Source organism: Mytilus trossulus, chromosome 6 (genome assembly GCF_036588685.1).
Source record: "Mytilus trossulus isolate FHL-02 chromosome 6, PNRI_Mtr1.1.1.hap1, whole genome shotgun sequence".
Classification (NCBI taxonomy): domain Eukaryota; kingdom Metazoa; phylum Mollusca; class Bivalvia; order Mytilida; family Mytilidae; genus Mytilus; species Mytilus trossulus.
In genome coordinates this window covers 64932139-65004227 of record NC_086378.1, presented here as the reverse complement: position 1 = coordinate 65004227, position 72089 = coordinate 64932139, and the positions used below count along the sequence as shown (strand labels likewise).

The 72089-nt window shown below is 31.0% G+C and overlaps 1 protein-coding gene across 1 annotated transcript; it reads right to left on the bottom strand.

Annotated features, from left to right (window-relative positions):
- Positions 1 to 32777: 32777 nt before the first annotated feature.
- On the bottom strand, positions 32778 to 65748 carry LOC134721680 (GTP-binding protein GEM-like). The gene is made up of 4 exons (XM_063584836.1): positions 64878 to 65748; positions 40608 to 40690; positions 35116 to 35299; positions 32778 to 34018 (listed from the first exon to the last, which is right to left on the bottom strand). The coding sequence occupies exons 1-4, from the start codon at positions 65461 to 65463 to the stop codon at positions 33774 to 33776; spliced, it is 1098 nt and encodes a 365-aa protein (XP_063440906.1). The 5' UTR covers positions 65464 to 65748; the 3' UTR covers positions 32778 to 33773.
- Between the last annotated feature and the right edge of the window lie 6341 nt (positions 65749 to 72089).

The window sequence follows — 72089 nt, the reverse complement described above, 5'->3', positions numbered from 1 at the left end:
TTATTAGATGTTGTTGTTACTCTTTTATTAGTGTTACGTTTACAAATTTCAATTCCTTTTTTTTTTTAAATAATATCAACGAATGATTAATTTTGATGTTTCATAATTAAAAATAATATACTTTTTTATTTTAGCATTTATAATACAATGAATGTTACAGTATCATCCACATGAAAGGGCGTAACTCCTAATATCATTCTGACACACTAAACGGATCTTGACCCGATCTGACGTTACTTTTTATGATTGGTCTAGATTTTTCCAAAACAGTCTTAACAGACTTGATTTAACGCTAGAGTATATTAAAAGGCGTAAGAGAATGCCGACTAATAGCCAGTCAAGATCGTTTAACTAAACCTACCCGGTGTTATCGCAAACTAAAACTTATCTCATATATACAGGATACATGTTCATTTATTACAAGAATTTTTGTACGTCAAGGTGCATGATAGCACGATAATATACGAATCGTAACAACGCTTCAATATGCTCGTCCACTATATGCTCTTCCACAATTTACGCATGTTTTGCTCCAGCGACCGGTATTACAATTTAACTCAGTTTAAAAGCTCATTGATCTGTTACTTCATTTACAATTTTGAGCAAGACTTAACTGTTTATTATTGAAATTCAACAAATGTCAACATTATCTTCATCATTTTTATTATTTAACAAAACATTGTTTTTCATTACAAGTAATTTCATATATTAATATACAGCTAGTGAATATTTGTTGTCTACCGAAAATATAAGATTTAAATTATATACGCAATGAATAATTTCTGTGAAGTTACTATTATTTCCGTTACATATCTAATTTAAGAGTACAAAATAGTAAAACAGAAAAACAGAAACGATAAATATTCAGGAATACCTAAAGTCTCGTAAGCAATTGCAAGGTACCACACGTTACTTAGATTCCACTAGTTTTCTTAGCACTTAACAATTTTTAAAACGAATATGTGAGATAAAGATCTACAGCATTTTGGCAAATTCAAATTATGTTATACATTCTACTATTTTATTTTCAACAGATTCACATTTCTTAAACCGTGCATCAATATTTCAATGTTTTTATCTAAATTTCTTAAATGTCACATGTATTGTGCATTCATTTGTTAAAAATTGTGAAGCATGCGACTTAACTGAGAATACACGCATATAACTAAATTCGATAAAATTTGATGAAAAAAAAAAGATAAATAAATCAAGTTTGTCTTGCTTGAGTGATTTACCTGTACAAAGCTTGGGTCTCAACGATGTTTAAAACGAATTGATGCCAGTTTGAAATAGTTTAACGGGGGCGTGGCCTAATAGTTTGACGTACATTACCAGCAACTTGATTTCAATTGATTCACCGCAAAGAAATCTATTTGACTGGCGTTAAAATGAATTGAAATGAATTGAAATGAATTAAAAATAATTTTTAATTTTTGTCAATCTTTATCAAATAACAATTAATCTCATTTAAATAGCGTTAACACGTTTTTGTCCGTTCAAGCTAAATTCGGGTTACTAGTGTTATCGAATAAGTTGGGAAATATATATCCCATATGCAGGTGCAGTTGGTATATTGCTACTAAGGTGGGGGAAATTTATAATTTCAAAATTAAAATCGTCTCGTTTGTCATAGATTCTGGTACTGAGATGACTGTGTAAGTCAAATTCGAGATATAAGTCTAAAAATGAGGCGGAGGAAGCTATGTCTGTTGTTTCTGTAATCTCTAGTTCTGGGGGATATATCAATGGAACTCAATCAGAAAAGTTCGGATTGTTTATGGAAAGAACATCATCAATATATCTGAAAGTGAAATTAAATAATCTGGCTTCTTTGATCCTCTTGTTTTTGACAAGTGTCTAGAGGAACTCCGATTCATATGAAAATAAGAAGAGGTCGGCAAGAAGAGGCGCACAGTTTGTTCCCATAGGAATGCCGACAATTTGTTGGAAAAGTCTACCTCCAAACTCAACAAATATGTTGTCGATAAGAAACTCCAGCATACTGACCACTTGTTCTTCTGTGTAGCATGTTTTACCTTTTTGTTTGTCACTATTAACGAAATTTGCCTTATGAAATCCCAAAGTAATAAATTTATAGCGTATGCTACCATTTTTATGTTGAAAGGCATTGTGGATTATTTCTTTTAGGCGATTTTTCAATTTTACATGGGGAATGGTGGTATACAGGGTTGAAAAATCTAAATTTTGATGGAAATAATTTCAGAAAAAGACCGAGATTTAAAATTATCTAGAAGTTCTTTAGAATTTTTAAGAATCCAGATATGGTTAATACCACTACGCGAGTAAACAGTTTCACAGTATTTTTGAAGACCCTCTTTCACTGCGGACAGAATTTCAGTCAATCTAATGGACAATTCCTTAGTAAAGCATTGTGGATGTTTCTTTAAAACTGCGATCGTATTGTGGTACATTGCAAAATGTTAAGCCTATGATAATTTTGACACTTAATGAAATATTGATATATAAAGGACGTTGACGTATCAAATGGTTGCACATATACTTTGTTCTAGCTTTTAGTTTATGACATGATTTATTTTTTTATGATCAACTCAACCATTTGATAAACAATTTATAGTAGCAAATGTTCAATATAGGATTACTTATTGCATAATCAATTATGTATCATATTGCTTTGGGTTATATTGATTCTGTTATACGATTATTTCTTTATTGTCACTCTTTAATTGAGGCTCAAATGTCGATCCTGATTCGAAATATCTACGTGGTACAAGTAATATTATACATATAATAACCTAATAATCTTAATTATGATACCGAATTAATGTCTCCATAAATAATTGTTAGTATATTGTAACCGGTAATGAATATATTCGATGAAACCAACCATATGGTTTAAGTATTCAAATATGAAAATGTGCATTTTTTTAAAATCTGTATTCGTCTGTTTTCAGAAACAGGCAAACATGTATCTTTTGATTGTAAAATTAGGATCCAGTAAGTGACCTTCTAAGATAATAACGTTACAGTAGTTTTAAGCTAATTCATGAAGAACACAAACAAAACAAAGGGAAGACCTGCTTGGACGTCGCACGGGTTACAACGGTCCTTTTATTCGGAGTTCAATATTTGTTTTTACTTTCTTTTTAAAAATAAACACTAAGTGTACAATAAATTGGCTGAAATTAAAGTTTTAATGCTAACTGAACGTACTTTTACGTCAAGTAAAATGTGTGTTGATTATAAAAATAATAAGCATGTTGTCATCGCTTTGTGTTGTTCAGTTTCATTCACGAAAACAAAAACTCCATAGTTATATCATGAGCTATAAATTTGAAAAGCAGTGTACTTTATATTTTCATGGGACTTATTCACCTGGAACCATGAATGGATTGCATACTAATAAAATACCTCGCGTATTAAAAAGCTCACTGCTGAACAATATGTTATTGATACACGGAGCATCCCCAAACGAAGTCGGTGCTGTTTATCCAAATCTGTTATAGAGATTTGTAACTTCACCAGCATTTCACTTGTAAGGTTTAATAGTTTGCAGTTCAATCTTTTTGATGTAAATGATTAACAATGCGCTGCACTAATGATATTAGTTTCTGTTGCTGTTGGAATTTGTTTGATCTCAGTGTGAATAGGAAAGTTCTTTCAAGTTACGATATCAACTAAACTATTTCAACTATATTCACAGATGCATACAATTTCAATAAAAAATAAAGGTACTTTCAAATGCCGATGCCTGTTATGTTACGAAGTGACCTATCAGATACTTTGTATGACATACTTTTGAAAGTGCAGACAGTGATGTAATTAGCATAACTGGCTTCTATTGAGTACTTACATGCCACATCATTAAATCCATTATAGAAACGGTGAGTTTAGGCAATGACTACACGCTATATTTCTATCCTAAACCTTATTACTTCGATCGGCAATTCAACCGGTGCATGGATACAGGTCTTATTGACATGGTTTTTCTATAAACTTTTTGATAAATATCTGGTTTTTGTTTTATTGCATACTATTCAAATCTTTAAGGTCCTGAATCTGACATTTGAATCATACCAAAGATACATAAAATCAGAAAAAACGTTTTTGAAAAGAGCTTTGCACATACTCGCTAAATGGTACGACATATAACCATATAAGCAGAATAGTTGAACGCAGGATGATAAACTGGTTGATTATGTCTACAGTATTACTTTTACACAAATTTTCTTTAAACAAGCTTTGCTAATTTTCTTAATTTTGAAGTCTACATATAACAGTATTTTAGTGCCCGTCTACAGCGTATAACACAACACTGAACTCTCTTCCAATAACAATAGATATCTAAAGTGATTGCCCATTTACAATAGTTCGTATCCATATGCGAAACTAATATTTGCACACAATACCAAAATATGGTTTCGTATTATCATTTCGAAGTGCGAACAAAATTTCAAATTCTTTTGAATGATAGTATTTTATGTATGATTATATATATTTGGATTTATTTTCTATTTGCTATGCAAGTCCTCTCTGAAAGAAAAAAACAAATCGGTAAAAAGTTCGCCTCTCAGTATTTTCAGAGGAGTAATTATTTGTCCCTAGAGGTTCATTCATTGTGATCCACCTTCAAGTATCTATATCCAGTATGACATGTTCCTGACATCAGTGTTACATCTAGATTGAGATGTTTTATGTGTTGTGATATGTATTGAGCTTACCTCATTTAACAGCTCTTTTCATAACGATACTTTAAAAAATTATGATTATGTCGATAAATGTGTAAGGACTTATAGCAATATTAAGATTTCAATTTAAGTAGTCATGAGAATTGTATCTGCTATCTGGAATTAGCTATTATTTTCCGAGGAAGACAGAGCTAACGTTCACTGGCTTAACAAAATTATATCGATACTTTAGATTTACATTGAATAATGAACCATGCGTGTCAGTTTCATTTAAACATACGCCAGTATAATTTTGAGAAAGCAAATATTATTTATTTACAAAAAAGACTAATGTAATATAAATTTGTGTACGTCATAGTCGTTTTCGAACGATCGTGTCAAAATGAAAATATTTAGAGTTCGATCATAACTCTATATTTTTTGCTGACAAATACAAAACAATATTTAATGATGACTATCAAATATATTGGCAACAACATTTACTGAAAAAAATCTGATACATATTGTACTGTTAATTCCTGTATTGAAACATTGTTATTTGTCAATTTACTACCGTCGTTTTTAGGGGAAAAATGTTTAAGCATATCATAATCTAAATTAAAGGAATCCTTTTCATAAAAAAAATCACGTGACAATATTTTGCTTGTCTAAAATGATATCATACACTTCAGTAAGAATATTATAGATTGAAGGCGATCTTGTAGGTCATTCATTAGCCGTTGCTTATCCGCTTCTCAACTCTGTATATGCTCTAAAAACCAAGATGATATCCCATTTTCACGTCATTTGTTAAGAGGAGCTTTGGAACATAAAGTTAATGTATCTTGGGTTACGTAGGACAAACACTTATAAACTATGAGATATCAATTAATAAATAGAAAAATGGTACCAGGTGTAAGAAATAAAATAAGGAACATGACCCTATATTGCTAGTGGCAGGTAATGAAGAATAAAACATTTATGGTCTTGTTTAGTACATTTTATATATCAATCAGAACAGAAAAGAGAACGAGTAGATCACTTTCTCGTGTAATGTAGTTCATTAATCTAGTTTCATTCTGCTATAACACAACACAATAGTACATTTGATTACAATTGCTAGGTGAGATTGTTTTGTTTCCAGTAGTCAACGAGACAAGTACATTGTATAATTATATAAACAAATATATTTAGTTTTCCTTATACTAAAGCCATGTGTAACCACTATACATTTGCCAGTAAATTTAAGAACTAAATTAGTCTTTAAAGCGACGAAAATCCATAGCAATAATTAAGTGAATAGGAAAATGTCCATCAGTCATATTGACTTCTCCAAAAATAAGAAATTGTCATGTTCATTTGGCTGCAGATAGGGTATTGTTATTCATTCTTTATTTGTCAGGAGAACATATTGGTGTATTCATTAATTGTGTGTATTAGACTCCATTGATCGTAAATTGGAGAAAACATTAATTCGTTTTTAAGTAATTTAAAAAAAGACTGATTTAGGATCAACAATCGTTGAGTTGTATCACGACTCAGGGTGCAGGATTTTTACTGTTTTGAAATCCCATAAGTAGCCTTTGGCTGTTTTCTACTCTTTTGTTTTGTGGCTGTCTCATCACATTCCTCATTTCTATTCTCAATTTATTTCATTGGCATAGGTAAACATCGAAAAAAGTCATTTCATTAGGGTGACAATTCATTTGAAATAATGAATCGTTTACAAATACAATCATCAACCTGAATATTATGTATGTACATTTAAACCAATTGCTCGTTTATATAGGACAAATCAAGACGGGTTGATTTGACATACATTGCACGATATGTTGTTATATAGTATCAACAGAAATAAAATAAACCAGGACACACATTGCATGTAATAGAGTTTAGTATTACACGTCCTGCTTCTGTTTCATTGAAAAATTCAAATCAACTATATGCCATTTTAAAGAAAAACAAGTTTGTCATAAAGCTTTCTACATAAAGGCAACAGTAGTATACCACTGTTCACAATTCATCGATCGATAGAGAAAAAACAAATTTTGGTTACAAAATAAAACTGAGGAAACATAACAAATATAAGAGAACTACGAAACAGCAGAGACACAACACCGAAATGTAACACACACAAAATCGAACTATAATGTAACGATGGCCATTTTCCTGACTTGGTACATTTTATGAAAAAATGGTGGATTGAACCTGGTTTTGTGACATGCATAACCTCCAATTTAATAGCAGTGTTAATTATAACATTAAAAGGACAACATTACACGACAGGTTTACAATAAATAAACAGATAAATGGGAGAACATATAGGACAGGGAAACAAACGAAAAATAGCCATCAAAAGTTTTTTACTTAGTTGTTTAAACATTGATAATGAAACACCAGGGACAAGAATCTGACAAAGTAGAACAAAGATGAGATATTTTATTGTCTGTATTAATCCTGGTTTCTATGATGTGCTTGTTATACTAAACACTAACATTTAATGGTCTGTTAAACTGTTGGAGACACTGCAAACTACAGACAAACACATCTTAAAGCTGTTAGTTTTTCCAGTCTTCAATTCAAATGTACTAAAACTAATGTAGTGTTTTTATTTATTTACCGATAAAAAGATTTCGGGTCGGCGACAGCAGCCTCATTAGATTCTTTAATTGTGATTACAATCTGGTGCAATTTATTACTATTTTTCAATTAATGAGGTTAAATATTGGAAATGTCACTCTTCTTCTATGTGGTACATGTACGGCTTCAAAATGACTTCTCAATTAAAATTTGACTTTGAAATGCTAAATTACTTCTTAAACCGCTTCGGCAAATTAATTCTTTTTCAATGTTATTCAAATATAAATTTTGATTTAGCGTTGGGGATTTTTTCATTTCAATTTCACAGATATTTATCCTGATCCACTATTAATCAGAGAAAATAGCATGTAGGAGAAAAATTAACCAAATTAATAGAGAGCTCAAATATGATAACACAAATGACGTAATATCGATGTCATTAAATTAGACATAATTTCATCATCTGTAAACATGAGACAGACTTACAGACATCAAGAAGCATATGTTGTAAAAAGTAAAATAACAAAAATACTGAACCCCGATGAAAGTAAAATGTCAATACTGGTATCTATGATGAGTTTATTAAAACGGATGGTGCCAAATCAAATCTTAAAATCGAAAGCTTACACATCAAACGATTTGATAACAACTGTCATATTCCTATGCATATACAATTATAAACTATTCAGTATTCATCTAAAATATTTTTCAAACTTCAAATTTTCCACATATTATTTAACCGGATTTGTAATCACATAAGCAACACGACACGTGCCACATGTGGAGCAGGATCTGCCCACCCTCCCGGAGCACCTGAGATCACCCCTAGTTTTTGGTGGGGTTCGTGTTGTTTATTCTTTAGTTTTCTATGTTGTGTCATGTGTACTATTGTTTTTCTGTTTGTCTTTTTCATTTTTAGCCATGGCGTTGTCAGTTTGTTTTAGATTTATGAGTTTGACTGTCCCTTTGGTATCTTTCGTCCCTCTTTTACATACTATTACGATTTTTGATGTTTTAGATATGAATACTGCATGACGATAATATATTCTTTAAGAAGCGGTGATGATTTCCAGGCGTTTATATTTTACATGTTTTCGTTTTGATCAAACTTACTTAAAATATTTCATTTTTTTACTGTCTAATTAATTGGAATGAAAAGGATTTTAATAGTAATATACTGACTTGACTTAGTATTATTGTTCATGGCCAACTAATAGAAAGCTGTTATTTCTTTTACAGACTAACTCAAAGAGTCTACCTACATGAACTAAACAATTGTGTACATTTCTTAATGCGGCATGGAAGTTAAGATAACACATAATCATTTCATATAGTACGGTGACGGAATAGTAAAAAGGCGATTATTAACAGAGTTTAATTTCACTTTAGGGTATACGGCTAAAATTTGATATACATCTAGAGAAATGATTTTACTTTAATTCTAGACTGGTCGTCAAAAAGTCGTTCTGTGTATTTTTTTTTAATTTGCCGTTTTGTTAGCAAAAATGACATAGAATGTGGACTTTACGAGGCATGTAATTTCGGCAATTTTTTTTTAAATCGTTGTCAAATATATGTGTCTTTCGTATAGGATTTGAATAGCACATATAATATGTCATTCATTAAGCAAAAAAAAGTAACATTATAAGTCTTTTGTTAAATACATATGAAGTTACAAAGTTCTAAAACTTTGGACATTTTGTCGCTTCACCGTATTTCTATACTTTGCAAGAACGCACGTATCGTTAAATTATGAACTTATTTATACAACGTGAAAATTCAGCAAATACTCTTTTCAGTGACATAATTTTTTATCATAACAAAATTCACAAAAAGATGTAAAATAGCATTCAAAATATTCACTATCAAAATACAATCTTACTTAATTTTCCGGAAAGTGGTGTCAGGTACGGGTTATCCGATAGTATAAACTTATCGATTTTGAAGTTCGAGCGCACCATATGCTCGATTACTATATATAGCAATTATCACTAGATATTACTTGTATTTGGTTTCTTAGATTTTTTTGTTTGTTGTTTGTTCAATTTTGAGGTTGTGTTGATTAGGTTTAATTCTTTGAAGAGGAATATAAATTATTTAGTTGGAAGTTATTTTTAGAAATTGAGGTCTGGTCTAACCCCAAAAGATGGCACAACAGGGAAGTCCGTTGAAACTTGGCCCAAGTACTGCAAAGCGACTCAAACCAAGTTTAATATTAGAAAAATGTGTAATTTGCCAGAAAAGCAGTAATGAAACCGTAGTTTTATTTACATATAACAGTAAATCTCGGTTTTTTGCTGCAGCTGGTAAGCGTAAAGATGAGATTTACTTGAAATTGATTAGTGAATATGATTCATTCGATGATATACCGAATGATAGTTTGGAAATGGTTTATCATAAAAGTTGCTACAAGTCTTATACAAGTGAACACAACATTGCGGTGTTTATTAAGAGACAAGATGATGAAGAAGCGGAATGTTCAGTCCAGTCCAGTCCAGTCACGAGTATCTTAACTTTATCTATGTCTTCTCCTACCAATTGGAGTGCTTGTTTATTTTGTAATAAGAAAAGCTACAAGCAAGACAAATTTTTTTGAAAATTGAATCGGATGAAAGGGTTAGTCGTATAACAAACGCTGCAAACCATAACGGTGATTTAAACTTGCTGCATAAAATTAGTCAAGCCAATTTTAAAGAGCAAGCGTTTTACCATAACCAGTGCATAACAAAATATCTAACGTATTTATAAAAAGATATTCAGGTCGTTGGTAACTCAACTTCAGAATGTGAATCCATAATGCAGCTGCTTTTTCCAAATTAATCTCTTGCATAAATGATGATTTATTAAGGAATAAATAGGCATTTATATTATCCTCTTTAATTAAGAAGTTTGGTTCATACCTACCAGAAAATATGCCTACAAGCTTTACAACAAGGAAACTGCAGCGATATTTGGAAAACCATTACGGTGATTCTGTTGTTATTCAATCACAACAAGGGCAGGGTAAGTCCAATATGATAATGAGTAGCAATATAACACTAGGGGATGCGATCAAGGCAGCCAGTAATTTGAAAACTGAGTTAAAATGGTCACATGAAAAACAAACGAGACGTATGTATAGCGAACAAACGGATGACCAACTCCTTTATTCAGTAGCAAGTTTAATTCGGAGAGACATTCAAAAAGTAAGAAGTTTTAAGGAAAACTACCCAACTTCAACGGAGGTATCATTCGAAAGTTCTTTACAGTCAATGCCCTCTTCTTTGGTTAAACTACTAAGTTGGATTACAGACGAAATGGCCTTTAGCACTTGCACTGTTCCTTCTAATATCAAAACAGAAAGTGTGAGGAAATGTTTGGCTTTAACGGAATGTATTGTTGCAACTATCCGCAATATCCTTACACCTTTTCATCTTGGTCTTGCAATTCAAGTTTACCACGAGTTTGGGTCGAAGCGCCTTATTGAAATTCTGAACGCGCATGGGTTTTGCGTTACCTATACCGAATTGCGGAGATACCTTACCAGTGTTGCAAACCATGAGATAAGTCGTATTAGTGGCGATCGATAAATCCCAGGAGGTATTCGTCCCATTTCAGAAGGAGGTCGATTGATTCAAGAGGGTTCTGATAATATTGACATAAACGCCGAGACAATAGATGGAGAAAACACCTTCCATTCTCTAGCTAGGGCTGTATTTCAAATTAAATCAACTGGCGTTCATAGTAATGGTTCAGAACGAATTAAGCGAGGAATAGAGAGATCTTTGGCTAGAGATGATACAACAGCATCATTGACCGATGCCATTCCTTACCTTAAACCAAAATGTAGGTCAGAACCTCCACGACGATCGGATGCTTTCGATAAACTTCAATTATGTGATTATATTAAGAGTAATGATGTCGATCAGATATGGGTTTTCTCCAGACTTTTGTCAAGGGATGTTATAGAGTTCCCAATGGAAATAAAAGTGAATGAACAAAAGATTCCTTCTTGGACAGGGTACAATTGTCTTTTGTCTAAAAAGGGCGCCGATGTTACAGTTGTAGCATATCCTCCAATTATAGATTCTAAACCAAATGATATGGCCACAGTGTATAATGCCATGAAGAAATGTCTTAACATGTCTAATGATGCTGGACAGGATTACGCTATTCAAACATTTGACCAGCAACTGGTTCAAATGGTCCAAGCCTGACATTTTTAATCGCCATATTCTCAGGCTTGGTGGTTTCCACAGTTTGTCGTGTTTCTTAGCCTCTATCGGGAAACTTTGGGCTGATGTCGGTCTTCGCGATTTGTTGGTAGATTCTGGTGTGTACGCTGGAAATACAGCCGAACTTATGTTGAATGGTAAAGAATTTAACAGGGCTGTCAGAGGGTTCACGCTTGTGTTTGAAGCCCTTCAAGTTCTTTTTATATCAGCATTTATACACTGGTGTAGGATCTTTTATTACTTCGATCAGATACCATCTGCGTTCTGGAATGTGTTTTTAGAGTTCCATACAAGTATATGTGATCAAACGGACCAAGCCTCAGACATTAAAACTAGACTGGAAAAGATGTTTGAAGACCACGTACAGCCTCTTATTGGTGTGTTCAAAGTATGGGGTCACGATGCATCACCTACTTTCAAATATTGGGATATGTTCCTCGTTGCCGTTCAAATTATGCTGTCAAATGTACGAGCAGAATGAGAAGGTAATTGGTCGGCACATTTAATGTCTTCATCCAAAATGCTGCCCTATTTTTACATTACCAACCGTAGTAATTACTCTAGATGGATGCCTGTATATATTCTTGATATGCCCGAACTACCAGCAGAGATCGAATCAGCTTTTAAACTAGAGGAGTTTTCTTTCAGACAAAAGCAAGGCACGTTCAATGGTATTTGGAGTGATATGGGCACTGAAAAAACCATCATAAAAGATTCAAAGGGTTAAAGTGGTATCGTTGGAATTACAAATCAGAAATCTGATCTGATAAGGTGGACTCTGACTCGTCATTTATTGGCGTCCTTTAGTAATGAAATGAATGAAAGAGCAGGTATTACATGCACAAGTGACAATTCGCATGAGGAAACCAAACAAACAGCTTTGAAGCGAGACGAAGAACAAGTACAAGCAAAAGTAACTCATTTGAACCAAACCATGACTGATCCCTTTGATATAGATGCCCACCCTCCTTGTCTCATTAATATCTCTACAGGCATGCATGCTACTAGAGAAGTTCAGGATTCTTTGCTTTCTGCAGTAGATGAAGGAGAAAATATGTGCAGAAAATTTGTTAAGAGTGCGCTTTCTTTAGACCAATCTGGTAGCTTGTATAGTCCAATTACCAAGTCCAAATTGAAAACATTTGAACATATGAACGCTAGGACAACCCTTAAGTGTAAATCTGGCGACATTATAACCGGTCATATAAATCTAGAAATTGTTTTTAGACGGGCTCTGATTTTGGCTAACAGCAGAGATGATGTTACTATTGAAAGTATTCTCTCACTTCCACATGGGCCTATCCCGGTTTCTGTGTTCCATGAAGATGGAACAATGAGAAAATCGTGTAAATCGGATCTAGTAAAACAGTTTGAAAATGAAGTCTCGCCGGTTCTTTCGTTGCCAGATTTTGATCCTTCGTTGACAACTTATATAAGAGACGGTATGGCTATAGTTCAGTGCATGGATGCAAAGAAACATAAAACCTTTGGAGATCTTGCTCTTGCCTATTGCAATTATTTAAGTTGTTTTAAAAAAGCTCAGACAGTGGCCGATGTTTTTGGTCGATATGATGTAAAACACTCCATTAAGTCAGCTGAAAGAGAGCGTCGTACCAAAGTCACTGCTCATGCAAAGGTGTTTCAGGTTATTGAAGGAAGAAATGTCCCCGACTGGAAGAAATTTCTTTCTGTTAAAGAAAACAAGCAGGCTATCATTAAATTTTTTGGTGACCTTTTTGGTCAAGTTCATTAAAAGCAATCCTCTATTAGTGCTCCCTGGGCATACTTATTATATAGCAGGTTCCTTTGAAGATCCTGAAATTGCTAAAGTGATATCTGACCAGGAAGTCGTTGAAGGTCCTGAATTGTTCAGTACTCCCTGAAATCATTTGTAGAGTTCTTTCTGCCGTACATGCTCTCTCTGGGTGTGACACCTCATCTTCCTTATTTGGAATTGGTAAAAAGTCAGTGTATAAAGTATTGAAAGATGCAGTATTTGATTTCAGTGATCTGTACAATTTAGGAGATTCCGACACAGAGACTGCCATATCATGCTCTAGACGGTTTGTGGCAAGACTTTACGACCAAAAGCAGAAATATGCATCCTGCCATCAGGACATTATTAAACTTCGAGTTAAGCTTGCTACAAGCAAGGATTCAAGTCTGGTCAGAATGTCACCCTCTGAAGCGGCGCTTCGACAGCATATCCTTCGTGCCTCATTTCAGACCAAAATTTGGCATGCTTCTTGTCTTGCAAAACCACCCCTGCCTTCACCATTGGAATACGGATGGAAACCATTCAAAGATTCCTTGCACCCTGTATACTTTGAAGGAAACATGTCAGCAGATTTTCTTCATGACCTCGTGTGTTCGTGTAAGGGAAAATCACAATGTAAAAAGTCGTGTGTTTGTGTCTTCCAAAACCTTGCATGTACCGACTTATGTTCCTGCCAAGGATCAGAATCATGCAAGAACGTTTATACACATACCCTAACAGAAGAAGTTTGAGAACTAAATTTTATTTGCCAGTATATATAAGGCTTATGGTGCGATATGCAAATTGAATGTGCATTTCTGATATTGTATCATTTATTAAAAATCTAAAGTTTTCAGACAGTTAAATGTAGTTCTAGTAATCCAAAATACTTTTTACAATTGTATATATGTTCTGCGCTGACTTGTGTTCCTTGAAATGCATGATATAACATATAAAAAGTTTTTTTAAAGACACATATCAGTCTGTGTTTATAGAGTTTGTTGTAAATTTAGCGTGTACCAACCGTATCCTAAGTGAACAAAACTTAATTGTTAAACCTATATTGGGTAATAAACTATATTTATCTTAAAGCAGGCATGTTTTTTCGTATTTTATATTCATTTATCATAGTTTTGATGCTTGTAATAATGATTGTTTCGAAAAAAATACATCTTTTTAAGTAAAAAATCACCCCCTTTTTTTAAAAGTGTTTTACTTTATCGAAACAGTTTATTTTAGGATAATTTTTGATTTTTGGGTGAAAAATGGAATGAAAAAACAGAACCCATGCTGTTTTGCTAAAACAAATATGCGATAAGGTATTTTAGTTGTAATATAATATCCATTGCAATTATGTATGAAACATGATGGTTGACCTTTGATCTCGATTTCTGAAAAACTGCACCATTTTTAGTTTTGACGACCAAATTAATTTTAAAGTACATATATTTTCGATTCGAATGATATATGATACAGCCGTATACCATTTTTGACGATTAAATTTTTTAAATGTTCACTCTGGTCACCGTACTAATAGCAGTTGTAATTATGTTGACTATATTGTGTTGTTCTCTGTTTGATTACTGTCATCTTTGTAATTGTATATTATGTTATTTTGCTATTATAGCATTATGTTTGCTTCTGCAATAAAATATATTCATTCATTCGTTTATTCTCCCAAATCTGTTACTTTCATCAAACCGTTTATCATAATTGCTTTTATGTAGAATGTATACAATTAAGTGTTATGATTTTCAAAACTTAATAATAAAGTATAAGAAGTCATGAAGTTAATATCTCCAATTATGGAAAACTGGTTTAATTCACGCTGGGTTTTTTTTGAATTTCTTTACGAATATTCTAGCACATTCCACTGTCATAATACCTGTCAGAATAGCTCAAATAAGTTCCAAAAATATCGTGATGTTCTAATTGCTTTTTTTCTGTCAAAACTATTAACCTTGACAAGTTTGAAACCATTTCACAGACTGAAACAGATGAAGACGTTGGAAAATAGAGACTTACATTTGTCAAGGCTGTCACCATTTCCAGATGTAAATCTGATAATGCCTTAACTAATTTAGTTTCGTTTTTTGCCTTATCAGTATTTGGTATTAAAACTGGCACAACAAACATATTGTATGTCCTATTTGTGATTCAAACTTATATGTTTCACTGATTAACGATTATATGTCTTCTTTATTTTCACTATCTTAGGTTAACTAGTGAACATGTCAATCTTTTTTTCTCTTGTTGTTTGGGGAATGTAAACTGCTTAAAAAACTTGTCAATTAAGATTGTTTTTGGGATACTCGTTTCAATCGCATCTTAAAGAAAATCTACAAATCTACAACTCAATTTATTCTTCACCGGGAAAGGTTAAATTAGTTAAAGTAATTTTTCTTATGCTGTAAACAATTACCCATTGTGATGATTATGCAAATTCACGTGTTGTAATGCAGAACAGCAACAACACAAAGGAACAGAAATTGTCAATTTGTTGTTACCTCGTTTGATGTTTTATATATGCTAAAAAATGTCATGCCAGCGTTTGATAAAAAAAATATTCATTCAAAGTCTTTTAGATATTTCATCCTCATTTAGCATGTTTAGAACGACATTTTGTTCTACTGTATATTTTGAAATTAAGAGGAAGAATTTGCGCCAGTAGGCTATATGCACAACCTCAAACTGTATTTAGTTCATACCTGCAGACATGTCGAATTTGAGTATTGATGTGAAAAACAAAACCAGGTTCAATCAACCATTTTTCTTAAAATGTACTGTCACTAATCAGGGATATGCCAGTTGTTATTTATCAGTTCGTATATGTATGTTTCATTGTCGTTTTAGTTTGTTTCACTTCAGTGTTCTGTTGTTTTGTTGTTTTCCTCTATAGTTGATCTGTTTTCCTCAGGTTTCGTTTGTAATCAGGATTTGATTTTTCTCAATCGATGTATGACGTTTGAACACAGCAATATACTACTATTGCCTTTATGTATCTAGAGACGTAATAGATGGTCCTGACGGTAGTCAGCAATCCGATATAAAATCCTACGTAAGAAAATTAAGAACAACACATGTAATACTAGCACTTATTTGGATTTACCTTCGTCAGGAACGCTCAAAGCCAAAACAATAAAATTAACATTACATAGAATGTGTATTGAACAAGTTTTTTGACGTCTTGTATTGCATTTATTACGAATGTATGATTACTGCTTATCAATAAAAAAAAATATAACTGAAATTGAAATGTGAAGACTTGACTTTATGAAAGTTCAACTATTCTACGACCAGGTACGACAGTAGAAATATCATGCATTATATATAACAATATGTAAAAGTAAGGCATACTTAGTAAACTTGATTGTTTCGTAACAACTTGTTATTTTTTTTTTAATTTGCATCCTTTTAGTGAACTGTCTTTGTAAAAACAGCTTGTCTATAATATTGTGTGAGTTGTTTGTGACTACTGACAGTTACAATCGATGCGTATCATAGATATGATCTACATGTACTTAGCCTGTGATAAGTTATCACGTGTCGGTCATTCATTTGTTTTTAAATGCTTCTGTCAGCACTCTTGGTAATATCGTGGTGACCATTCTTTGAACAGACTGTAGTGATTACTATGACGTGTAGCTATAGTCTAGCCAAATATTAATGCATGAAATCTCTATAGTTGATTTTCTAACTGAAGAGTTTACCATAACTTCATTTATATTCCAGATATTTGATAATGATTACCATGCTATCACATTACTGTTATGCAATATCATATCTTCGGAAAAGTACAGATGTCCTACGTGCGACCAAGTTCTATGAATATATGATGGTTTCAACATAATCAAGGCCACGAAACGTTATTAGACGTTTTTAGAGAGTTAAAGGGTACCATTCGTGCTGTCTGGTGTATACTGTCCATTGTTTAGGTGTTTTGTGACTAAGAAAAAATTAAATGAATTTAGAATTCATACACATACTTTGATATTATATATTCGTTCCATGGATGCTATTATGTCTCCCACACATACTTCGCTTTTACAAGATTTACTATGATGAAACAGTATCTTTTTGCCATGCAATTGATGAAAAGGACGAAATGAGCAACAATATGATGACTTAAATATGTAAACCTTTTGAGGCATTTGATATAACCACTGTTAATTAGGGAAGCATTTCAATTGGTTTTTCATGAAAGTTTCGGATTTACTTTTCATTAATCGTGATCGCTTTTGAAGATTTTTTCGAAACAATATATTCATTAGCGTATGTTTACTAACCTGAATTCCACACATGGATCTGCTAACTAAAATGTAACACAAGAGGATCTGTATACAAAAATAGATGCAAACGAACAGTGTTTTTTTTTCATAAAGCAATTTATTTCCGTCCAATGTGTTCGTTCTATTTGTCTTGCTTGTGTTTTAATCTAATCTGTTTCAATACTCATACATGTTAGTCGATGTTAATATTAAGCACCAATAATGTTTCTATCAACTCAATTTGCGGCGGTGTAGCTGTTAATGGCAGAAGGTTAAGCATTTAAACATCTGACACTAAATAAACTATTGACATATGCAGATCATTGACTTATCAAATATATGTGCAAATACTTTGTTCTTGCTATTATTATACGACATGATTTTTTTTAATAACCCATTTGATAAACAATTTACAGAAGCAAATGTTCAGTATAGGATTACTTATTACTTAATCAATTATGTATCATATTGCCTTGGGTTATATTTATTCTGTTATACGATAATTTCTGTATTGTTCCTATTCAATTGCAGATCATATGTCGATCCTGATTCGCAATGTCTACATGAAACATGCAATACTACACAAATTTGGGTAATAACACAATAATCTGATTTATGGTACCATGAATTATGAAACTAGATAAATTACTCCATAGATAATTGACTTCATGCTGTAACGGCTATTTTGAATTTAAAAAACTTATTGGTTCTCATAAGGTTTATGAATTTTAGTAAACACTGTATTTTTCTTTTTTCAGAAACGGGTAAACGTGTTTCATTTGATTGTAAAGCGAAGATCCAGTAAGTGACCATCTAAGAAATAAAGATGAACAATTAGTGAACTTCAATTGATTGCAAATGGATTTACAGATTTTAAAGCCAACTGTACGCTTTTTCGCATCCAGTGTTTATAATGTACTGTATGTTGGGTAGTAGATTCGTATCGTGTTGTCACTCCTTGATGGTATTCATTTTATCTACTAAAACGTAAACTATAGAAATGCATTTTGATATCAGTGTTATTAGTATTTTCCTGGGATATATTCACCATGAATCATAAATAGTTTTCATACCAGCAAAATACCTAACGTATTTAAAACTGCACTACTGAAGTTTATTGTAATGATAAATGGCGCAATTGTAGACGAAGTGGTGATAATCAGAACTGTTTATGGCCCTTTGAAACTTAACTATATTACAGTATACACTCTCCTTAGGTTCAATTGTTTGCAAATCAATCTGTTTGATGCAAATGATGAACAATACACCCAACGAGGTTAGTTTTTGTTGCTGTTTGATTTCATCTGATCTCAGTGTGAATTGTGAACATAATTACATATAAATTTCCTTCAAGTTACGACATTAACTTAAATATTTTAAGTACATTCACAGATGCAAACAATATTCAAAACTAAACTAAATGTGATTGGAAATGCCTTAATGTTGCAAAATTAACTATTCAATACTTCGTTTGACATACTTATGAAAGTGATCAAGTTAATGCAGACCGTGATGTAATTAGCGCAACTCACGGCTATAGAGTGATTATATGCAATATAATTAAAGCCATTACAGGAATGGTGAATTAAGGCAATGGCTACATTCTTTATTTTTTATTTCCCAAACAGAATTACTCCAATTAGAATTTCGGCTGTTTCATGAATACGGGTCGTATTGCTATAGTTTTCCTATTAACCTTTTGAAAAAAAATTGTTTTGGTAATTGCATACAATTCAAAATTGTCAGGGTCGGAATCTGATATTTGAAACATACAATAGATACATTAGAACAGAATTAAAAAAACGGAATTTAAATCGGCTGTTTTTGTATGGAAAGACACAATAATAATACCAGAACGTTCCCTTTGTTTAACATTAAATCGAAAAGAATGAGAGGAAGGTCAAGAAAAATCACAACGGTCAAACGAGAGTTATCTGCGAAATAAATAAATGGCATTTGGAGATATAGAAAAAAGGCACATAACAGGCACAGGTATAAATGAGTTAGTAATCAAAATGTTTGTCTAGCATTCAGTGCCCAGTATCCTATTTGTACCTGAATATAAAGGACAATGACATAAACATATATGATCTTAACGCACTTATATATATACGCGTGCTTACAACAAGAGGTAAATGTACGATTTATATGCACAAAGCATTTGAAAATTTATTTATTCATTTTATTATAATGAAAGAGAAGAACCAAACTTATTACATTTAGTTTGTTTTCAGGCTCGGACTTAATCATTGCGTATTGATAATCTTCATCTTTTCGTTTTTAACAAATAGATGATTGTTTACGTACAAGTAAAATGTGATTTTAAAAAATACTACCAACTATCTTAATGTATTTTGTATGGTTATTTTGTTTGCCATCATGTGCAAGCATTCAATTAAACACTTAAATCATAACTGTGCATCATAATTTGTCAACAATTTACTTTTAATTATATTTTTTTTCAACTTGATATTAGCGTAGCTTTTCTATGGTGAGTTAAACAATTTTTGTAACGTTCATCTATCTATATTTTAAACTGAGAATAATTCAATTTGCAAAAAGCTTTTATATCAAAAGTTTTTTTTTTTTTAAATAAAACTCATCTGAATTCACCTCTTTCCTATTACTTACGTCTAATGAAACATACATCAAGTAAATGCAAACATTTTTTGATTTGGTACTGTATACAATTGTCTAGATTTTCTTTTCTTTAATTGTTATTATAGAGTAAAGTGCTGTGTGTATTGCTTTTAGTCTTTTCTTATTGTCCTTGCCTTTTGTTAGACAGAAGGTTCCACTATTTGAGATCTTAAGAAAAACGATCAACAACGCAGCAAGTTTATAAACATTTCCGAGGACAAAACCTGATTTATCATGTTTATATTTATTTACAGTTTTAAAGGTGGAGGTCTAATTCGTGTATTTTTTGTGTTGGTGAAATATTGAATGTTTTCAGTTCAGTTCAGATTATTTAAACGTGTTTGAAAAGAGCTTTGCACATAATTGCTAATTCCTACAACATATATCCATATAAGCAGAATAGTTGGACGCAGGATACACTGGCTATTTTTGTATACGGCATTACTTTTACACAAATTTTCTTTAAATGAGCTTTTTTAATATTGAAGTCTAAATATAACAGTAGTTTAGAACCCGCCGTCAGCGTACAACACAACACTGAAATATCTTCCAATCTCAATATATAACTAAAGTTATTGCTTCATTTACAATAGTTCGTATCCATATGCGATATTTGAACATGATACTAAAATATGGTTTCGTGTTATCATTTTGAAGTGTGAACAAATTTTCACAATATTTTCAATGATATTATTGATTTTTATAAATTACTCTGCCTAACAATTAAAAGTTTTACAATAAAAATCTAATTTAATAAGTCATTTCTGTTTTCAAAAAAAGATTCATACGCAGATAAATAGGTTTTATGTATGGATATCCATTTGTATTACTTTTTGCTATGCAAATCCTCTAAAAAAAAAAAAATTGTTAAATAGTTCGTATATCAGTATTTTTATGGGGGGGGGGGGATAATTATTTGTCACTAGAGTCTCATTTATTTTGATCCACCTTCAAGTATCTATATCCAGTATGACATGTCCATGACGTTAGTATTACATTTCAATTGAGATGTTTTATTTGTTGTGCTATGTATTGAGCTTGCCTCATTTGACGTTCTCTTTTCATAACTGTTACAGTACTTTAAACCAAATATGATTATGTTGATAAATGTGTAAGTTCTTTTGATAACAATACTAAGATTTCAATATAAGTAGTCATTAGAATTATATCTGCGATTTCGAGTAAGCTTTTATTTCCAAGGAAGACAGAGTTAGCGTACACTGTCCAAACAAAGTTATATCGACACTCTAAATCTACAGTACATAATAAAACATGCCTGTCAATTTCATTTAAGCAAACAGACATATGAATTTGAGAAAGTAAATATTATTCATTGACATTAAAGACTAATGTTATATAAATTTGTGTACGTCATTATTGTTTTCGACCGATCGTGTCAAACTGAAAATATTTGCAGTACGATGTTTATTTAAAAACTTTTTGCTGATAATAAACAAACAAAGATGTTATGGTGACTATCAAATGCATAGGCAACAATTTTTACCGCAACATATCCGATATATACCGCAGAACTATTTTATTTAAGGAAATGTTATCATTTGTCAATTAACTGCATGCGTTTTAAAGGTAGCAAATGGTTTGGTTCGTATTTCGTATTGAAATTAAAAAAACCTTTTGTCATAAAATAAATCACGTTACAATATTGGGTTGGTCAATAACAATATCCACCACAGCATTAAGAATAGTATATACTAGAATATTTCAGACAATCACGTTGGTCATTCATCAATCACCGTTACTAATCTGCTTGTCAGCGCTGTAGATGCTTTATATACCATGATTCTGTTTCAATTTCAACGTCATTCATAAGAGAAGCTTAGGAATCATAAAGTTAATGTCTCTCGGGGTTAAGCAGCAAAGGACTTTACGAAGAAAGGGGTTAAAAGGTCATTTGACACATTGGTAATCAGACAATATTAGTCTTATTTAACTGACTTTATATCGTGCTTTAAAACTGTTGTCCAATGTTATCAGAGGGTTGAGGGCCCAAAGTTTTGTTCAAACCCGCCATATTCTTAATGTGCTTGTTTGAAGTCAGAAGACTATACCTCAGTTGTTACCGTTGTTGCTGTTTATTCAAAAAGAACTTTTCTCGTCTTGTGAAGTATATTTTATATATCAAACAACAAAAGAAAAGGAAATTGGAAGATCAATGTCTCCTTCTGCTATTCTGACAGCTCAATATAATAGTACATTTGATAACAATTGCGAGAAAAGCTACATTGTATAAACAAATATATTTTGTTTTCATTATACTAATGACATGTAACCACTATTAGATTGCCAGTAGATTAACGAACTAAATTAGTCTTTCAAGCAATGAAATACATAGCAGTAATTAAGGGAATAGTAAAATGTCCGTCAATCATATCGACCTCTCCTAAATTAGGAAGTTGTCATGGTCATTTTGCTGCAGATTGCGTATTGGTATTTACTAAAAGAAATTCTATATTTGTCAGAAGAACATATCTTTGTATCCCTCAGTTGTGTTTATTAGAGTATATTGATTGTGATTCGGAAAAAAAATCATTCAGAGTAACACACCAAGTCTGATTTAAGATCATTAATCTCAAAAGTGGGTTCTATTGCGTCTTCTAGGACAGACACCATTATTTTTTGTTTGCTGTCTGGAAAAAAAGGATAAGTTTATATAAAAACGATTGCTTTTTCTCATCGTCTATAACATTTGTCATATAACTGTGGTATCATTGCCAATTCGGCAACCAAAGAAAGCCTGTTTAACAATCTTTAAGTGATTGTGGTGCCTTTAATAATGAGTAATTCATATTCTTTTAAAACAGCCATTAAAGGCTATGACGAAATGTAAAACAATTATTTATTTAACAAACAACCTAGTGTATGACAAACCAATAAACTAATTAGTATCTCAATTGTTTGTAAAACAATTGAAAGGTCTTTCCTGTAAAAGTGATGTTTTCGTAATGTTCTGTGTACGACCTTTCGTTTGATAAACGACAAGCATACCGTCTGAAACTTTTCGTGTTTACACTTAATGACCTCATCCACCTACATTTTTGAGATCGGAAGTATGATATATGTTACACAGGGTAGATGAGCTTTCATTTGATATGCGACAACACCATGTTCTTAACAGTGATTTTTGCACTTAATAACCCCATTCAACCAATTTTTGGAGGTTGGTAATTTGATATTTCAAATGTACACATCATGACCTTTCATTTGATATACAACAACCCCTTTCGTAAAAGAAAATTTATTTTTTGCACTCAATGACCCCTTCCAACCAATTTTTGGGGGATGTCAATTTGAAATTTGAATTGTACGCTTTACGTTCCTCATTTGATATGCGACAACCTTACCATCTGATGAATTTGAATTTTTGCACTAAATGACCCCACCCTTCCACCTGGGATGAAAAAGAGGTTTAAAATTTTAATTTTTAAGTAGAGTTTATTGAGAACTTCAATTTGATATATCAGATGACCCCATTTGACAAATTGCCAAAAATGGAGCAATATCAACGATATAAATAGAAGTTATGAAACTTACAAAGTCAATGCAAAACATGAAAATTTCAAAATGATTTTTTGGTGTTTTTTTAAATGGAATGTTTTTGGTATTTGGTCAAACAGATAACTATGTTACCTTTTTCAATTTCTTAAACATTTTAAGTTGTAAGCTCTTAAGGTAGCACAATACAAAGATTTTTCAACTTCCAATCACTAACATTTGAAATGCTGTAACTTTCTTATGAATGTATAGAAAATAATAAAAGAGGTACATATAGATAGATAAAAGATTAATCTTTTAAATGAATGTAATATTTTTATTATGCAATCATTATGTAATCAATTATTATGTAATTAGTGGCAAAATCTAGGTAAGTTCACTTGAATGAATTTAGCTCTTTCATCTCTTTAACTATACAGAAAATTTTAACGAAATCTTAATCAACACATCATGGGCTTCAAAAGGGTGTCTCAGATTGTCTCTATGGTATTCTATTCTCTCATAAATCTCCAATTAGTGAAACATCCTAACCACATAAAAAAAGATAATGTTTAATTAGGTGTAAAATTTGTTCTATACATTCTATCTGAAATCTGAGACACCCTTTTGTAGATAATGGCCATAGGAACAACATATAATAAAATCAAGCCTCTAGAGATACCTATGCAGAAGCTAATTTCATTTGAAAGTGGAAATTTGGTGAAAAATATTTTAGACACCGTTTACGTTATAATTGGTTACATAACTGTTGCATAATGCTAACATTGCATTAATTTGAAAGAGTAATCTGTTAGCTATCCAAACCTACCACTTTTATAAATTTTCAAGCATTATTAAAAAAGTTACAGCATTTTAAAACTTGGTAGTTGGAGTTATAAAATCTTTGTATTGTGCTACCTTAATCATCAAATATATGATGCAATACCAAACTTGAGAACCGGAAGTCGTAGAGACATGTGACTAGCACCATTCAACTCAGGACCACTTAACCTTTCAACCGTCAAAAGGTCAAGGTCATTGTAAACTGTGAAGGTCAAGGTGAAATTTCAGCATGACCTGACAATGACCTCAAATCGAAGGTCTTGAATTACTGATCATCTTTGCAGTTTATAGTAGGTTGATATCTGTTACCTTTAAAAAAATAAACACACAATACTATACTTAAAAGAATCATCCCGTTGTAACTTTTAAACAGACGGTTGGACATGTTTGTGCTTATGGCAAAAAATGTAGAGCTCGTCGAGAGGAACAATTTACACGCTGTATGTATGCAGCAAAGTCTTATTGTTTTCCTAATATGTAAGCTTGAAATTGCAGCGTAATTTTATTTTGCACTCTTTGACATTTGACCTTTGGGTGCATATTGAAGGTCACAGGAATTAAAGATTATTGCTGAAGGTTCCAGGTCTCTATGACTTATGGTTCTCGAAATAGAACTTTTAAAAAAATATTTATAATTTTCAAAGGGGAATAACTCCTTATAAGGCTTAGTAACAAATTAATTGTTTATGTTTATAAACATTGCCATCTGTTCTTGTACATGCTGCCATTTTCAAATCGATTCTATCTCTAATACTTTTAAAGAAAAATGCAAATAAAGGAAACTGCTTTAAGGGAACATAACTCTCAAAGGGGATGATGAAATCTTACGCTGCCTCATATGGGAATACAACATGATGAGATCTACCTATTGTCCAAAAAAGGTCATGATTTCTTTTAAAACAACGAGGGGGGTATGTTAAAAAAAATCAATAAAAGGAAGATAACTTCTCAAGTGGATGATGAAATCCTACAAAAGTTCATCTGGTAAAACTTCATGATGAGGTCTATAGATGGTTCAAATTTGGTATTGATAACTGCAATAGAAGCGGTAGGAGGGCTTGCCAAAAAAATGTTGGAAGAGAAAAAAAAAAAAAAAAAAAAAATTAGAAAAACATTAGAAAAACAATAAGGTCTTTCCTCACGTGGGGGAAAGACCTTAAATACAAATTTAAATAGACATAAAGCATAAAAGCAACACACACTGCATAACAGGTCCTTGACTTTAGGCAGGCACATATAGAATGTGACAAAATAAGCATGTTGAAGCGTGCTCATTTAACCCTTACCTTAGGAACTGTATTATGACAGCACAACATAAGATACAACTGTAATACCCAGTTGGACATGACTGGTCTCTTCAATGATACCAACGTAAGAGTTCCGACAATTACATAATACAATACGAATGAGACAAGACAAGGCCGTTGCAATGAGATAGAGCAGACTGTGATAGGATTCCGTTCCGACAGTACCTGATCATCCCATGTTTGCCGACAGTTTTTGAACGGATAACTACCGTCATTGTAAGTTCACTGTCTGGTCACTGTCTGGTCACTGTCTGTCATCTGTCGGATAATATTCGGTAGAATCGGGACGCAGTCGTGACAGACTCTGTCGAATTTTACCAGGCGAAAGATACAAATTGAAAGTCATATTTTGACTATTTTATTTGTTATGTCTGTTTAGCAAATGTTTAGTTCACGCATCATTGTAAAATGTAAATATAACAAAATTTCATTAAACTGTCATGAAAGGGAGAGGGTAAGCACTAAAAAAGCTGGATTATTCCCCATTTTCTACATTTAAAAAATGCCTGTACCAAGTCAGGAATATGACAGTTCTTGTCCATTCGTTTTGTTATTTGATTGTGTTATGTGATTATGGACTTTCCGATTAGATGTTCCTCTCAGTTCAGTATTTTTGTGATTTTCCTGTTTTCTTCAACATGTTTATGCCTGGTTGTGTAATTGACTCTGACCTCCATGTAATAGGAACCTCAGTGGCCAAGTAGTGTTAGTAGTTACTACTGTTATTACACCTTATGTTAGAATCCTGGTGTTTGATTGGTTGATAGCCAGTGTATTTTTCACCAATGTATTATTTTCAAAAGAATATCGTTCATTTTTTTAACGCGCCGGAGTATATGCTTAAAGGATATGCCTTTTTTACCCTCTCTGTCGTGGTATTTGCCAAAAATACTCTATCCGACTGGAGGATTGTAACGCCACGATTATTAATGCGTTTTTGAACATTTTGAAAATTACCAGTCTTGAAAATGAATATCCTTCGCTTTACGGGTCGCGAAATTGAACATTCTCTCGACTGGAATTTTTCCAAAATACCCCTCCTTAACATGATATATCTGTTCATAATCAATAGCCAGTCAATACTGAGGTTGTGAATTTGAACCCCCTTCCTGCGGGTGCACTCGACTCCAATCTTAATTGACTAGGATTGTCAGTTTTCCTATCGAAGGTTGTTGGCTTTCTCTGGGCACTCCGGCTTCCTCCACAAATAACAAATTGCCGCCACGTAATAGCCTAAATGCGATGGATGAAAGTGGTATTATAACAAACAAAAATCAAATCAATGTATTATAATGGTATATGAGAACCCATATACAAAATATACACTTTGCAGAAGTAAAAATGAAAGTCAATGTTGGTACACACTTTGGTGTATTGTTACAATCATTGCATTCCATGACTGCGTTTTGACCTTGAAATACTTATACGATTACAGTACATATTTTGACCTTGACATCTTTTAGGAGACGTTGATTACCTAAATGCGTATCCCGTGCAATAATCCTGGTATCGTTATAATTACTCCATGATTTAGTGGCATGGTTTAAGTATAAAATGTATATAAAAATGAAACGATAAAAGCATTTGCTACTATAAAACATAACATCAGAAATTGGAGGGCATGCTACATTTTCTCATCATATTGAACAATGGTTGAATCATCGATTTTCCATAAATCAGTGATAGACATCTGACAAGTTAAACAAAGTGTATGGAGACATTCCATTTTCTTTACTCATAAAAAAAATGTTTAAACTTTTTATGATTTAAAAAAAAATAGACATTAAAAATTATAAGCCTGTCCGTACTCCTAGTTCATTTTGTAGTTGTTAATTCTGAAAAAAACGTCGTTCATGATAATCGTATAGGATAAAAAAAAAACATCGGATTTAACATATTTTTGGAAAATCCAACATGATTTTAAATCCCTTAGGATAATACTTTTATCCTATAGGAGAAAAAAATCCTGTAGGATAACTAAATAAAAAATATCTTATGAATTTCGAATTTATCCTATAAAATTTCGTAAAAACCTATAGGATTTTTAAATATCATAAGGGAGAAAAAAATATTCTACATGATTTTGTCACTGTTTTCACTCTAGTTTCTGAACAGGTGAGCAACACAAATGATGATTCTACGATTAAAAAAGTGTGGTTCCAATTTACACTCATGAGGAGAACATGTTTAATTTAAATCTAAATATATAGTAAGATCTCGTCCTCACTTGTCAGCAGTGTTAGGATCGGTTACAACAACCATCATATTTTCTATATTTTTCTATATAATATTTTGGATAGGTGTTTCTAACTTTTTATCATTAGCATGCGTAAAACACATCAGTATTTAAATCGCGTTCTATGTGGTACATGTTCTGATATAATATGACTTTAAATTTTGCCTTTTAAATGTTAAAGTCAACTACATCTTACAGAAATTGTACAACTTTACTCTTTTCCAATGTCAATCAGATAGAAATGTTATTTTGGTTTTACGAATTTTATCTTTTTAATTTCAAAGAAAATTATCCAATCATACGTTTTCAATACTCCGAAAGATACAATAAATAAATAAAATAAAATAATTTACCAAGATAGCTGAAAGTTTGTTCTGTTTCTTTTGTCAAACAGGTTTAAAATTAGGATAAATATATGTAAATAAACTCATCTAGGATTGAAAGGAGTATGTCCGGTAAGGGTCGATTTTTACCTCAAATTTCAGGTTCATCTAACGAAAGATTTAAACACTTTAAGTGTCTATTAACGTGACTCTGTACTTTGAAAGATCCAATCAGTATGATATTGTTCTATTATATGTCATTATGATATATTTCTATCATAAATTACAATATACGTTGAACCACAAACGTCAAAATCATTCAACCACGTAGTGGAATTAACTATTTTTGGATTCTTATAAATTCTATATCTAACTTTAAGCCTAGTTTTAATCTCGGTTTATTTCTGAAATTTATTCTTACATACTTTTGATTTTTTACCCTGTATGCTAACATTGCCTATGTACATTTTAGAATTGTTGGTATGCCCATTGGCATTGAACGACAAATGTATGTGACGTATACAATTTTCTGACGTCAGACACTTAAATCAATGAATGTGTACGTAGACAGTAGATGTTTTTGTGTTCTGTTAAATTGTTCCTTTTGAAATTGTTATACGATGATTACTGATGTACCCATATTTTGACTATTTGATGTATTGTGTCTGTTTATTTAACGCATCAATGTTAATATAACGAGATTGGTTGAGACTGTCATTAAAGTGAGAGGTTAGCGCTATAGAACCAGGTTAAATCCACCATTTTCTACATTTGAAAATATAATGACAGTTCTTGTCCATTCGTTTCTGATGTGTTTTGATACTGTAAATTCACAAATTAATGCTGCGAAAAATGCGACCGAGCAATAGTTGAAACTCACATTTTAAAATATTTTATATGAATTACACAGGATTTTTCACAAAATCGTAAAAATTAAAATTGCATATAAGTCTAAAATGACAAAATCGCAATAATAAATACACGCAATAATTTCTGAATTTACAGTATTTGATTTTGCCATGTGATTATGGACTTTCCAAATGGATTTTCCTCTTAGTTGAGAATTTTGTGTGATTTAAATTTTTCATTTTATGTCATTAAAAACGCTCCGATTTAAGCTTACATATGAAAAATCTATCAAATATGCCAACATGTCACTTTTCAGATGTTTTTTGTCAAAATGAAAGAAGCCGCATCCGTGTTCATCCTCAACCTTTATATATGTTATGAATTATCATAAAATACAACTAACATTTCAACATAAAGAATGAACACGAATGCAGCCACTTTCATTTAAGACGGAAACCATCTAAAATTAAACTTAGATGCTAAAATTTTTAAGATTTCAGTAATTTAGGATGACTTAATGACGCTAGTACCCGATATATGTGCATTATTTTGTCAAAAACAGCCCATATTCATGTATCAGAAACATTCTTCTTTACAATAAATAACTAAAAGTTTACATTTTAACAATTTTTGTTTGTCAAACCGCTATAATTTGGGGCCAAAAAGAAATTTTACTGGACCTATTCCTTTTGTATTTGCGCATAAGGCCCGTTTCGTTAAGAAAAGACCCATCAGTGAAGATCGAGTCAAAAAAAGTTTCAATGGTAAAATAAAGTACGAAATTGACGAGCATTGAGTACCACACATTCCGCAAATTTCTCCAAATACAGATAAGAAAATACAAAAAGATATGAAGTGAGTGCCAATGAGACAATTCTCCATCAAAGTTAAGATTTGTAAAAGTAAAACATTATCTGTCAAATAATTGAGAAAGGAAATGGAGTTTTTGTCAAAGCGACAACAACCCGACCATAGAGCAGACACCAGCCAAAGGCCACCAATGGGTCTTCAATATAGCGAGAAACTTCCGCATCCGTAGGCGTCCTTCGGCTAGTCCTTTACAACATATGTATACTAGTACAGTGATAATGGAATTCATACTAAACTCCGAACTATACACAAGAAACAAAGCAAGACTATCAAAAGCCAGAGGCTTATGACTTGGAACATGCGCTAAAATGAGACGGGGTTAAACATGTTTATGAGATATCAACCCTCCCCTATACCTCTCAAAGTACGGTCTTCAGTCGTATGTGAAAAGTTATGAGCACATGATAAGGTATAAGAAAAGGATATGAGCAGAAATTCTGCCACCTATCAAGATAGCCTGTTGATACTAGTTAAGGTGTGCAGAGAAGATGTTTGTTCAAAGACTAACAGAAATGATGTAGCATCAATATAAGGATTCATCATGTAAATATTAAACAAATGTCAAGTTACATTCAAAGTAAATCTATAAAAATGCATAAAGCATGCATATTTTTTTTCTGAATGCTAAGTAGTCACCAATAGATATTTTGTATTTGATCTTTCTTGTTCAAATGCTATACATATCTTTATAAGAAAATGTATTGAAATAAATTCTTTGCTGTGAAAATGTTAATCTAGGTTTTCGATATCACTGCTCTGAATATTCATTGTTGAAGGAACAAAACAATAAAGATTATTAGGCATTTACATTACGAATCCTCATCCTGATCATGCTGACTTAATTTCCTAGTTTAATTGTATAATTTTCTACAAAAGGGAATTTTTGCATAAAATTAAACTGTTTTTGGAATAACTGAATACTTTGGATTCAATTTTATTCTTTGAATACCATTTTTCGAGGGTTCCGTTGGTTCCTGGCACTTATTAACTATAACAGTAAGACAGGGTTGCATATGCGATATGCTATGGACCCTTGACTATATATCGGTCAAAAAATGGAGATACCAGGATCCCCATTTTTGTCGTCTAGTCCTGTATTAATGATACAAGAAAATATACTGGGATTAAAGTCTAAATGCATGCATTCTTTATATTTCATATTTTGCTATTGATTACTATATGCTGTTTTACAAATCCATTATGAAATGCATTTCTTCAGAAGAATTCACCTATCCTATGATGTGATCTAGTTCTTTGATAATTTTTACATAATCAATACAAAAAAAAATTATAATAAGACGTTGAACAGATAATTATAGGGAACTAGAGATCATGGTGTCTGATCTTTCCTGTATGTTGCTGAGGTGCTTTGTGATTGAGACATAATCAAATCGATTATCAAATGTAAACTTAAATTCCCATATGTGTCCATTCCATTTGATTATATAAAGCTCCCACACATGTATACATGACATATTTACTTCCTTTTAGATATACCATGATAACAGCTATCGTTTTGAAAACCTAATGATAATATGAAAAGTGCAGTAGCCTGATTGCGTATATATGCATATTATTTGGAGCATTTGATATAATCACGTACTAATTTTAATTGCACTATCTGTTACTTACTTCAGTTGTTATTGCTGTTCTAGTTCTGAATGCCTTTGATTTGTCATTTTGGTAGTTATGCAAGCATTTATTATTGCTATCGATGACCCACTAGCAAACAAGATTAATGTAAACATTTAGGTCAATGCAGAACTCGAATATTGCCGCAATAAATCAGACGCTTTAAAGATTTTCCCCATATTTCGCAAAACCTTTTAAATAACTATAAATCATAATTGTATCATCCCTAAACTCCCATCCTAACTCAAGGCGATAACCGAGGACTCAAATGGGTCGAGGAATGATACCGATCCATACGCAAACGGATATGTTATATTCAATTTATCACATGTTATACGAATGCATAAAAAGAGGAACAAATCTTATTATTCTTTATGACACTGTTGGTCATGATCATACATTTCCCCCCTCTATTGAGATAAATTCTTTAAAACGAATCTCCCCAAATGTTCAAATATATAGTCCGAATATTATTATATCGATGTCAATTTTGTGTTTGATAAGTGTTCGTTATTTCTGTTACAAGTTCTGTTGTCATTTTAAGCAATGTTTCTGTCTGTCATTGTTGTTTCAAAAGCTTATGGTGTCATAATAGGACACAATAACTGGTTATTTGCACAAGATAAGAAAAATAACTTAGGCAAATCCATGGTTTTTGCATATCTAAAACCTAAAGTTTCAAAACAAATATGTGATATATATTCTTTTGTTTAAGAAGATTATCTTGGTCTTTTATTTTAAAGCAAGATCTTCATTTGATTATGTTTACTGAAATGTATGTCACATGATAAACTGCTGACTGAGATATATTGAACACGAAGATAGCTAAAATGAAGGTCACAGAAGGATTCAATTATTGAAATGTATGTCAAATCATGATAAACTGCTGACTGAGATATATTGAACACGAAGATAGCTAAAATGAAGATCACAGGAGTATTTACTTATTGAAATGCATGTCACATGAGGATCTGCTGATTGAAATTTATGTCAAACGAGGATCTGCTAATTAAAATGAAATTCATACAATGATCTGCTGATTGTGATGCGATAAAAAAAAACTATGACAATGTAAAATTCGATTTATCAGCTGTCAAAAAAACAATAACAACAAACTATGTTTTTTTTTAAACTTTTATTGTACAACTCACTTCTGTTTAATTCAAATATTTACACAGGCTCTGTTAAACACATTGTCTGTCAACACAAAAATAGTTTCAAATAGTTTTTCAAAAATTAATATGAAAAGAGATGTGAATGAATGAATGAATGAATGATTAAATGGTTGACATTGTTTACTTCATATCTAAAATTGAGTGAAACTATAAATCGTCGCACTCGAGATACAGATTGTCACAACTGTATTGCAAAATATAATGGCAGTTTAAACATCAATGTCATGTTACATATTCAATAAAATCTAAAACATTATATCTTTCAAAAACATATTGAGATGGAAAAAGACATTGACAAAAAATGATTGAGGCAAAAATAAAATAATTATAAAAAGTATCTTTTTATAAGTATTTAACTCCATATTCTTTAGCTATTCGTCGACAGAAGACAAATCATTTTAAGTATATAATCGATTATGTTTAAACAATTTTATTCAACGGCAAAAACAAAAACATCAGTTGATATTTATTATAACTGTACAATTTAAATTCTGGACATCTAACATTCAAAAACTTTTTCTGATTTAAAATTGCAGCAGCAAAAATCTTACAGCTCAAGTGAAATTACATGTTAACTTAACAAAAAACCTATTAACACTGTATATGATTCTATTCGCAGGCACTGTTTTAATCAACAAATCATTTCATTGCAAATACTGAAAATTTCATGCATACAACATGTTCAATCATAGAATTGTTCGAAAATATTAATTGCTCAAAAATAAATAAAATTGTTATGAATCTTTACTCTTCTATCAACAACTGCGAAAATATTTAATGAACATACACATAGTTGTACTAAGTACTAAAATATACCATGAAACCTGTTTTTTTTCTGGATCAGAAAAATCATATAGATGTTCAATTTAGAACATATGAATTGAAAAAATGCTTCCAAAATAAAGCATTTACATACAATCTTATGAAACATACATATTATTATTATAAAACATACAAGTTTTCACATGATTTTGAAAACGTGTCCTTCCCGAAGAGTTTGGTGAGCAATGATTTACTTTTCATAATGCAACCAATTTCCGTCCCGTGTGTACGTTCCTTTTCGTCTTTCTTGTGTTTTAATCTAATCTGTTTCAATACTCCAACCAAAAGTTCGTCGATGTTGATGTTAAGCACTGTAGAGGTTTCTATAAATTTGCAGTCGTATTGTACTGCTACAGGCTTTGCCTCTGAAAATATAACAAATGATAAAATAATGACAGAAAAAAATGTTTTTGGGTTCCAACCTTAAATATTTTTTTTTTCAACTTTCCTATTCGATAAACTATTTACAGTACAGCATTTTGCATTTAATAATCAATTAAGTTTAATTTTTGTATAGTTCTGTCATACGATTATGTCTAAGTAGCCTCTCCAAAAGTAGATCAAATGTCGACCACGAGTTGCAATATCTACATGACACAAGTAAAACTATAGGTCTTTTGTTAACAACCAATAATCTAAATTATTAAACAAAGATACTTACTGTGTAGCTGGTATCTTAAATTTAGTCAATCCATTTCTTTTATATATTCAAGTATTACAGTTCTTTTTATTGTAAAAATCCGACCCAGTTAATGACATCTTACATTATAAATGAACAATAAATATCAGGTGTATTGCATGTTAGGCAAAGGGATGAGTATCATGTGGTTTTCACCTTTTGATGCATATGATGAACAATGCAATTCTCTAATGGGATTACCTTCACTCATTTTTTGTATGTCTGATCTCTGTGAAAATTTTTGATTTTTTACATAGTTATGTTATATACATTCACGTATTTAACGTTTTTAATTTATATTCAAATACAAATTAAAACTACATGTACTTTCAAATGTCTCGTACGTTACAAAGTCAACTATTCAATGCTTTGGATGACATACTTTTGAAAGTGATCGATTTAATTAATACCGTAATGTAATTAGCACAGCTGGCAGGTAACATACCAAGACCACTAAAGTCATTACAGAAACGGTGGTGACCTCATCCTTAATGTCTGTTTTCTAAACTTAATTACTCCAATCGGAAATTCTGCCGGTTCAGAAAAACAGGTCTCATTGGCATATTTTTCCAATTAAAATTGAAAAGTCGCATAATTGCGTCATTATCTTTCCATATGACTTTTTTTTGTAATATTCCATTTAAAGCATAAAGGTTCCGAGGTCGATTTAAATCCAATTAAACTTCTTAGTAATTTTTAGAATTTTGCAGTTTTTATAATTCAATTTCAGTTTTGATGAGATGCATTTTGTACACGAAATATGTATTCTTGAAGCATAGTTACCTTCAGCCTGTATATGTCTTGTTCTAACAAGGTCACTTTTATTGCCAACTAAAATCATGGCTGATTTCTTATGCTTCTCCTTTCGAAGATGATACAAAATATCCACAGCTCTATCAAATGTTTTTCTATCATCAATTGAATAAACTACTACGTAGCAATCGTAACCTCCATCCACTTGATCAGCCTAAAAAATAAATATATATTTCATAAAATCAAGTGCATCATTTGATTAAAACAAACTTTTACCTCTAGGCCGTACGGTGACCTATATTTGTTAATGTCTGTGTCATTTTGGTCTTTTGTTGGCTGTTGTCTCATTTGAAATCATACCACATCTTCTTTACACCCTGTTTGTATTGATATATGTTTTATTAACGTTCAGTGGCAAATACCCATAAAATGTTTCAGACGCGAATATATGGCCAAGTATATGTTCTTCAAAGTTTATCGACTAGAACCAACGACGGAAAATAAATTTTAACTACTACTAGCTGTTGATTTCTTTTAGACAGGAGCAGAACGTTTTTCCAGACAGATTACGATAGCAACTTATGAATTATTCAGAGAGGTTTCACACGCGTTCTCAAACTTCAAAATGCAAGTTAACCTAGGTACAGACAGGACTTCATTTGTTTACATTTTGTTTCACCAATTCAAAACTACCGAGACGCCCTTTGGTGTTCAAAATAATATCAGTCGATTCAAAGAGGATAACGACGGCCTTTATTGTGTCAAACATCACATATATATTATGATTACAAACCAGTTGAAAATATTCAGTAAAGTACTCTTTAGGAAAACCATTATAGATCATCACAAACAAATATAATTATCAGCAGAAATTTAGAAATGAAAAGTAAATTGACTATGGTCTATTCTGGAGATTTGTCAAATTGGCAATGATACTACATTTTCTTTTTATATAGCATGTATATAGCCAAACTTCAGAAAGAATGTAAATATATTATAAAGATTGACCTTCTGAGGGGAAAGGGAAAATCAACAGCAACATGACACTTACAATAGAAACTGAGTGAGATAAGAAACATGGCTATAGTATCAGGAAAAGTAGAAAAAAAGCACTAGAAAGCTACGGTGTCGTGTAGAAATACATATGTCAAGGACTACGTCAGTGAGACATCTACTCCGTCCTTTTTCTTACATTTACGTGCCTATTTAGTAAATACAAAATATGGCACTCGCTTAATTAAAATGTGAGCCGTTAAGTATTGCAAACACTTTACTCAATAAGGATTTGGAAATGTTTGTCTTTCATACAAAGTTGGCTTCAAGATACAATGTAATCGTGAGTAATGATAACATCAAAATCCACTTGTGTTGCTTCAAGCTTATCGTTAGTAGGAAATGTATAACCCTAACGCACTTATATAGCTTCATGCTCAACGAATGAGGTGGGTGAATAATTTAAAAGCACCAAGCGTTAGAACTTTCAATTTTATTTTATTAATATATAAAAGATAAAAGTAACAGCAACATTTAGAAGAACCAAATACATTTTTTTTTAAATCATTACGTAGGAACTCAATTTAGGTTAATGTTTAATTAACCTTACCCGTACCAAACGAATGCATAAATAATGTAGTTTGTATCTATTGATTAATTGTGGATTGCAAAATTGTAAATCCTTTCCTTCGAAAGAGTTGATAGTTTTCACGTCAAGTCGTCAAGTTATGAGATTTTAATGAATATTTTCTACTCTGTTAACTCGTTTAAGATGGTTATCTTGTGGAACATTATCTGCATGCTTTTAATCAAGCGCTTTGTTATAATTGCGCATCACGTTTGAACTTTTTGTACAATGTTTTACCATCTGACATTAGCGTAGGTGCTATATGGCAAATGTATTTTATAGACATAATTTGTACTAAAAATAATTCAAATCACACAAGATCTGATTGAATCGTAAAGTTTCCAAACCACCGACTTCCGAGGAAAATTCAAAATTTAAAGTCCATAATCCCATGTCAAAATCAAAAGATATAACACATCAAACGAATGGATAGCAACTGTCATATTCTTGAATTAATACAGGCATTTTTAATTTTCTAATTTCCTAATTTTAAAAAATCTATTCTTAATCCACGTCAAAAACAAGAAACCTACTAGGAACATGAGGAAGACATAAAGGAAATGCAAAAAAAGGATTTTGTAAATGCAAACCCTCTTTGTTTGTTATCATTAAGCTTGCTATACTAACCATGCTCATGGCTGTTTTCTCTTTTTTTCAACGTAACATGTATTTATCAGAGTGGTTTTTTTTTTATTTCATGTTCTTTTATATATGTGCCTTATTTAGAATCACTAGTTGAAATCTTTGGACAAACCTTCAAATCAGCAACTTTTCTCAGCTTAATTATCTTGACTCATTTGCATTCGATTAAAGTAGCACAGAAGGTCCATTTGAATTAACTTTGGGACTTAATTTATGGTTTTGACATTTGTTTCTTATCATTGATTTTCTGTTTATTTTTGATGAATATCTCTGCACTAGTTGCTTCTATTTACAGAGACTTTGCATACATGCAGTAGACAAAAAAGTTAAAGTTTTTATACAAAACATTTATTGACATATCAACATTTCAAATCAATTTGACAATGTTGTCCTCAATGCTCTTCAAGTTCGTGCTTTTTTCTGTCTTTCTTTTAACGTTCTTTGGATTCGACCGTAACTGGTGAAACGCTTGTAGACGAAAATTGAGTCTGGCGTAAATACAAAATTTAAATCCTGGTACAATGTATCCATGATACGTTTATGGACACAAAACTCGAAAAACCTTCTGTCCTCATCAATTGCAACATTAAGTAACGGTCATTAAGTATGAAATGAAACATTATGTGGTAATAGTGATGGAATAATAATTTTTTCATGATACCTTTCCCAAGAACGTTTTAATATGAATGCCTTCGAGGAGATCTTACAAAACATTGAAGACTTTCGTTTCTCGATGCTTTAAGGGAAGGTAATTGTTTGGTACTGGGGTTTATGTTTCTGTAACCCCTCTGATCTCACTTCCAGTATTCATTCCCAATATTGACATGTGCATGATGTCAATGTCACATTATACTTGGGATTGTTGGGATAAAGTATACGCTTTTAATTACATTGCATTGACCATACCTCATTAAAAGATCTCTTAGTTATAACGGAATTTTAAATCCAATATGATTTTTTCAATAAAAACTGGGGATTAAAAACATTAAATTTCAATTTATTTTGTCTTTGATCAGTTTTTGTGACAAGTACATGTATACTGTCATTTGAAATGGATTATTATTTCCCTATCTTCAGTAGATGACACGGTAAATGGACAAAGAAAGTTATATCGACACTATAAATTTAAAGTGGGTAATGAGCCCTTTGTGTCAATATCATTTTAGCTAACGCTGATATAATGCTGGGAAAACAAATATTATTTATAAATGATTAAGACTCATTGTATATTCATTTGTGTACGTCATTTGTTAATATCGAGCCGCCGGGTCAAAAAATGAAGAGATTTGCAATACGACATCAATATCATAATTTTCCTCTGAAAATAACTGAATTTAATAATTGAGTGGCAACAATTAAAAAATTGTGCGATAATATTCACTGCATAAAAAAAAACACATCGTACTACCATTATTTTAAGCATACAAATATTGTCAATTTTCTAAGTCGGGTTTGCTGTATTTGAGAGATGTCTGGCGTACTAAATTATAATCCTGGTACCTTTGATAACTATTTTCAAAGTCTTGTGTTCTGGTTCCCAGTTATTGTCATGTGTATAACCAATTTCTGTTTTCAGTTGCTTACTTTATTTGATCAATAGTAGTAAAGCTTAAATAACAAGCACGTAAGATGGAAGTTTAATCAGCTAAAAAACCCACCACTTTTTTCGAAAAATGCCTATATCAAGTTAAATATCTGACAAAATATCTTGTACAATAGAATATCATTCATCATATTTATAGACCCATGGATTATGTAGGTCATTTCTCTATCTTTCAACATTATTTATCAGCTTGATAGTGCTTTTATACTTTATGTAAGATCACTTTACCCTGTTCATATCATCCATTAATAGAGCTTAGGAAATATAACGTAAATGTCTCGCAGAATTAAGCAGGAAAAGAACTTCGTAAAATAAAGGGGTTGCATAGTCATTTCAGGGCTTTGATAAGTGTACTGCAATATACATTTATACCTATATTTACTTATTTATAATATTATGCTTATATTTTATAATTTATATTATTTGTTGTTTTTTTCGCCGATGATTCAATGATGCAAACTGTTTATTATTATAAAACACATATGTTAATATTTATTGATGGTTTTATATTTGTTTATTAACCAAATGAGTACATTATCGGCAAAAATGACTTTTTATTAAAAACCAATACAGACAAACTGGGCATTGATAATGGGCCATTACAGAAAAGTTGCCTCTGGCCATTATAGAAATCCTGGACCATTATAACAGACCTTGGACATATAACAGGGCCATTATAAAAACACCCATTGATTAATACTATAGTTTGTAAGTTATAAAAGCTGTGTTGCTTTTGAATAAAAGGAATATTATTATTATCATAAATTTTATCACAGATATTTGAAAAAGATGGAACATACATAACACCTTTATAGGAGAATCAAATCCCACACAATTGCAAGTTTTGAATCGAAAAGAGACCGACAATGTATGGTCAAAAACGAAGTACATAGAACTAAGAAAACATGAGGAATAAATACCAATAAAGGCTTGTCATAAGGAATAAGAACATTTCTCTCCTTTCATAGTAAATTGTATATATGTCATACAATTGTCATTTATTTGCTACTATTGATATTGTTAATATGTCATTCTCAATACAGGATAAATTTTAAATAAATGACATTTTGATCAACTTGAATTTTATATTAACAGCAAACCTAGCTCGGCCTCCCCATAGGTTTGTTTAACATTGTCTTGAGGAACCTTGCCTGTCAAAATATTATAAGTATCAAATAGAACAGGACAGGAAACTAAAATGAGTAGATCACTTTCCTATTTCATGCAATAAGTATTCAGTTTGGTTTAAAATAACTTTTCCGATAACACAAAAGTACATTTGAATGAAATGGCCATATCAGTTTGTTATTGTTAGTGTATATGAATGTAACAAGTCCGTAGTAGAAACAGATATATTTTGTTTTCATTATACTAATTACATGTGTAACCACTATAAAATTGCCCACAGATTTACGAACTAAATTAGTCTTTAAAGCAACGATAATAAATTGCCGTAATTAAGTCAAAAGGAAAATGTCCATCAGTACTATCGACTTTTCGAGATCCCTAATAAAGAAATTGTCATGGTCATTTGGCTACAGATGGTGTAGTGTAATTTAATTCTATCTTTGTCTGAAGAATATATTTTTGTATTTGTGGGTTGTGTTTATAAGACTTCATTGATCGTGATTAAAAAAAAGCGTTGAAATGACTTACCGAGTCTGATTCAAGATCAACAAACTCCATTGTAGATTCCTCTGCGTCTAGTAGGACAGAAACCATTTTTTCTTGTTCGCTGTCTGGAAAAGAAATGAAAAATCAAATTAATTGTTTAATACAAAATGTGTTATATCATTGCCAATCAGACAAACATCTAACAGAATGTTAGTAACTTTCAGTTATCATAGTTCCTCAAATGTTGTGCAAATCCATTTCTTTAAATCAGCTACAACAGGCTTCGCTATTACAAATGTGAAACAATTTTAAACGAAAACTAACAAAATAAACGACAAAACATAAATAAAACAAAAAATATGACAGATTGCACTAAGAACAAACATTGAAAAACAGGTTCCTGACTTTGTACAGTTGCATATATAACATGTATCGGAATTTTAGAAACAAATTGTAAGCAGTTAATTTTTCAATCAATGTGGTAACAGGACACCATAAGAACAAAATGGAAACAAAGCCAGTACTTATATATGTTACAAGGTAGGCACGATACATCAAGAATAAATACACAAAGTGTCGAACTTTAAGTACTTACAAGCTAAAAGCTAGTACAAAGCCAATGACGACTATTCAGTAAACCATGTTTGACAAGGCTCATTATCATTACATAATTCCATGTAAAATTTGTAAAATTAATTTATCTAGTTATAATATGCAAGTCTGATTACTTCCTTTTGTTACTGATATAAAAAAAAATTACAAAAAACCTTGATATGGTTATTGTCTAAATAGTACATTAACATAAAAAGAAACAATTATTGAAAACAGATTCAGTCTGATACATTATATAAAACGACAATCCCTATGGGACAAGCGTAGTCAATTATCCGGAATCAAAATCAATTTGATGCATCAAAACAAATAATAATACGCTTGATCACGGATAACATTATGTTCGGGTATGTTTTTGTCAAGTATTACCGAGCAATGAGTTATTGTCAATAAAAAAAATTCTGAGCGAACTAAAGGTGGTACCTAACACTACAGGGAGATAACTCTGTAAAGTCAGCTAAACGTTTTAATTACGTTGTGTTGTTAAGGGAATATGAAGCTTCTCAATGATCAAAATTGGAGTTTGTCAAACTGCTATATAACCAGTGTAATTTTTCTGACAAAACGGTTGGTTCAAAATCTTTGAAATTTTAATAGTTTTGTTAAAGGGTCAAAGTAAATACTTTGACAAAATTTTATGAAAATTAAAGGAGCCAAATTAATTTTAGTGAAAGTGTTGGGTACCACCTTAATGCAATCAAGAAACCTTATTTTCCAATATGATAAAGCAATAAAATACGATTCACTGAGCGCATTATTTCTGCCGCTTACTTCTTTAAGATACAATTTTAGTATTATACAATAGTTTATTATAGTCAAAGTTATCCAACAAAATTACCATATTTTATTGTTTATCTTTTTATACCACACATCGTTCTGTATCATTATTTATAGAGTAAACTAGTTTTGAAATAGTTTTGTAAACTCTGTTTGACTTATTAATTCTAGTCTGACAATTTGGGCAGCTCGCTAGCATTAAACCTGGACTGTTTTATACGGTTCGAGTCGTTTTCGAGATATGGCTGAGGAGTCTTGTGTCTCTCCTTTACTATTATATATCAATTGAATGCGTTCGCTAATGAAACGAAACTTGAAATCAAACATCTTGTATTCAATTTGGAATTGGGTATTTTACCCTCTAACATCTTTCTTTTTAGGGCTAATGCCTTTTTAGGTCAAAATGTCTCTTTTCAAATGAACCCGTTACTCATATGATAAAATTGTAAGTAGATAACATCTAAATAAACGTAGCTTTACATGTTCACTTGATTGATAATCTAATGAGAAAAAATAAATCGTTTACAAATAAAAGCAATGACTTGAAAAAAAATCAGGCTATATTAAATGTATATTAAACAATCGTTCGTTTCTATAGGGAAAACAGTAGGAAGGATGCTTACCATGCTTACACAACTGTAATTGATTTTAAATAAATTGAACGATAAAAAAAATAAAATAAAACCAGGACACACATTGTAATGAAGGTTAGTATATCACGTCCTGTTTTCCTCCACATGGGAGATTAAGTGTCAAATCAATATTATGCCATTAAATAGAAAAATGTTTGTCATAAAGCTTTCTAACATTCTGTCTTAATTTTAACATAATGTATAATGATTCCAATGACTTTTACCAAGAATAGAATCAGTTCTGTGTGGTATAAATATAGAATAAGAGTATATTGCATGTTTGACACTCGGACAACTATCCATCAACCAAACGACGTCAATGGGAGTGATATAAGTAATGTAAAACAATTCAAAGAGAAAAACTATAACGAAAAGTTAATAAAATAGACAAAAACGAACGATAACCATAGACAGTTCGTGGGTTCGAACCCCGAACGTCTTTATAACATGAAATCTAATAAAACATTCGATATTTGATGTTTCTCTGCTGAGTCAGCGACACTATAGTCGTACACTTACAACTCGCTTCAGCCCAGAAGAATAAAGCAGGCGTAGTCAACAGGAACGATCAGCTATATAAAATTTAATAGTACGCGAGATTCCAGCAAATTAACTATCTTTATATGTCTTAATTTTTGCTGCATAAAATTTATCCAGCATATTTAAAATTCTGCAAGTCATTGTGCAAGTAATAATTCGATTATATTTATATCATGTATATTTACATAAAACATCTGTTTCAGTTTACTTCACCTCACGCAAATATTTATATAGTGGTAATTATTTCTGAAGAATATTCAGAAGATTGTATTTGAAGACGTTGACAGTTTGTCCTTCGACAATAACCCTTCGATCTTTACCATTCAACATTTATATTTGTTTGTAGACGAAATTAGAATCATAAGGACTATTAAATGTATTGAATCTGCTAAGTATATAGCTTTACTATGATTATACGCAGCTGATAAATCTCATCCTTTCATCATCAAAACAGAGCTAACAATACTAAATTATTAATAGAGAAAAAACATTATTATAAAAATAACAAGAATTTGTTATTATTGCCAATTGAACCGCAGAGACTCTCCACAAGATACCAAATGACGTACAATTTAACAATTAAAGGTCATCGTACGGCCTTCAACAACGAGCAAAGTCAACCTATATATCTCTTATGGTATTAATGAATAATTGATAGGTGTTACCACACATCCACTTTTAAGTGAAAATAATGCATCACAATGTATTTAAATCGTGCCGATATGAATTGTCATGTCATCCTCTTCATTTGAAGAAGATGATATTTCAAAAGAGCAGACAAAAATTTAACAAAATACATGTTTTATTTTGAATATGATACTGCTTGTGGCCAACCAATTCATTTATCTTATGAATTTGGTATACCGTTCAAATAAGGTGATAAATTGATCGTGAGGAGTTTTACGAGATGTTTAGAAGAAAATTGCATAATCTATTATGCGTCTGCTTAACCAGATCTAAGGTTGACAGATAGACTAATCAATTATGCCCGTAAAACTACTGCTACTGGAACTATTGTGTTATTTATTCTATTTCTGGCAAAGTGAACGTAACGGTATAGAATATCAGATTTGTTAAAATGATACAATTGAGAGTTATAAATTATGATATTAAATAAATCAACACAAAACTATGATGCATGCGTGTAATCTCAGACTGGTTGATAGATTTTGGTTTTAGATATCTATTCCAAATAAGTGATCTTGAAAGGTTCTTCTTGTGTCCTATTCCTTATTGCTAATTTTTGACTGATTATTGTTTCGCATAAATGGGTGTTGCATACATAGCGCAAGACACTTGATATGTCTGGTGGATGGGATTTCGCGCTATTCCCTAACTTTTGTTCCCTCCTCGATTTTTATCTTCTTAATCATAGTTGGTTAACATCATACTACTGTCTGTTAATTATATTGTGTCATGTGTACTATTGTTTGTCTGTTTGTCTTTTTCATTTTTAGCCATGGCGTTGTCAGTTTGTTTTAGATTCATGAGTTTGACTGTCCCTTTTGGTATCATTCGTCCCTCTTCTATAACCTAATTGACATATGAAGATATTATAAAATGTCATATGAGTGCCTTTGAGACACCTAAATATCTCCATTCAAGTCACAATTTGTAAAAGTAAACAATCATTGGTTTTCATATATATACATTCACATATCTGCTGTCAGTTTTATAGATGGCTTTTTTCCAATTGTGACCTTTTCATTTTTAAACAAAGACTTTCAAATAGTGAAGTTGAAATCATCACTTCGTAAATTTTAAGGCTGCCATACGGAGTCGGTTGACCGGTATAGAATGTACTTTGTTCAGATGATATCGGATCGGTTCCTTATGTCGTAACTATAATCCCGTTCATTTTTCACGAATGTGTCTTACCGAATTAGACTATTTACAAGCTTTTTTATAATAGGATCAACATGACGGGTTACCCTTCCGGAGCACCTGAAATCACTTAAAGCTCGGTTGTGGTTCGTATTGTTGATCTACCTCTATTTGTGATATTTTGTACACACATCAATTTCAGTATAATGGAATTTGATGCGACAAGCGTACAAGTGCGAGGTTGAGCGCTATAAAACCAGGTTCAATCCACCATTTTCTACATTTGAAAATGCCTGTACCAAGTCAGGAATATGACAGTTGTTGTCTACTAGTATTCGTTTTTGGTGTGTTTTGTTTTTTGGTTTTGCAATGTGATAATTTGGTTTTCATCTGATTTCAGTATTTTTGTGATATTACTTTTTAACGAAAATCTTTGACAATCATGATGAAACAATTCTTAAATGATGTATTCTATAATTGTTGTAACCTTATTACAGATTCAAATAATTAAATTCAATAGTTTTAAACAGATGTACTCCACAAAATAAAATAAAAACAAGACTTTTTATGTATTTCCCTCCAAAGCGCTTTACAATTCATAGTAAAATATACCTCTTCGCGATTAACACTTGTCTCTGGTCTGTGACTAACTATTTTTAGCAGAAATGTTTCCAATAAATTTTTAAGTAATGATGTCCCTTTTTGTAGCAAAATGCTTCTTCACCTTTTATCATAGAAGTGCATATAGTCAACTAGTCATGAATCATCTTATACATATTGATTAAAACATAATAATTTATACAAGCGGAAAGCAATTTCCCTTTTCTATCCACTGAGAGTTGTTAATCATTTTATCAAAATTTAAATCTCTCACATTGTGAAACGTTTATTTAAAACTCTGCATGTATTCAAACCATTAACAAATATAGGACGAAGCATTAACCTTATTGTTCTCATCCTGTGCTTATATATAGATATTTCCCAGGTCGAACAATAAAAAATTCAAATGTCACGAAAAACAAAAGAAAAACAATACAGTAATATTTACAGTACTATATTTTCTTAAAATAAAAATTGATTCCTATTGCGTAGGCTTAGAAATGTATATGCTACAGCATATGAAGTATATAAATACAATCTATTTTGCAAAAACAACAAATTGTAGTGTTCATGCCGAGGTGTGTCACTAATTAAAGACTAGTTTTCCTTACTTATCACAGATATTAAAACAATATTGTAAATCAATAAATGATGTCTTTCTATCAATTTCATTAAGCAACAATGTCATAAAAAAACAAAAGAAAAAATGCATTAATTGATACACTACTATATTTTCTTTTAAAAACATATTGATTGCGATTGCGTAGGCTTAAACAATTATATACCACAGCAAATGAAGTATATAAATACAATTTATTTTACAAAAGCAACACATTGTAGTGTTTTATGCGGAGGTATTTCATTAATTAAAGACTATTTTCCATATTAATCAGATATAACAAAAATCATGATAAATCAATATATGTTAGACACCATGCCTTTCTATCAATTTCTCGAGGCACCAGGAAATGACAGAACTTATATATGTAGTCATTACTGCGGGATTCGCCTTCTTTAAAGTAGTGTTTTGTACTCTTCGCGAGAGAAAATGTATGTATATATAATCAGTTCATCTTGCAGTGGTCTTTAAAAAAATAAAATTATTGCGCCAGTCCCTATAAGTGTACAGCCAGGAAGAACGCAACGTTTATCGCCAATTTGACTTCAATTTGTCTCGATGGTTCGTTTTAACGTAAGAAGCAATATTATGCCATAGAACTCGGGTCATATCTTTTTTGTGGGTAATTGCATTACCTCTTATTTTAGAGATAAAGTTTCCATAAGATTTATGCAGTATTAAATGAAGGGTTTATTTTTAAGAGGTGAACACGCTATCTCTAAATGTCAAGACGTAAGTAGTGTACGTTAAATCATGCTGATAAAAGTAAATTGAGTTTTATCTGTTTTTCATTTTTCTATATTTTTAACTTAATTGATTAATTTTAGTGCAATTACAAAATGAACAAAGTCAGTCCCATGGAAAACATCTCATTTATTGCTTTCGTTCATTTCTTTAATTCTTATTTCTTGGTTTTCGTTTTTAAATTCAGTGTCAAGTATTGAAAGATCTTATAGTAGTCAGTGACAATGTCTACAAAGTTTATCACAACTTGGTTTGTTTTGAATTGTAGATTGTATATTATTATTTGTTCTCATTTGTCTTTAATTTTGGTTGCTGTGACATTTACATATATCTTCTTTTATTTATATTGATAAGAAAAATATATCTACATAGTATTTGATAAAGTATGAAAATAGAATTTTCATTTTTGATTTTAATTGGAAATGGGATTAGAATAACATTATCGGATTTGATGTTCAACTTTAGACTGTAAGACAAATACACCAAGATGAATCACAACGAAATGATATTCGTGGAATAAACAGTTTACTGTATTAACGTCTTATCATACACTTACATAACATTGAAAATGGAATTTGGGACTGTGTCAAAGAGACAACAACCCGACCATAGAGCTGTACATTCGTTGTTACAATACAAAACAAATGTTAAAACTTGTTCATATTAACTAAAAATAAAGGAAGATGCGTGGGTGAAACCTCAATAAGACAGCAACCACGTAATATAGATAGCACAAGATAAATAATGACATACATGTAGAAAGTTTAAAAACAAACATGTTTTTTAATAGTTTTCTGGTAAACATGTTTTTAAATGGCTCAGATTGTGGTATAAATTTCATTACATTTTCGCGATCACTGTATCGTAAATATGTTCAAGTTAAATATATGTTCTGCGTTATTACGCATTTACTAATAATATGCAAATACATGTATAGAAAAATTATTCAACAGAAAATTAAGAAAACATGGACAGACATTGTGCCGAAGATAACTGACACATTTTCTTACAAAGCTACATAAATAAGAAAATAATACTGTAGTTAAAATCAATGTGTTCGTTTGCTGTGTTTTAAAGGGTTTTAAAAAAGAGGTATTTCATATTAAGTTTTCAATCAAGTCAAGTTGCAATGCATCATATAACAGCGCCATATGGTTAAATCGACTTGCATATGACATAAAATTGCCTATTCATGGATAGATTGTAGATAACAATCTTGACACAGATCAATTCCGTCATTACCATGCATGGGATGGCATTTATCAACAATTTCTGAAATTAGTAATAGTGATATTATATTGTAAAAATGATCGGTGGATTATATATAGAAGTATTAACCATCTTGTATCTTTTATTGAACAATACCATTGGTCCTCGATCACATATAAACTGCTGACATATTGTGTCGATTTAAAAAATAACAAAACAGTAACGTGATCACCAAGGAATCAATTGGAGTAAGGTTTTAACGGTTGGCTATGTTTGCTTAAACACATTAAAAGATGTGACTGTTTTCTCTGTTTTTGAGTAGCAGATCATTTTTCAAAAGGGTAACTTTTCAATAAAGCAAAGCTTAAACATGAAGAAATATTGGAGAAAGATTTTTTTGTCTTTTGGCTTTCTGTTTTTTTTGGGAGGATGGGACATGGGGAGGAGGGCAGTGAAAAAAGTCGGGTATGATTCTTCTTCCAATTCAGCTAGAGATAATACTATGGGACATTTTCTGATACATTTTAACTCATTGATTTAAAGGGCCTACTTATAAGAAGTACAACATATTTACTCAGTATGAATTAATACTGCAGCCTATTTTTGATATCAGTTTATCTGAAATCAATAATTGCCAACTAATAATTGTTACAGTTATATAAAAGACACTCGTTTCATATGTATATTGTTTTTAATTGAATATGAATTATTTATATTTTGAATTAATCATGTACGTATATATTGAAAACAGTAAAAACAAATACCAAAAGAACGCCCTTGTCAAATACATTCGAAAGTAAAAACATCGCATTGTTTACTACATAAATAACATGCCACTGATTAAATCATATAATGAATATTTATAAATCAATGCAATGTTGCGTCCTTGTAGTTTCAAGAATGTTCAATTAAAAACGTGTGCACTATACACTTAATTTTTTTGCGAGCAGGGTATTTATTTATATTAACTTACATTTTCTGTTGGTTTTTTTTGGCATTTCCAGGGATTGCTTTTCTTATAGAATATTGTCACCCCTTGTATTCTCCCACCCAGCAATAACATTTATTTTAGTAAAGTTAACTTTGCTGGGTTTATAAAACGCATCAGATCTGCGTTATGTATGGAAACGTTCAATCCAGTATCGCATAAACGAAATTTGGGGGTTAGCCAAACACCAATAACCCACGAGTCAACTGGAAACAGCAAACCTGCCTATCTGAATTATTCTGTTTTGTTGTCTTGAATATTCAGGAAATAGTTACCACTGTACGTTGTGAAAATAAAAATCAATCAATCAATATGTTGTTCAAATTGTTTTAAGTTAGTGTATATCATAGATGTGACTTGATAGACCTTCTGTCGGTCAATTATGCGGATAAAGAAACGTGATGTCACAAATGTACATGTACACCGTAATTATGTTTCTGACATCTTTTTTTCGTTTTTGTCAGAATATTGTTCTACGGTTTTTTGACTGTTTAACCAATTTCTAACAGTTATATCTAAAAAATGTTTGACAGTTCTACCGAAGAAAATGTAAGGACAGTTCTTTTATAATACAATTTCTGACAGTTTTACCCTGAAACAATTTTTGACAGTTTTACCATAATATAGTTTATGACAGTGCTATCCTAGAAAAATTCCTGACAGTTCTACTTTTGAACAATTTCTGACAGTTCCACCGAAGTACAATTTTTATCAATTCTACCACAATAAAATTTCTGACAGTAAAACCCTAGTATAATTTCCCACAGTTCTACCTTAAAACAATTTCTGACAGTTATACCCAAGAGCATCTACAGTCAGTTGTACGCGATAAACTCTTGTCTCCGGTTGGTGACCATAACAACGTTTAGCAGTATTCTCTTTTTCAAAAACATTTGAAAGTAAAGGTGTAACTTTTAGTAGCAACATAATTCTACATTTTTTATTATAGACGTGCATATACCAACTATACCAACTAGTCGTAAATCACTTTTATTATAAATATTGATTAAAAACAAATAATTTATTCAAGCGGAAAGCAATTTCCTTTTTCTATCTACTGAGAGTTGTTAATCATTTTATCAAAATTTAAATCTCTCACATTGTGAAGCATTTATTTAAAACTCTGCATATATCCCAACCATTAACAGATATAGGACAAAACATTAACCTTATTGTTCTTATCCTGCAATTTTTTATGGATGCATATTTCAGGTCCATTAATATAAAATGTCATGAAAAACAAAAGAAAAATTGAATTAATTGTTACAGTACAGTGTTTTCTTAAACGAAGGTGTTTCATTTATAAAAGACTATTTTCCCACTAATCAGAGAGATATTAAAACAATATAATAGTAAATCAATAAATGATGCCTTTCTATCAAATTCTCGAAGCGCCGGGAGATGACAGACTTTATATATGTAGTCATTATATCGGGATTCGCCTTGTTTAGAGTAGTGTTTTGTACTCTTAGTGAGAGAACATTTATGTATATATAACCATTACATCTTGCAGTGGTCTTTAAAAAGTTTGTATATTATTGCGCCAGTTCTTATATGTATACAGGAAGAACTCAACGTTTATTGCTTACTTGACTTCCATTTGTCTCGATGTATCCTTTTAACGTAATACACATATTATGCCAATAAACTCGGTCATACCCTTTTTTTGTAATTGCATTACTTCCAATTTTAGATATAAAGTTTTCATAAGATTTATGCATTGGTTAATGAAGCGTTTATTTTTAAGAGCTGTACACGCTATCTCTAATGTCAAGACGTCGGTATTGTACCTATAATCATGCATAATGATAAAAGTGAATTGAGTATTTATCAGGTTTTATCTATTTTTTCATTTTCTATATCTTTAACTTTAAAGAAATGAGTTTTATTACAAATAAAATTTGAAAAAAGTCAGACTGAAGTAAACTTCAAGCATATCATAAATTGGTTTTTCGTTTTTTATTCTTATTTCTGAGTAACTGACTTTTGAATTCAGTGCCAAGCTTTGACAAATCTTAATGTAGTCATTGGCAATGTCTATAAAATTATTCCAACTTGGTTTGTTTGGAATTGGAGATTGTATATATTTAGCATGTGTACACATAAGTCTGCGACTTTCGTTGCTGTGATATTTACTCCTTTTATTCATATTGATTAGACAAAAAATATTTACATGGTAAGGCAATTGTTTTATGAAGTAAAAAAAAGAACTTTAATTTTTGAATTGAATTAGAAATGGGATGAGAATAGCAAAATTTTATATTTTTATACAGTCGTTAAGAAGAATCAAATCAACGTGAAATAAACCAAGAGCACGTCCGCGTAATAGGCAGTATAATGGTAATTCTGATAAAACACATAAACACGTTGTAACAAAATTGAGCAGAAGAAAACTAACACATTTTCTGATAAAGCTACATAAAAAGAATGGTTATGCTTTGGTTAACACAAAGATGTCCATTTACAATAGTGGTCATGATTAAGGATGTATAAAAAAGACTAACACTGCACTTTGATATTGACTATTTAAAGATTCTTTGAGATAGCGATTTTGATACATATTAATTTTTTATTACCATGTCTAGGATGGCATTTATCGTAAACTTCTGAAACCACTAATAATCATAAGATATTGTCGAAATAATCGGCAGATTAAATATAGACGTACTAAATAATTTGTTTCTGTGATGGAACTATGCAATTGGCCCTCAATCATACATCTGTTGACATACTGTGTCAATTTTAAGGTTTTATGAAATGTTAGCAAAACAGTAACGTGATCACAAGTATGGTAAGGTTTAAACGGATGGCTATGTTTGCTTAAACATATTTAACTGAGGAGACTGTTCTATTACTTGATTTATTTTACTTGACTGGGCGGGGTTTAACTGGTTCGCTTATTTAAGACCACTCCATCTATAGACAGGTGTTATATGTGATAAACTCATGAATGCAGAGTCAAGTTATTCGTCCTATATCATACTCAGTGTATTTGTATATAGGTTTGTTGACACTGATAGGTGATTAGAAATTAATTATAATTATAACGGTCATCATCCTTATCACATATTATCACACACATCTTCAAATAGACTGTCCTTATGCAAATTAAAACGTTAGCTCCGTCCGATCAGTTAAAATAACATTGGTAGTACCCGTATTGACTAGTAGAACATTTTTTAAAAGGCCAACACTACAATAAAGCAAAGCTTGAACATGAAGAAATATTTAACGAAGAGTTTTTGTCCTTGGCTTTCTGGTGTTGTTATTAGGGAACATGGGATATGAGGGGAGTGTAAACTGTCGGGTTTGATCCTTCCCCAAACTCGGTTTGAGATAATACTATGGAACATTTAGTTTAATGATTCATATTAAAACATTGATTAAATTTGCTTACTTAACAAGTACAACATATTTACACAGTATGAATACGGCAGACTATATCTAATATCAGCTTATCTTAATCAAACAATTCCCAACTAATAATTGCAGCAGTTACAACAAAGACTCTTATTTCATATCTATATTGCTTTTAATTAGTTATGAATTATTGATATCTTGAAATATTTATTCCTGTACGTATATATTGAATACCTTAGAAAAAAATACCGAAAGAACGCCCTCGTCAATTACATTCGAAAGTAAACATATCGCATTGTTAATTTTGTTTTGGAATTGTTACATTATCATTTTTTTAATAAGGAATGTTTTAATCACTTTACTACATAAATAGCATACCAGTAATTAAATCATATAATGAATATTTATAAATCTATGTTGCAATCCGTAATTTCAAGAATATTTAATTTTGAAATGTGCACTTAAGACTTTATTACATGGACGTATAGGCTTTATAGTATTTGTTTATATTTGACTGGGATTTTATGTTGATTCGGAATTTCCAGTAACTGACTTGGTTATATAATATGGCAGTCCCTAGGATTCTCTCACCCAGCAGTAAAATACATGTCAGTAGGTCATACTGACGAGTCATTCAATTAATTTGCAGACGAAACCAACGTCTTGCGTACGCATCAGATCTACGTTCGGTTTGAATTGGAATCCAATGTATTATGCCACTATCTTTTCAAATTAGAGAACTAACTTCATGTATGTATGGATCCATATGTAGCCTGTCTTAAGGCAAAACACTACCACTAAACAACATATACAATTTTTAAGGGATAGCATAAACCAAGAATTCAAATAAAAACAACAGACCCTATACCTATTTGAATTTATAGTTAATTTGGTTTTGTCTTAAATTTGCATGAAATATTTGCCACTGAGCGTATTGCAAATTAAAATTAAGCAACCGATGTGTTACAATACATTGGTGTTTGTCAGTCATACGCGTGACTTGATACGCCAGTAAATTACGTGGGATAAGAAACGTATTGTCACAAATGTACATGTACACCGTAACTATGTTTCTGGCATCTTTAATTTCATCGGTTGATTTTTTTTTTAAATCTGTTAATGAACGTTCATCGAATGTATGTCAGTTATAACATCATCTTTGGAAAAAAAATAGTATCGATATACAAAAAAACAATAAAGTTAAGAATGGAAATGAGGAATGTATCAAAGAGACAACAACCCGACCATAGAGCAAACAACAGCTGGAGGCCACCAAACATACCGAACTCCAATGTTTATTCAAAACAAAGGGAAAAGGGGGGACTAGATCGTAACTTTTGGCTAGCAAGATGGTATGGGAAAATCACAAAATCAAATATATACGAAAAATTCCATTTTTCTTTAAGCCACAAAATTTGGTTTTCTAGGAAAATAAATCAATCCACTGTTCATACAAGCAGTAGGAAAAAACCATCAACAATAAAGTCATACGCTCTTAAACTGTCAAGTATTATCGAATGGTGTTGTATAAATTTTGGTGTCTGATAATAGTGAATAATTTAAATCGCATCTCTAACACTATTGGTATTGTCATTGCGACAAAGTTATATGTGTTAGATCTTAATTGAATCTAAACAAGGTCGTGGGGAATGCATATAAATTTTGTCAGCTGGTTTCTGTCTTTCCCGTTTTTGATTGTGTTATATGTATAGTAGTAATTTCACAATTGAACATGTTGTAGTTATTTGTTGTGAAAAATATATAGTTATTTCATCTTTTTGGTGTATCGCCATAAAAAAATTGAAACGCATAATATATATCCAGGTGATATCTATAACGTTTAGTAAATGCATAATTATTTTTTTTAAACTTTCAACATTATATGCATTGTATATATTTAAAGAAAATTGTTAACATGTAATTGTAGTTGAAATAAAACAAGGCTGACATGTTTACTTTTATTTAATCAAGCAGTAAGCTGTATTAATATAAATGTATTATATATATAAACTTAGTCTATATTAAGCCGAATAGTGTTGGCACAATATTTTGTTCTACATATACATGTAAGACTTGATTTGATTCAATCTCTATTTAACCCATTTCCTGTTTCATTTAACTGTGTTGTTCATGAAGTAAAATTCAGGGACATACATGTATCTTGAGATATTTAATAAACGAATTCGCACGTGCAACAGTTGAACATTTTCGTAATATTTTAAATTAATGAAATAGTAATCATAACTGAACAATGCATGATTAATTGATTGATTGATTGTTGTTTGTCCAGTAGCAAATATTCATGCATCTTCAGGACGAGAACAAATATATTTTTAAGATCAATGCAAAAGTTTGGTCTGTCATGAAGCCGCCCGGGTTATCGGGCAATTTGGACTGCCACGGTAAAAGGGGGATAATGGATAAAGACATAATATTATAGTATGTTGTGCCTAGCAACAAATAGACTACGGACCCATTTATTGTGTCAATTGGTTTATAGAGCATGACACTCTCTTTCCATTTGGCATTGGCAGTAACGTCCCTATTCTGACCGGAAGTTGCTCCGAACTTAAACTTCCCGCACAGATGAACGTACGCCTCACTTCGGCAAGGCTTTTACTATCGGTTGGTGACCATTTTTATATACTAGTACCATAGTCACACCTTGGGGCGTTTACAATATAATTGATATCTTTTGTTATATTGTGAGGTTGAATTGTGGTTAAAATGTAGTGTGGTGATCAAAGGGTGTATTTTGCTACGTAGTCAAATATCTTTCTTAAAGTTAATCTTTGACTGTACACAATTCAAATCAAAGGGTAAAAGTAAAAGGCTTCGAAAAAACTAGGTTGCATTGTTCAACCAGATGTATGCTAGAAACGTTGACATTGTTATTTTTTTTCTTTCCAGGAAACAGTTAAAGATTTTAATAAGGTGTTTGTGCTGTTTTCAAATCTTCATTTATCTTTCTAGAAGGTAATTAAATCAATCTTGTTTATGAGAGCTATATGGAGAGTAGTCTCGACTATACTTGAAAACTGTGCATGTATGCTTTTTGTATTTTAGCTGATTACATTGTGTCATTAAGGACTTATTATATCACCTATCGTTCACAGCTCGAGTTATAACTTCCAAATGGATCATTTACCTATTTATATATCGTTTATTGCAGAAATGAATTAGTAATGGTCGTTAATGACGTGCTTGTGTTTGTCGTACAAATTCTGTATTGATAGCAATAACTGGTAATAAAAGACCACTTACCACTAATATTGTCCACTTAAATCGTGTTACATTATGCCAATATTGGCTAACAAATACAGGTAAACAACCTGTAGAACAGCCAGACATAATTGATTATTATCTTTATTATAACCATTATGGTTAAATTATGAAAATTGTTTATCTCAACCTCAGAAATAAACACTTTAAAAGTACCAATGTTATAAACGTGTTTTGTATAACGTCCTTTTATATCGATCATCGTAGAAAAAAAACACTCAACCCTGACCAATGTGAACAGTTATTTACAACTTTTCTAAATATAGAAAAACACGATGAAAAAATTGCAAGAGAAACTAAATACCAATCAGTATAGCTTCATTGTAATATGTCTTGTAAAATGTCACTGCAAACATTTACTATAATACTTATTTCAGAGCTACTGATATGTCCAGGGGAAAAACAAAGACTACATTAACTAGCTATAGCATAGAAAAACATTTTGAAAAGTGTTTTTTTAATCGGATTTAATGTGTTGTTGGGTTACTATCTCATTGATGTTGACGTATCCCCTCTCTAGCCTCCTATTCATACTCTATTGAGTTCTGATAAAATGGCAATATTGCCAAAAAAATAAATGTCAACATCTACCTTCACTATTCACAAAATGCACGCATCGTAAATATAAACATTAGATTGTCAATAAGGCGGAGCCAGCAATAAGAACAATTAAGTCAGGAAATACAAAGTACAAAAGTTATAACAATAGCTCACATAAACCTTTGGGCAATTTGGGAATAAAATGAGTTTTTAATTAATTTACATTACAAATAGATGACACTCATTTTAAACACTTGATAGGTATCATTATTTTCTTTTAACTATTAATAGGTTGTCATATGCAGCGCGTAATAGATTTTTGCTGTGTAGTATTTATTGAATATCCTAACGATACAAATATTTATATTAAATCGACAAATTGCTGAGTAAATACTATAATAAAACATTACCAACAACAACGGAGCTCTGGTGACACGTCTGATTCTTCAAAACTGTTTGCTCAAGAAGGTGAAGGGGAGGGAAATTGCTTTTATAGATTTGTATATGACATGCCGAGAAAAACGATTGAAATTTTAACGAAAGAATTTAGTTGCAATATGTTTATCAAAACTTGTTCCCACAGTAAAATCTGTTTGTGATGTGCCAAAATATACAATAAACGAAAGTTTGAAAATCTCACTAATGCCAGATTAGTATCTTCATCTTAACAGCTACATCTACGATCTTTTAAACACATAATGAACGTTCCTTAGTTTGCCAGGCACAAAATGACCTGCAGTATTTATATTATACTTTCAAGTTCAAATTAAATCGAGTTACAATTACTTGCAGCAAGCAGACACATCAATATATGTAACCTGGTTTGAAGATTAGTAAGGACTTGATATGAATAGAGTTATCTATCTGGTTTTTGAAAAAGAAAAAAAAACTTTTTTATTTCCGCATTTATTTTCATACACGCATAATATATATATATAATTTGAGACTTTGTACTTTTAACGTTTGATATCATGTATGCGATTATTATTGCAATCGGGAAGTTGCATACTGTACAAATTTTTCGTAGGGTTTGAGAATAGCTGAATCTTTAACACGAATAACATTTGACGAAATGTATGTTTTTTTGTAACATTGAAAAATCAAATAGAGATTTAGGTATTAATTGTTCGATTTTTTTTTCTTCGTCGATTCTTTCGTCCGTCCGTCAACTTTTTGTACATCGTCAAGTCACTTTATTAGAATTTAAGGTGGTACAGTACTTGCAACCTTAGGCGTTACTGTTTGACGTGAACTTGACTGATCGGTGAATGATCGGTGACGGATGTTTGACTGATCGATGACTGATCGGTGATCGGTGACCCATAGGATCCGTCAGATAAGTCAAATAACCTTTGTGGGAGTTACCGTGACAACGGTCATCGATCGATCAGTAAATCAAATTTATGCACGGATCGGACGGATACGTATATATTTCAAATTCTTATGTAAACCGAACTAAACAGTGTTTACGATCCATGAACGCGGACCTCGACGAAGACACCATAATTTACACGTTAATTTGGTTGCAATAAATAGTAAAAATAGTATAACAGTTATATTAGATGCTTAATTAAAGCGTTAAATTGTTTCTGTTGATTAATAGTTTTGTATCAAATATTGTAAACATTAGAAACATATATAATACATAATATGTCTCAGTTAACATGAACTTTTACCTACGAGAATGCCGATAATCCGCCATTGAAGTTTTGAACTTTTTATAGTTTAGAAATGGTCGCTTTTCATAAAATTAAAAGAATGTCAGATACATCATATTTAAATTTCATCCGCATTGTTTAAAACTACCAAAACAAATCTATTTATTTAAAAAATGACACTGTTTCATTTGAAATCAGTTATTTCCAACAACTCGAGATAAATATTCTCATTAGAATTGAGATATACAAAGAATTAAAATACTTAAACTATTATTTTGTGGAATAAGAATGCAGTTATTTAATATTTTGATAAAAAAAATTTCAACCGCAATATTATTTCAGTACTTTTTGTTCATCAGGATTGGTTGTTCTTCATAAATTATGTTTACTTTAGGGAAAAGGATATTAAATTTATGTACGCGTTGCTTAAAATGCAAATTTTTCTTCTCATATTTGAAAATATTGTAACTTCAATTTCAATATGTTGCTATAAATTCCTTTTTTTGACAAATTTTGTATAAAATTTGAATATTTGAAGAAGAAGTATCTTTTTACTTTTAATTTTGTTGATCCAGAATGCAATCATTTCTTCATTTGAATGGAAATTATTGACCACCATTTTAATTTTTCACTGTATAAAGTTTAAAATTAATGGTTTGTTTATAAAGTTTAAAATTAATGGTTTGTTTATAAAGTTTAAAGAATGTCAAAGAAATCATACAAAATATATTCACATAGTTTAAAATATCCAAAATTTTCTTTTTATTGAATATGCCTACATTAAGGAAAAAAATATTTATTTTTAGTAAGCGTTGCCTAAAATGCAAATATTTCTTCATTTAACTAAAAATTATTGACCACCATTGGATTTTTGTACATTTTATAGATTAAAATAGGTTTTATTTCATGAAATTAAAAGAGTGTCAGAGAAATCATACTAAAATTTTATTCGCATTGTTTAAAATAACCAAAATTAGTCTTCTTTTTATTAAAAATGATGCTATTTTATTTGAAATCAGTCATTTTTACCATCTTCAGACAAGTCATCTAATCAGAATTGAGATAAACTGAGAATTTAAATTCTTAAACTTTTATTTTTGTTGAATAAGAATGCAGTTGTTGGTTTATTTTGATACAAATTATTAACCCTCATATGATTTGAGTACTTTTTGTACATCAAGATTGGCTGTTCTTCATAAAATATGCTTACTTTAAGGAAAAAGATATTTAATTATTGTACGCTTTGCCTAAAATGCAAATATTTTACTAAAAACTATTGACCGCCTTTGGATTTTTAGTACTTTTTATTGATTAGAATAGTTTTTTTTCATGAAATTAAAAGAGTGTTAGAGAAATCATACTAATATTTTATTAGGAATGATAAAAATAACCAAAATTAGTCTTCTTTTTATTAGAAATGATGCTATTTTATTTGAAATCAGTTATTTTTACCTTCTTGAGACAAGTCTTCTAATCAGAATTGAGATATAATGAGAATTAAAATACTTAAACTTTTATTTTTGTAGAATAAGAATGCAGTTGTTGATTTATTTTGATACAAATTATTAACCGTCATATGATTTGAGTACTTTTTGTACATCAAGATTGGCTGTTCTTCATAAAATATGCTTACTTTAAGGAAAAAAGATTTTTAATTTTTGTACGCGTTGCCTAAAATGCAAATATTTTACTGAAAACTATTGACCGCCATTGGATTTTTTGTACTTTTTATTGATTAGAATAGTTTTTTTTCATGAAATTAAAAGAGTGTCAGAGAAATCATACTAATATTTTATTAGGAATGTTAAAAATAACCAAAATTAGTCTTCTTTTTATTAGAAATGATGCTATTTTATTTGAAATCAGTTATTTTTACTATCTTGAGACAAGTCTTCTAATCAGAATTGAGATATAATGAGAATTAAAATACTTAAACTTTTTTTTTTGTGGAATAAGAATGCAGTTATTGATTTATTTTGATACACATTATTAACCGTCATATCATTTGAGTACTTTTTGTCCATCAGAATTGACTGTTCTTCATAAAATATGCCTACGTTAAGGAAACAAATATTTAATTTTTGTACGCGTTGCCTAAAATGCAAATATTTCTTCATTTTACTAAAAATTATAGAGCGCCATTGGATTTTTGTAATTTTTATAGATTAGAATAGTTTTTTTTCATGAAATTAAAAAAGTGTCAGAGAAATCATACTAATATTTTATTTGCATTGGTAAAATTAACCAAAATTAGTCTTCTCTTTATTAGAAATGATGCTATTTTATTGGAAATCAGTTATTTTTACCATCTTGAGACAAGTCTTCTAATCAGAATTGAGATATAATGAGAATTAAAATACTTAAACTTTTATTTTTGTTGAATAAGAATGCAGTTGTTGATTTATTTTGATACAAATTATTAACCGTCATATGATTTGAGTACTTTTTGTCCATCAAGATTGGCTGTTCTTCATAAAATATACTTACTTTAAGGAAAAAGAAATTTAATTTTTGTACGCGTTGCCTTAAATTCAAATATTTTACTAAAAATTATTGACCGCCATTGGATTTTTTGTACTTTTTATAGATTAGAATAGTTTTTTTCATGAAATTAAAAGAGTGTCAGAGAAATCATACTAATATTTTATTTCGAGTTGTTTAAAATATTCCAAATTAGTCTTCTTTTTATTTAAATTTTATAGGCTTCGATTGTGACAGGAATATATATAGAAAGTCCTTGATTATGATAAGTTTTTGTTAATGAATTTTATGATGATAACAAGGATTTGTATAGCTATGCAAATCCTTGTTTTAATTATACAAATCGTTGCTTTTCCCGAGTATGTTTGGAAAATAAAAAAATAAAAATCGCGATGTAGACACCGTTTTAAAACCCGCCGTGTTTGAAAATATATAACCTAAATAAAACAAAAATACCATTCATTAATAATAATATTAATGTTAGGTTTTATCTGTACATTTCTTTTCAATAAAACTTTGCTAAATTATTATTATTAAAGCAAAATGTATCATCATGATCATTGAACGTTCGATTTTCACTAGTCGCCATTTTAATTAAACTAAACGAAACTAAGATTCCGTAATTTGCATTATTTTATCATGTGACGTATTACAGGTCAATCCGTCATCAAAGGTCAATCGGTTCTATCAGTCCGATCAGTCCGATCAGTCAATAACTTTTACTATAAGTCTGACGGATTGCTGACGTGAGTTTGACGCGAACTTGACTGATCGGTGACTGATCGATGACCGCTGATTGATCGCTGAAATAGTAACGCCTAAGGTTGCAAGTACTGTACCTAACACTTTAACTAAAATTAATTTGGCTCGTTTAATTTTCTTAAAATTTTGAAAAAGTATTTACTTAGACCCTTTGACAAAAATATGAAAATTTCAAAAAATTTGAACCAACCGTTTTATCAGAAAAATTACACTGGTTATATAGCAGTTTGACAAACACTTATTTTGATCATTGAGAAGCTTAATAATGATCCCTTATAAACACTACGTCATTTAAACGTTCTGCTGATTTTACAGAGTTATCTCCCTGCAGTGTTAGGTACCACTTTAATAAAAAAATAAAAACTCAGAATCTTCAGCTTATAATACAAATCATATTTTTTTGTTTATTTGGTTTGAGCAAACAATAAACTTTATCGACGATTAATATGGGGGTGGATGTATCATTTTGAGCCTCTGATCTGTATTAATCTATGACGGCAATTGATACATGTACATGTAATTTGTATAATATAGTTGAAATGATATTAAACCACACCAACCATGTTCACACTTCCCACACAATTAACACCTATAGATAGGTAGATATGTTAAGTACACATGTCATGTCTTATGCCAAAACACAAACAAATCCTGATTATATATTTTGAAAGCCGCTGTACGTGTGTTAATAATTTGAGACAACTGAAGGAATGTGTAGAAGCGCGTCATGTGAAATACAACGAGGACAACTGTTTTCATTCATTAATTAAATCGAGTATTTCCTCAAGGATATGAACATGGTTTCTTTTCATTTGGTGTTGTTAGACATTGCTTACAGATAATCAAACATCTAGTCTAGCCAATATACTATTTCTGAGATACAAATGTCGATGTTGACCGACGTCAAATTAAATAAAGACGCTTGAAAAGTTTTTAGTACATGCAAACATTCGTTTCCTGTTTTCATTTGAGATCATATACGCGAACCTTAAATCTTTTTTGACATAAAGATCATAATGAAGTGCATTTCCATGAAGACAATAAATCAGTAGAAGAAACGTGATAATACGTGATATAGATGCTTTTAACGAATGATTGAATTGTTTACTCGTCTTTCAAGATAAAAAGAAAGAAAGATAAAAACAAACATGTATCTAATCGATCACAGACTTAGACAGTTTTTAAAAACAAATGATATTTCTATGATTTTCGGTCAGATTTTTAGAATTTTTAGGTAGAAATTTGTCATAACGTACCGGTGAGTAAGTTGTATGAAGTATATGTCATTGAGTACATTTTAGGAAAACATCATTACGGTGCCTAATGTGAATAAATATGTTTGCATGGTCTGAACGAATATCGTGACCACCACAACACACACTTTGTAACATCCTATACTGATTATTCTAGAAATACAATCTTATCAAAATAACCAAGAGTCATTGGGATCGAATAATAAGAATCTTTTAAAGTTAACTAGCATTCAATTATATTTTCTTAAATATCACAAACCTGGAACGACGACGGTGGTTTTGACGACCTTGACTACCCATTAGGGTCTTTATACCCGGATCGCTCAGTGTAAAATTGTAAAAACGCCAAAGATGATTAGAAAAAAAAGAATACGTAGAAATAAAGCAAAACCATTCTTATTGACCCTTAAAAAAGTGTATATCTGTTTTAGTTTGCTTGACTTTATGTGCGCATTTAAAGTCAATTTGAGTAAAACCAGATTCATTCTAAAATTATTGAACTGCGTGTTACATGTTATAATACTATATTTTTCTTAACAATTATGTGTTTATGCAATTATATATAATCATTAGTTAAGGCAGGCTGACTATGTTAAATTTCACATATGATATTAAATAACTTGAAGATAATGAGAATGGAAAGAGTCAGTTTGCATGCAATAAATGAGTATATAATTCATTTCAAAAACTGTATATCACGTTTGTAGAAGTATTTTTAAATATTGATTGTACGTGGCGTTTGTAGAGATATGTTGCAAATCTGTTTTGTACATCGTGCTAATACATGTACTAATCTATTCAACGAAGATTATTTAGATAAAAAAAATCCGTTTTGAAAAATATAAAGCATGCATTATATAACATGTATAATGTTCACAGGTATCTATCAAGATCAGACTACATCTAATCTTGATAAGCTTAAGATGCTTACAACCTATATAAGACGGTTCTGAAGTCTAAAAACAAATCAAAGAGAATCTGATTTTTAAAATGTTTTACTTTAAATTAGACAAAAAATATTTTGAAAAGAAGAAATATCTGACAAACGCCTTTGTAGAGAATTGATAAGCCTCCCAAGTACAAAATACAATCGCATAATACTCTATAACGACGTGTGAACAAAATGTCAACTAAGCTCTTTAGGTTTAGCACGTGCACGTGTAACGGGTCTTGCATTCACATGTAGTATTATTACGTTTGAAGCTCTTATCTCAATCAAACTTCACCAGCAAAACATGGGGCCAACGAGAAAGATTAAGAAAGAGCCCAAATAGAACACAAACATTCTGAATCGTTTAAAGTCATATTTGCCAGAGTAACATGTAATCAGATTCTCAATTTATATAACGACAAAAGAAATTGTAAACTTGGACCTTTTGCTAAAAAAAATCTTCTAGACGTTTACATTTTAGACCTCTGATGTGTACTTCTTGATTTTCTTCCAAAATTCATCGTAAAAATTATCAGAGTTAAGTAACTCTCAAGAAGACAAATGTGTCATTGGTTTTGTAACATTCAAACAGAAATTGTCTTATATGAACGTTTGATCGTTGCAGAGACTTGCTGTCTAATACATGAGTTCGATTGCATAATTAAACAATACATGTACAAAAATGTAGCATACATAATTAAATCGCTTTTTCAATTAAAGACTTTTATCTATCGATTGAATAAAATATAGAATTTAAAAAAATATTTTATTACTTCAAGATTTCTCTTATCGTTTAGTAGACTTTTGCAATGTTTTAGGTTTTCAGATATAATTTTATCTGCAATGCATCAACATGTTCTTATCAATTACTTTACAAATGCACAATTTCGATTCGATTGACATAACTGATAAAGCTTTCTGCATGGGAGTTCCTAAAGAAGTTGGCATAACTTCTCCATAGAACGAAATATATGTTGACCTGAATTTCGAACTATTCTATGAATTAATTGTAACTGTTTCTCGGGTCAGAAATGTGAACGAAGATTATTTTTAGTTTGATATTGATGAAACTGAAATTTACTATCATACTACATAATATAGTGGTATTGTCGTCATTCTGACTCCATTAAGTTGCAAATATTTATCTTTACTTGAACAGAATAGTCACCAACTGATATTTACTATATGCAGCCATAGATTCGAACATGTGAATAAATGAATAATATGATAAAGTGTTATATGTATTTGTACTTAATATATAAACACGTATAAAATGTATTATATATCATTTAAGGGAACAGAATCATGCGTTTAATAGAGAATGCAATCGATATCAAGAAAGAAAACTAGAAATACTCCCCCCCCCCACCCCCAAAAAAAAAAAAAGACAAAAAAGATCTATTTAAGAACATATATTAAAAAATTGAAATTTGACATATTAAGATGCCATTACGGCAACCCCTGTAAACGAATAATACATACTAAGTGAAAGTATCTTACCTACGCTTGTATCGAAAAGATACTCCGATGTCAGGAATTGTTGAGCAATTGTCGATTTTCCAACTCCTATTGCACCGAGAATCACAATTCTATAAGGCTTGATTTTATGAATAGAACCATCACTGTTAGCTAAACTATTTTGAGAACATGAGCTAGATTCGATAGACAATACATTCCCGTCACCCTCTGAGGAAACAATACTGTTAGTACTTCGAGACTTGATGGAATCCCCTCGGTTGACAATGCCTTTCGATGTCACATCAAAAGTTCTTAGTCTATACAAGTCATGATCTTGGTCTTCGTAGTTTGTTCTCAAGTTCTTTATTAAAGGCCTCCTGTAGTTATTTTTCGTTGGTAAACTGCTTGTTCTCGGACGAATTTCTTCCATTTCGAAATTTTCGAACGTTTTATTTTTAGGCTTTTTCATTGAGGTTGATCGAGCCCTCTGTCTGGGACTTATGTCCAGATTATTGTTCGAAACTTTGCACACATGTTCCCCAATAAGAGGGCTAGGAACATGTTTCATTTTATCAAAGTACATTAGTTTCCCTTCTTCAACTTCTTGTAAATTATAATGCATTTTCATTCGTAATAAAACAACGGTCACTTTCACTTTGATTTTCTTTTACATCCATCTAAGCCAAAAGGCATTTGAAATAATTAAAAAACGGCGGCATGTAAATCCTTTTTATAGCACATGGTTTTAAAATGTTAAAAACAAACTGTCTGATTTGTTATAAAACCTGTAAATTTATTTGGTTTCTGATAGTTCTGATAGATGATAGCTGATTTTTTATTGGATGACAAGCATTAAGCTCCTACTGTGCTACTGAATGCTGATTTCACGCTACAAACTAATCAATTGGTCACAATGTAAATGTTTCCGATATTCCTTTATGATAATCAGGAAGATCGAGTATTGATTGACAGCTGTTATACGGTTGTTGCTTTAAAATGAACTTTTATCTTGTTTATATACTAATAATAGTCTGACATCTGCTGCAACAATACTAATTGTAAATAATACCAATGAGCACTTAATTTTAAACGTAGAAATATTATATTCAATTAACAGGTTGTGGGTGTCAAATTATTGAAATAATAGTTGACAACACATTTACTCATTATAAACTGTACATGTAGTAAACAATTATATATAGCACAAGTTTTGTGTATGGTCAAGTGTTATTCGTATTTATTTTCCTGTTTTTGTTTTGTTTTGTTCTAATGGATTTTCCATTTATTTTGAAATGTAAATTATCAAAACACGAACACTATAGGAAACGTGACGTTTCCGTGTAAGCTAATTCATACTAAATAAAAATATTTATCTATGAAAAAAAAAATGATGTGAATTCACATATATTGTTGTACACTGGAAAGAGAAAAGACCTTTTATTTAAAAAAAAAAAAGAAAGAATAAAATTGAGAATGGAAATGGGGAATGTGTCAAAGAGACAACAACCCGACCATAGAAAAAAACAACAACAGAAGGTCACCAACAGGTCTTCAATGTAGCGGGAAATTCCCGCGTCCGGAGGCGTCCTTCAGCTGGCCCCTAAACAAATATATATATGATAATGAACGCCATTCAAATTTCCCAATTGTACACAAGAAACTAAAATTAAAATAATACAAGACTAACAAAGGCCAGCGGCTCCTTACTTGGGACAGGCGCAAAAATGTTTGCTTGAAAGATTTCTCTTCTTACATCAGAAGATTTTTTGTTTACATAAAAAAAAAGCATAATTGCGTATTTCGTCAATCGCCTTTCTATTGACATATATTTCTATAGTTTTTTCTCACTTTTTAGACGCAAAATATCAACGTCATTATTCAATATTTCGAGTCAATATTCGCTTTACTAAATAATTACCAAACTGCTTTATTTTATATAATTTCAAACTTATTTTCTTTTCAAATTTAAAATTCAAAATCAATGATTTAAAACGTCATATCATTAAAGAAAAAAATGAGCTTTAATCAAACTGAACATTTGAAAGATGTTTTGCGTCGATATTCGTTTGCTTAATTAATGATCAGCTGTATCAAAAGTAATATGACGACAATTTTAATAACAATTTATTGATCTCTTCTTTAAGAACATAATCGCTCGCAAATCATCAATTACTACATTTAAAGAGAACTTATCTTCATGTGCTACGTATGTAGCAATGATTGAAGTCACAAAATACGTAACAAAAAGAAACTTTTGAAAGAAATCGGGGGTGGGGCGGGCGGGGATATAAACATCTGTATCTACAAATTATTTACATGTAGTTAAAATTCTATTTTTTAAAACTGATATTTGCATGGTTTCGTGCTTTCTGCGTGTACACGTATTCTAATTCTTGTAACTTGGATTTTAAACACAATCTGAATCAGGGGTTGAAGTCATTAAACTTTGCTCAGTACTCGGAGCACAAAAATCATGCTCGAAACATGATATCCAGTATTTTGATTGGTTGATTTTTGTGTCCGAGTACAAAAACCGTGCTTGAAAGTTTTATGACCACAAGGCCAGATGTACAATATCAATCGTTACACTAGGATGAATATTTTATCAAAATCTTAATATAAATTAAAATCAAATATATTTGTTTTTTGTATTTTTCAGTAAAGTTGACGGAAAGTTTATAATAATATTTGTTACCGATCTTTCCCGATATAGTTTTGTTGATATTATCCAACAGCTGAGTTCTTCAATGAACAGATGCAACATGAATTATAAAACTGCTGAGTTCTTCAATGAACAGATGCAGCATGATCAACGTCATATTGATAAAATCCGCTTACTGGTGTCCGGAACGTGTAATGACCTTTGTGTTCAAAGTCTTGCTTCATTTTGAGACTAGAAACAGCAATTGAATCGCTGTAAATATGGTTTAGGTTTTGGTCTTGTAACTGTAGCGATTTTGTGACCACAAGCTAGATTTTCACGTCATGTTGGTTAATTGAATGGTGGTCAGACGTGTTATCATTGGGTATTGATGATTTATAGATAATGATGCAGAGAATGAACCACAGGCTTGAGGTATATAGATAGGGGAAAACATTCCGAGACAAGTGCATGTATGCAGAAAGTACATTTTCCATGATTGTCAATATTATTCCTTTTGCATGGTGACGTTCCTTTGAGGCATCATGCTTTTTTACAGATGGACAGTTAAAATGACGCATTCTACTTGAATCTTTCGGCCCAATAGCTAGTACTGGTTATTTTGTTTATATAATTTTGAAACACATTTATGCGAACAATATCAGCAGACTTGTGTCTTACACAACGCAATAAAATAAATTTAGATACCCATATACAAACTGCGATTACAGTTTTAATATTCAGCAGACCTTTAGTTTTTTGTTTTGTTAAAACTGTCAAAACAGAAATCATCACACACGAAGATTTTACAGTAATTTAAAGTGTTAATAATATCGAACATGCTAAAAAACAAGAGCCATATTAGAGATTGACCAAGCGATGTTAACATATGTTATATTTTTTCTGAAAGCCAATTAACATGCACCAGCTGGTAGAAAAAAGATACGAATAGATGATAATGATAATGCTCTTTAGAGTATAAAATGACATATTAACATATAAAAAAAACAATTTTCCTAAAAGGTTTAGTTAATTTTTTTTCGTATTCAATTCACTTTGTGTCACTCTCAGAACGTCCTTGAATTTTCAACACAGATATCATACTCTATATTCAATTTAAAAGTTCTCGACTGACAAGATTTTGCGCCAATAATAACTAATAGGAGTAATAAGGAAAGACAACACCAAGGCTATTTGAAAAAAAGAAGAAACAAAAACTACCCCTTACAAAACACTTCATTAAGGATGTAATTTGGTGAGGTCTTGCAATAAGTGTTAAAATTAATGTTCGAACTCCTCAGTTTTTTAATTTCCATACGATACAAGGTAAAATATTTTGCCCAATATATATTTATACATTTGAACTTTAAATTGAGAATGGAAATCGGGAATGTGTCAAGGAGACAACAACTCAACGAAAGAGCAGAAAACAACCGATGGCCAGAAATGGGTCTTCAATACAGCGAGAAAATCCCGCACCCAGAGGCGTGCTTCAGTTGGTCTTTCGACATATTTAACCTTTGGATGTCCTTCAAAACAAAAATAACAAGGATTATATAGAGTATAGCAAAATGGTCATCAAGACTTCTTCAATCCTAAAGAGTGGTTTCCGTTAGACTGGTTAGAACATGTAAATACGCAGTTTTGTCGGAAAATATAGAATATTTATATAAAAAAACGTAGCTTCTTGAGAGGATTAATCTGCATGTATAGCAAATAATTCAACAACGATTGAATCAACACTGAATGGTCTGTATGCTGCTTGTTGCACGTTAAAATTGATACCGAATATTTACTCTTATCCAAAATTTGCTTATTTGAGTTTTTGTCCTTAATATTATGCATGAAATATTTGCCACTGGACGTTTAGCAAAATATCAATGCTAAATTTAACTTGACATATTATATAATATTCAGATTAAACATCTTTGAAATTATCAAATCGTCTTTAATACATTGTGTAGTACAAGATAATAGATCCAACACCAAAATTAATGATATGCAAATGTAGTTCCTTTTCATTAGTTTGTATTTTCCTTATTTTTTTTTCTTTCCCTTCTTCACTCATTTCTTAGATTTTTGGGGTGGAAATGAAAGAAGAGAGGTGAAATAATTTTTTAATGTTGTATTTAAATTGATTTTGATATGAAATGAGTGATTAGGCCAAGTGCAAAAAGGTAATATATACAGTTTTTTAGAACATTTCTTGACATGTCAATAGGGGTATGAATGAGTATAATTGGCTAAATTTGTAAAAGTGATTGGTTCAATCTTTCTGAATTTTGAATATAAATTTGGAGTAGTACTTTATATTACACAACAATTAGACAAAAGTGCATGGTGCAATTTTTTTAATGATACAAAACGTTATAAAGAACTGATAGAGGAATTAATTGTGGTCTGTGGCCATAAAATAGCTATCCGCAAAATATGACTTGGTTTCGTCTTATCTATTTGATTCTGTAAATGAACAAAAATACATAGGAAAGGAAGATATAGCTTTGATAAAACCAACGACCAGATTCATCCTCAAACAATAAATATAAAATTAATACGGAAGACAGATACAAATTGCAACAACAACCATTAAATTACTGACTTAGGACATATATGTGTCTAAATTGCATCTTTCCTGACATAACCAATCACTGGCACTAAACGAGACGTTTGCTTGTACTTTTATTTCACAATGAAAAAGGTTAACAAAACATCATTTGTCAAGTTCAAGTACAACCATAATATATATGTACAACCCATAGATCCAAGTTCAAAAAGGCGACTCAGTGCATGTATATCGAAGCTTGGAGTTAGGATTATTTATATAACAAACATTATATAACTTCATTAGATAGAACAAGAAACATTATTCATAAACATAATTTATATATATCTTATAATGTATTTTGCACGAATGTACTATTATAAAAATCTACCACAAGGGTTGTATTTTGGTAAATAAATATGGTCACCTCGAGTTCTTCAATTTTACATTTAAACCCTCGCTAAAGATAGGATGTCACACGTTAAAAAACATGGTAATAGTTTCAGTGCTAAACAATACGCACTCTTTGTCAACTGAAAGTTTTAATTCCCTTCTTATATTCTGACCAACTTACTTCAGAACCTATACCTGTCGAATTTATTATTTGATCTTGTCTTGAATATGCATAAAATACTTACTGGGCGTTCAGCAAATATAAGCAATATATTGCAGGAACGTGTTGATCAAAAATACATGATATAAAATTGATAATATAACGGGAAATATATCAAAGATACAATAATCCGACCAAAGAGTATACTACAGACCAAGTCCACCAATTGTCCTTCAACGATGACAGAAACTTCCTTAACTAGAGCAAGGCTTCATCGGGATCTCTATAGAAACGTGTACTAAGTAAAGTATGAAAACAGCCACAAAGCAATATTTACTATGATATCCGTGATAGCGAGACGTCATAAAAATATAACGCAGGTGAAAATACCAATAGAAAAAAATGACAATTATATATTTTAAAGCGTTTCCTTTGATCATTTTGTGGTCATACTTATCTTTTATGCATAGAATATTAGATTCCGTCAACTTCATAGGGGTTGGTAATTGGATCTTGGATTGTTGACGACAATAACAGCATGGAAAGCCAAGCAGCATCTGTGTTTTCTTTAAATTCATTATTGTTTAGATTTGTTTTTCAGTAAAACTGATAATTGAAATTATAGAAAAAAAAACAATTAGGAATCTACGAAGGCTGGAATTTCAAAGTTATTTTTGAAAATAAAAATGCCGATTATCTAGACGGAATATATTGCATTGGTTTGGTATCTGTAATGGATAACAACAAGTTGTGCATATACATGTACTTTTTTATATTTTGTATTCATGTAATTATGCTGCAGTTGTTACATATTATTCTAATTTATTGTAGAAAAAAGCTGGAATATGGATAAAAGTATTCTAGAAAGTCTTGTCGGCATTATCATGGAACAGATAAAGGGGGGATATTTATTGCGTCTATTAATATCATGAATAGGTATAATGAAAGATAACGTAATCATAAGCCCGCCACATATGTCATGTACCAAACTGAAGGTGGTTATATATATAACATGTTGGAATGATAAAATTGATTTCAACCTCCTAGCTGATTCTATTAATCACTTTCTATCATTTATAGTTAATATATTAAAAATATATTTGCAATACCCTTTTCGAAACTTCGTTCTTACCTATTTAAACGTACAACTACATGTATCATTATTATGAAAAAGGAGATGTGGTATTATAATCATTACAAATTATGTAACTATTTAACAGAGTCCACATGCCAACAAGGAGTAAAAAACCAACCGTGTAGTCAGCGTTTAAAAATCGCCCAACATTGTTATGACAAAACAATGAACAAAAACCAGACATAACTAACAAATGTAATACCACCAAAGATTTCCCCCTATTAGTCTTTGTTAAATTTGCACTTTTCAAAAAATGTGCAGAAGTTATCTTTGATTCAAAAAAAAAATACTTGGCATGAGTAAATTTTTATCCTGTCCAGTACTATAGAAAAAAAAATGCCCATAACAATTCATTGCATACAAGACAATAAATATCACTGGAA

What these genes read in the sequence shown, in the direction of transcription:
- LOC134721680 (XM_063584836.1), bottom strand. Translation starts at nt 65,463, where the DNA reads ATGAAAATGCATTATAATTTACAAGAAGTTGAAGAAGGGAAACTAATG. An exon ending in TCTTTTCGATACAAGCGTAG is followed by an intron (nt 40,691 to 64,877) that starts GTAAGATACTTT and finishes TTTCTTTTCCAG; the next exon opens with ACAGCGAACAAGAAAAAATG. An exon ending in AAGACATATACAGGCTGAAG is followed by an intron (nt 34,019 to 35,115) that starts GTAACTATGCTT and finishes TTATATTTTCAG; the next exon opens with AGGCAAAGCCTGTAGCAGTA.